At 37.1% G+C, this 72,089-nt stretch overlaps 1 protein-coding gene and 1 non-coding gene across 2 annotated transcripts; one reads left to right on the forward strand and one right to left on the reverse strand.

Annotated features, from left to right (window-relative positions):
- The first annotated feature begins 5,950 nt into the window (after positions 1-5,950).
- Positions 5,951-36,062, forward strand: LOC145558551 (uncharacterized). The gene is made up of 19 exons (XM_081619826.1): positions 5,951-6,416; positions 9,710-9,784; positions 12,020-12,170; positions 16,971-17,039; positions 17,148-17,320; positions 17,728-17,865; positions 18,471-18,596; positions 21,666-21,764; positions 22,473-22,593; positions 23,675-23,738; positions 26,553-26,607; positions 26,703-26,827; positions 29,081-29,154; positions 29,238-29,287; positions 31,315-31,401; positions 33,957-34,007; positions 34,107-34,190; positions 35,218-35,268; positions 35,625-36,062. Exons 1-19 carry the CDS (start codon positions 6,084-6,086, stop codon positions 35,706-35,708), a joined length of 2,010 nt encoding a protein of 669 aa, XP_081475952.1. The 5' UTR covers positions 5,951-6,083; the 3' UTR covers positions 35,709-36,062.
- Positions 36,063-58,531: 22,469 nt separating this feature from the next.
- LOC145561069 (small nucleolar RNA R71) lies at positions 58,532-58,638 on the reverse strand. Its single transcript, XR_014093653.1, has one exon. It is a non-coding gene; the product is annotated as a small nucleolar RNA R71 (small nucleolar RNA).
- Between the last annotated feature and the right edge of the window lie 13,451 nt (positions 58,639-72,089).

Below are 72,089 nucleotides of genomic sequence, written 5' to 3' on the forward strand. Positions count from 1 at the left end.
GGTAAAAGCATAGTTTTAATTTCAGCCCAAACTTATTATTTAATTTTAGCCCAAACCTTTTTTATTTTATTGTTTTATTATTTATTTTTGGCCCAAACCTTTTATTTATTTTATTTACTTATTTTTTTATTTTAGCCCAAATAACTATAAATCAGAAAAAGGCCCGAAATTATCAATCGGCACTTGAAATGATGAACGAAATTAGGGTTAAAATGTATTTAGACGGAAAAGCGGATTGAAAATTCCCGCGCCACGGCAGAAGTCCACCGTGTCACGGGAATCTTTCCCGTCAAACGGTGGGACTTCCCGTGACACGGGAAACTTGCTGTGACACGGGAATTTCCGTGTCCTTTCCGCGTAAACCCTTAACGCGTTTTCTTCCCCGTTTACTAAATATTTCCCGCGTCACTCAAAAATTGCACCGTGTCACGGGAATGTTTCCCGTCTGACGGTGGGACTTCCCATGTCACGGTACAGTTTGCCGTGTCACGGGATACTTTTTTAGGGTTTTTATCATTTTAGGGTTCCGTGTGTTCCCTCAGCACATTTTCTCTATAAATACCCCCTCATTTCTGATGTACGGGGCATCAATTAATTCTCTACTTTTTTCTCTCTTCTATGCTTTAGCCTAAACACTAGTCTACCCTTCTTATTTCAAAATTCCTTCTTCAAGTACTCCAAGGAGTCCATACTTTACTCGTGGTTCTGTCCTTAAGCCAAGGCGTGAAAGGTAGAACTGTTTAAGGGTTTGGCCCCAAATCAACTCTACTTAATTTAATTTAATTTAATTATTGTTTTTTTATTATTTCCTTGAAGTTACTAACTCGTTTATTATTTTGTAGTTGCAAACAAACAGAATCAAAGTAAGAATTATGCTCCTTTTATTTCTATTATTTTTCTAACGATTTTATATTGTTGGAATTATGGTTAAATTGCTTTCAATATTGATGTTATTCTATTATATTTATTGATCACCATATTTCATGTTAAAGGGAATATGTAATTGAAAATCACGACTAATAAGATAATTTGGACAACCGGTTTAGGTTCCTTTGAATCTTGTTGCTTAATTCAAGTGATCACAAATATTTTAGAATTATGTGTTGCATTAATATTCAACCAATTTAGCTTAATAATAGTTTAATTTTGAGCAAATTGAATATTTTGTTTGTATGCCTTTGAGATCGCAGGAATTATTTTTCACTATAAGAATCGAGTAGAGGCCAATACGGGCGAATGTGACTCCATGACTCACTTCGTACCATCATCCCCGATCCTCCTTTCGTGGTTCTGAACCATATGGAGTTAGTAATCTCATGGATTATGAATGGGGTGTAACCTTCACGGGTCAATCGTTGTTGCCTTTGTTGTCCCTTATTCGTGGTTGCCTTTTTATGATCCGTAGACGGTTTACAAGTTCCTTAAAAACTTGTTGGCGGCTCCCTACTTTCCTTGTCCCTAATCGTAATATGTCAATTCCCACTTCCTATGAGTGCCAAGCATATTCACCACATGCGTTAACGTAGGCGCACTTCGAGCGACGCCTACAATAACATTAAATCAATCAATAGGAAATTAACCAAGCATTGATAATCAATAATCACAAATTTACCCCTTCATATTATTTATTAAATCCCCATAAACCCTAGAAATAAAACTACTCAAGCATAATTAAATCTAAACTAATCAAATAAATAAAGCAAGACGTAATGAAGGAATTAAATAAAATAACTGGAATTAAAAGAGTAGAAATTGTTAACAAAAGAAATCTTGATTAATGAATGTAATTAAGAACAACGTAGAGAGAGAGTTTAAGAGAGAGAGAATATCCTAAGTAGAGAGAGAAAATCTAAAAGAGAAGATAATCAAAAATTACGTATAAAAGTCGCACTTAAACATCCCTAAAACAAATCCTTAAACAAAACTAATCAGGTCCTTAGAAAAACACGCGCCCGATCGGGCGAAGGGCCGCCCGATCGGACCCGCCTTTTTTACTACGCCCTTGCTGGTGTGCTGCGCCCGATCGAGCCTACGCTCACCCGATCGGGCGCGGCTTCTTCCTTGACGCTACTTTGCGCGCATCGGGCGTATGCTTGCCCGATCGGGCCCGACTTCTTCTTCGAGGCTTGGATTTCGATTGGGCTCGATTCCTCAGCCCAATCCGGATTTCCTCATCGGGTCTTGATTACTTGATCCAATCGCCTCGGTATCACATACCGAGCCCTTAATCACCGGCTCTCACCGGTCCTGGGCTTCAAGGATGCTCGTGTCCTCCTAACTCTCAACACATAATTCTAAAATATTTGTGATCACTTTAATTAACAATAAGATTAAAAAGGAACCTAAACCGGTCGTCCAAATTATCTTATTAAGCGTGATTTTCAATTACATATTCCCTTTATACATGCAATATGGTGATCATAATAACAATAGAATAAACATTAATATTGGAAGCAAATTTAACAATAAATCCAACAATATATAATCGTTAGAAAAATAATAGAAATAAAAGGAACATAATTCTTACTTTGATTCTGTTTCCTTGCAACTATAAAATAATAAACGAGTTAGTAACTTCAAGGAAATATAATAATACAATAATTAAATTAAATTAAATAGAGTTGATTTGGGGCCAAACCCTCAAACAGTTCTACCTTTCACGCCTTGGTTTAAGGACAGATCCTCGAGTAAAGTACGGACTCCTTGGAGTGATTGAAGAGGGAATTTTGAAAGAAGAAGGGTAGGCTAGTGTTTAGGTTAGAGCATAGAAGAGAGAAAAAGAGAGTTAATTGATGCCCCGTACATCAGAAATGAGGGGGTATTTATAGGGAAAATGAGTAGAGGGAACACACGGAACCCTAAAAAGATAAAAACCCTAAAAAATAACACCGCGACACGGTGCCAGGCATCGTCAGACGGGGGAAACTCTCGTGACACGGGGAAAAATAGAGTGACACGGGAAATAATCTGGTTACAGGAGATAAAACGCGTGAAGGGTTTACGCGGAAAGGACACGGAGCTGCCCCATGGCACAGCACTGGCACCGTGTCACGAGAATGCACATCGTGGCGTGGCATTGAGCCCCATGATGCGGTGCTTTTTGCCGTGATGTGGGATACTCTGCGTTTGTTTTTCCGTCTAAATACATTTTTGCCCTAATTTTGTTTAGTCTATTTAAGTGCCGATTGATAATTTTGGGCCATTTCTGATTTATTATTTTTTTATTAATTGGACCAAAATAATAAATAAAAAAGGTTTGGGCCAAAATAATAAAATAAATCAGAATTGGCCTATTAAAAACTGAATTTAATTAAATACGATTTTTTAAGAACTCTCGGGATTAAATTTTGAACCCGACCAATAATGGCGCCGAAAGATTGTTCATCATCGGGTTTGGTTTCAGGGAGACTTTTTAGGTGTCTACAGAATAGGCCTTTCAATAAACTTTTAATGATATAATATATGCCTTATTCCGAGTTACGGATCAAAAGTTATCATAGTTTTAAAAACGCGTAAAAAACTAGAATTACCGCGCAATAGTTAAAATGCCACGCTACGGTGCATGCCAACTTGGCACGGTGCCTTGTACCGTGACACTGTAATTTTTACCGTGTCACGCTGCTTTCCCATGTCTATTCCGCATGTTTTCTCACACGCTTATGAATCTGGACGCATTTTTAGACAAATTATACACTGCGACACGGTGTGCTTCACCGTGTCACAGTGCCCCGTACCATGTCACAGTGCCCAATTAGGGTTTTTCTACAGCTCTTATCTTTTCTAGGTTTCCGTGCATCCCCCTGTCCGTCTCCTCTATAAATACTAACCTGATTTCTGCAGTTTCAGGGCACCAAAAAATCATTTTCTCTCTCCTTACACCAAAAATCATTACACTAGCCTCCTCATTCTTCCATAGTACTTCCCCTAAGAACTCCAAGGAGTTCATGCTTGACCCGAGGTTTCATCCTTAAACTAAGGCGTGAAAGGTAGAATTGACTAAGGGTTTGGACCAAATCAACTCTACTTTTAATTTAATTTAATAATTTCAATTTAATATATTATTTATTGAAGTTACTAACAGTTTATTCATGATGTAGCAATTCTGGAAACGCGGAAAGTGAGTAATTAATCACTTAATTACTCTTATTTTTATTCTTATTGCTGGTATCATAATTAGGGTTATTATTATTTGATTTGACTAACGATATTGTTATGGTTATATTGATTCCAATATTAATGTTTAATTTATTATATTTATTGATCATCATATTGCATGATTAAAGACAATATGTAATTGAATATAACGCCTAATAAGATAATTTGGACAACCGGTTTAAGTTCATTTTTAATCTTGTTGTTTAATAAAGTGGTCACCAATATTTAGAATTATATGTTGCATTAATATTCAACCAATTTAGCATAATAATAGTTTAGAGCGAATTAAATATTTGTTTGTATGCCTTTGAGATCGCAGGAATCACTTTTCACTATTAGAATCGAATAGAGGCCAACACGGGCGAATGTGACTCCATGACTCACTTCGTACCATCATCCTCGATCCTGTTTTCATGATTCCGAACCATATAAAATTAGTAATCTCATGGATTATGAATGGGGTGTAACTTTCACGGGTTAATCGTTGTTGCCTATCATCGTCCCTTTATTCGTGGTTGCCTTTTATAATCTGTGAATGGTTTACAAGTTCCTTAAAAACTTGTTGGCGGCTCCCTACTTTATTTGTCCCTAATCGTTGTCCCTAATCGTGTGTATCAATTCTCACTTCCTATGAGTGTCAAACATATTCACACATGCTTAACGTAGGCGCACTTCAAATAACGCTTACAATTTTGAAAAGACTAGGCTTAGAAAAAGAATAGAAAGAGAAAGAAAGAATAAGCTTTAGCTTAAAATGAGAAGAGAGATGATGATTCAGGGTAAATTGAAGACAGGGGAAATCGACCCTATTTATAGAGAAAAAAATCGACTGTAAACGATAAGAAAAGAGTCATAATTTGAATCGGAGTAAAACAGGTTCCATCGCGACGCGACAAGGCTATCGCGATGCGACATCGTTATTGCGTGGCGATAAGCCCATCGCGGCGTGATGGTTTCTGTAAGATAAACTTCCGTACGGAGTCCTTCTTCCAATTGAATCGAGTCAAGAAGATTCCGTACTTATCTTTTATTAAACCGGATTTAATCCTTTTAAAACACTTGTTTTATTCCAAATCCAAATAGAATTCTTTATCTTTTCAAAGTCAATAATAATCATAATTACTAATCCTAATCCCTTTAGAAGTCAAAATAACCTTCGAAATAATTCTAGAAGATTAGGATACCGGAGTAAATCATAATGACTTTAGGAATACAATTATAATTAACGGACCCTCCACATGATCATTGAGTCCGTACATAAAACTCATTTTAGATCTAGTTTAGTATTTTGGCCATAACTTTCTCATTATAGCTCGGAATTAGGCTTATAATATATCGTTGGAAAACTATTTTCAAACCCTATCCAACTATACAATTATTGGACCCATGCTATGGACCAAACCAAACTGGGTTGGACGTTTTTCATAAATAGGATACGAAATGAATGATTTTCGAAATAGGAAATGAATTACTTTTATTTAAAAAAAATTTAGAAAACAGGGGAATTCACAAGACTCTTCAACATTTCACGTTGTTCGATATTCAATGACGTGAAACCCTTTCACTGAGTTTGTTTTTTTGGGAGACACAATCAGGGGACTACTAGTTTGAATTTCCATAATTGAATTGAAGGATAAAAGGTGGTGAGGGGAGGAGAAAAGTAAAGTCAAAGTCAAAGATCTCAAAAGGAGTAGAGCGTGAAGTTAAAGTGGGTGACTTTAATTTTATTAAAATTACAAAAATATCCTCAAGTGCACCTTCCTTATGGAATTGACGAGTTACACCTAAGGATAAAAAACTGTGAAATCTAAAACCCTGAATTGGGGGTTTAAGAATTAAGATCCCACACAAGCAAAATCCTTGAAATCTCCATTCCTCCATTTTTAAGCTGACGCTTGACAGCTGAGGAGGAGGAACATCTTACAACAATGGTTAGAGGACCACTTCTCCGCTCCTTATTCACCGCCGCCAGAAAGTCCATCACCTCCACCAACACCACCAAACCCTACTTAAACTCTCGCATCTTTCCTCACCTTCGCCCTTACTCCACCGCCACAGCCGCCAACGCCGCAGCCGGTAACATCAACCCGTCTTTAGATCCCTCGCGCCTTCGTAATGTTGCGGTTATTGCGCACGTTGACCATGGCAAAACTACACTTATGGATCGGCTTCTCCGTCAGTGCGGCGCCGATATCCCTCATGAACGTGCCATGGATTCTATATCGCTTGAGCGTGAGCGCGGTATTACTATCTCCTCCAAGGTTTGCCTGCCCCTTCCTTTGTTGCTTTTGGTTGATTGATTTTGTAACCTTTTGAAATTAATGGGTTGAGTACTGTTTGAATTTTGTAGTTTAAATTCTAATTATGCTTTATTGGGGTAGTATTAGTTTGTTCAGATTGGATTACTAAGAGCAATTCGTAATCTTACTTTAAGTTGGGTGTGAGTCTTTTTTAAAGACTTGTTCTGCTTCTTGTTATTGTTCTTGAAAAGGGGATTAATTATATGAGGGCATTGAACTATGGACCATACTAATGATCAAGTACTAGCCTTTTAATTCCTTAGAATAAACTGAGGGTCTTTGAAAGGTCAAGTGATAGAATTTGAAATGTAGGATGTATGCTTGGCTTGTGCTAAATTAGTAGAAACTGAGACAGGCTTTTCATGAGCATTTAAAGGCAAGTAGTTGCACATACAAGTTTCCATGAACATGCAAAACTAACAAGATGTTTGCTCGAGTACGCGTGCAAAATTTTCATGAATGTTAAAACAGAAAACTTGTATTGACAATATTGTCCATCAATCCATGAGGGTGCTTCTTTGTTCTCTTTATTCTTTGTGATTAGTTTTATCTTTGTGATTATTCAATCTTAATTTTACTTAGGGCTTGTTTGCCTCTTGGTTGGTTGTGGACTAGTTGTTGACAGTTTTATTTTATTTTATTTTTATTTATTTGTTTAAAAACAAGTCTAGTAAAACAGGAAGTTAAATGATATTAGGAATTTGTGTAATTAGAAGCCAAAAGCTACTAGCTAATCCAAATAGCCTTTTCATTTTAGCATAAAAAGTCATTTACCAAACACGTTTGGATGTTTTACTAAATTAATAAGCCAAAAGCCAATAAAAAAAATGTATAATCCATTTACCAAGCAAGACCTTAGCATGAGATTTAATGAAATTTCTTCAATTATTAAATCAAGCTATAATCTTTTGCTTGTATTTTCTTTGATTTTTTATCTAGCACAAAACTCAAAAAAAGTGACTCCTTATAAGCTGGGAAAGTGTGTGAATTTTGAAGTTTTGGTAACTATTGCACATAAGTTAAGCTAGCTACTTTCGTGTATAATATTTTTTAGAAAAATTGAAATTAATAATATTACCTATTACCGTTTTGCTGAAAGCAATCACACCTTTTGATCATCTCAAAATAATCACACTTTTCCCCTTTATCTTCTTAAAATGGGTCATGACTGGTTTTGTTATGTTGGTAACTGGTTGAGGAAGTTACCATGCCACGTGCCACTTTCAAATTGGTCTATTTTTTTTGATAATTAAAAACCTCCTTGAACTTATAGGGCTTCCTTCCCTTTTTCCATTCCCTTTCCATGGCAACCCCTCCTTCCACGCCTCCTTGTACCCATCACCACCCTATCACAATTATGGAACCGAACAACCACCCCTCTCCTTCTTCCTCCTCTTTTGCCACTCCTTTCCATGACCCTTTTGTCAAAACCATGCCCCACCTCAAAGACCCCATGAAAAAGGGTAAAATTAAACCTTTTACTCTATCTTGGTGAAATTAAATGGAGAGGAACAATTTTGACAGGTGAAAGTCAACCATCGATTCGCGATTTTTCGACGAGGGTAAGGGTTTAGTGGGTGGTTTAGGGGAAATTGGAAAGGTTGGATGGTGGTTTCGTGGTGGTGGAAGGGTGGTTCCATGGTGGGTTAGGTACAATTTTAATGTGGGAGGGTGGTGTTGGTGGTAGTGAGGTGGGTTGGGTTCCTCGTTGCCAGTTATGATGGCTATGGAGTGTGGTTGCACCAGTGATGGGTGAGGAATTGACGATGCTATTGTTGATGAGTGTTGCTTTGTTGTGATGGTGAGTAATGCACTGTTTTTGAAGGTGGTGGTAAGAGGAAAGGGGAAGGGGCAGTGGTGGATGGTGGTAGGAGAAGGGGGTGGGGAGGTGGGTGGTGATTATGATGAGTGGGGGTGAAAGAGGTGGGGTTATTGGGTGGTGGACCGGTGGGAGTGCATTTACAAGGGTTTTGGGTGTTCTAAGGTAGCGACGGTGGGGGCAATGGCGATGGTGGTAGTGAGGTGGTGCAGTGAGGAGGGATGGTTGCGAGGGTGGTGATCGGAGGAGAGGTTTATAAGAAAAAATGAGTTCAAACCCTAAAACAGGTTGTAGGTTAACAGAATCATTTTAAGAAGTTGAAGGGGGGAAGTGGGATTATTTTGAGATTACGTTAAGGTGGGATTGTTTTCGGCAGATTAGTTAAAGGTGGGATTGTTAGTTTCAATTTTTCCTATATTTTTTTTTTTACTCAACTCCTCATTTAATTAATTATTAATACATCTCCTACATAGTCTTTTATCCATTGATGCAACTAATACTAAATTATCATAATTTTTTTTACTTTTCTTGCTCTATTTTCTACTATGTGTTCCGTTTTTGATACACAATTTGTTACATTTCATTGTTGTTTTGCATTTGTAACCTTTTTGTGGAGTTGGGCTTCCTTGTCTAAGATACTATATTTCATACAATGAAACTTTATTTACTTGCTTTTGGGTCTCTATTCATGCAACCATTTTTTTCATTCTTGTTTTTGTTATTTTGTTATAAGCTGGTAACCTTGCAGTTATCTATCATGACTATTAAGACCTTTTTTTGTCATAAATTGAACATTGATCTGTAACAGTAACATTTTAATACATTCTTAGTATGAGATGTAGTATTCTTAAATTAGGTAAAGTGAAGTTTTCCAATAACTATTTTTCCTTGCTAATCATTTGCCCTAATGTCTTTGGATATCTAGTGAACAACAATGAAACTTTAGGGATTCAGAGAGTGGCGGTAATTGTAGGGGAACTACATACCTGGTGTACTTTTGAAATCATAAGGATACATGGGTACCTCTTATAAAGTACAAGGCACCTAATGAAAGCCCCTAACAGTAAAATTGTATAATAGAGGTAATGTTGTGTCTTTGGAGCTGTTTCTTCTTAGAAATGTGTGGATATAGTTACATTTACAATTCCCATGATTTCATAACCATTTTATTATAGACATTGCATCACATAACTGATGTATAGGATTAAGGTTTTCAGCAATTTGTTTAATTCAGAAAAAGTACATACTTCACTCAAGGTTTGATTGGTTGTCCATTCATTTGGTATGTTGGGAAATTAGACCATTCACTTGGTATGTTGGGAAATTGGAATGGGTGCTATAGAGATGCACTGCTTTTATCTTTCTGATAATTTGGTTACATCTGGATAATATCTTTTTTTATTTTATTTAATTACTTTTTTTTTGGGCAATGTAGGTTACATGCGTTTCATGGAAAGACAAGGAATTAAACATGGTTGATACTCCTGGACATGCAGACTTCGGCGGGGAGGTATGTTAGTGATATTCTTTCAATACAAGAAGTAAAGATTTTTTATATTTTATTTTTTTGGTTTGTATTTTATTGAGAATTGTGCTAATGTGGTACTCCCTCCATTTTTTTAAGTGCAACTCTTTCATAAATAGGTCATCAGTTAGTGAAACAATTCTATGGTAAAAATCCTTTATTATCCCTCTCCTTTCATAGTCTCCACTCTTACTTTTATTTTATTTCCTTCCTCTCACACCATTTACTTTAAAAAAAAAAAACTTCGCCTGCTTTCTCTACCTTACTTGCATAATATTCCAAAAAAATTTATTCAAATGCCTAAAACTATGTGATAGTTAGGGGTGTTTGGTTCACAAAATTTAGGTATGACTATATGAGGTATAAGTTTAAACCCATACATTATGTTTGTTTTAGAGTTTCAAACCCATACCTCAAACCCCCAAGGTGTAAGGTTTAGAAACATAGGGGGAAATTCATTCCATGATAAACCAAACATGTGGTATTAATAATCAAGTTTCCAACCCATACCACTATGGTTTCATTCTTGATTCCAACCCCATACAAATTTGCAAACCAAACGACTGCTTAAATGTTGCACTTAAAAAAAAAAAAAGAGGGAGTACGGAGTACTATTTGATCATTAAATCTTGGATGAAGGAAGAAGGATTTGAATTTACTTTACTTTTTATTTCTTAATTTTTTTCTTTAGTATTTAGGGTTAATTTTTGATGTCTCTAACAACTTAAGTCTAACCGTCTTGCCCAATACATGCTCAAGCATATATAAGGTTAACGGCGGAAGGTATGTACAGAGTCTTTGTTGTGCAATATGTCCGAATTATCTATAGTTTAAAGAAGAATTTCTTGAGTTATGTTGGTATCTTTGTTTTAGCTAGTATAAGCGTCAATAAAGAGGTTTTATATTCCATGTGGGTGGTGGGGGAACTTTGGGGGGAGGAGGAGGGTAATTTATTTTTTCTTAGAATGCTTTAATATTAACTTCTTCATAGCTCACCTAATGGCTTAATTTTGGTGATGGGTCTGATATTTGTGACAGAGAAAAAAGAATGTTGCTATATATCAATAACCCGCCACTAAATTTAAGGAGTCTTTAAGAATGTTATTGGTAAAGGCACTCATTTGGAACTGGGTAGATAACCCTAAAGATTGATGTTAAGAGATGAACATGTAAGCTTTAAAGCAATCCTTTGTTGTAGCAATGTAGCGTTAAAGATGGATTAATGTCAATTCCAAAAAAAAAAAGATGGATTAATGTTTAAGGATTTTTTGAGAATATTAAAGGTAAAGCCACTCATTCAGATCGGGGAAGAGGGCAGAAAGATTGATATCGAGAGATTAACATGTATGCTTTAAAGCAAGTCTTTGTTGTAGCTTTAAAGATGGGATACACTTGATCAAGATTTTAACTTACTTAGGGAAATGAGATAGAGATCTAAAAATCCTTTGGTCTGAAGACTTTACTGGTGAAGGTTTTCATGTACTATGAGAGCTGATGAGGAACATACTATTGGTTAGTTGTAAACAAGTGGTATTACCATTATTTTATTATTTTATTATTTTTTTATTTTTTTATTTATTAAATATGCATTTTCTTAGTTACTCTCAGTTGTTGGCAAGATTGTAAGCTTGTAAGAATACCTCCAACGTGTGCCCTTTGTATCGTGCTAGTATTTAATTTCGTTAAAGTTGACAATGGGCATTTATCAACTTTGTATAACATTAGACTAGTTGAATTTCATAGATCCTCATTAACAGAATTGATAGGGTTGCTAGTTGATTTGCCAAATGAGAAAAGCTCCTTTGAAATGGTATTGAAAATTCACATAGAAAACTTATGTAAGTATTTTGTGCTAAATGTACCAGATTTACCATAGGTTGCATCATGCGAATTCGTTTTATTACACCATGAAATATTGATCCCCCCCCCCCCCTCCTAATTGGAGATTTTAAGTGATATGGTATGCCTTTTGTTTACTTTTTTACCCCCTTAATTAAAGTTCAATTGTATTTGGACGATGGATTTTACATGCAATTAAAATTTAAATACATGTGGGTAAAGTGGGTGTATCTTATCTATATAAGGATCTCAGTATCTCACCAACCTTTAATTATCATCATGCTTGACATCACTTCTTTATGTGCTTTTTTCCCTTAGCCATACATATTGTATAATGTATATAATTATGAACAACTTATATAATCCCTTTTTGGTGGATAGGTTGAGCGAGTTGTTGGCATGGTTGAAGGTGCAATTTTAGTTGTCGATGCCGGTGAGGGTCCACTTGCCCAAACAAAGTTTGTTTTGGCAAAGGCGTTGAAATATGGGTTGCGTCCTATACTACTATTGAACAAGGTGGATAAGCCTTCAGGTGAGTATTATAAAAAATTTCTCATGGATTGAGGGGTATCATATATTTTCTCTTCATAGTGTGATAAGCCAGGATGGGAGGGCTCACTATAATATTAGAAAAATAAAGGTTCCTCCTTTTGAAGAAATAGTATTAGAGTTGGTTATAAGTTACTATAGGGCTTGGTGACTTGGGTTTGATTTTGAGAGTTAGACATAATTATTCTAAAATGAAGTACCCAAAGGCTATCAAAAATTCAAACATGAAGTTCGAGATATGGGTGACAATAACATTATCAAAGCTTTAATCCCAATGATGGGTAGCTACATGAACCACCAATGATCATGAGCTATAAACTTCACCCTTCATCCCCCTCTTTGGAGTGGTATGTGCTCTTATAAACCAATTTGCCTAATGCACATGTTTTTAGGATGATGAATATGAAAATAAGATAGTGGGGTTTGGTAGATTAAGGGTGAAGGTAAAAAACAAGACAATGAAATTTGACTGATAAAAATTGGATAAGAAAAATACGAAAGTAGTTCGATTGGTTAAAAGTGAATAAAGATATAGATGATGATGAAATAAGACTTTTATTTAGAGACAAAGTTATAGGTAAAATGTGGCTTAGAGGGATTATCGTTAGGGATGGCAACGGGTCGGACTCGGAGCGGATTATGCTAAATCCGACTCCGACCCGACAGGAAGTCGGAGGTTAAATCCGACATCCGACAGGAAGTCGGAGGTTAAATCCGACATCCGACTCCGACATCCGACTCCGACTCCGACATCCGACTCCGACATCCGACTCCGACTCCGACTCCGACTCCGACTTTAATATCCGACCTCCGACTCCGACTCCGATCCGACCCGACTCCGAGTTTTTTTTTTCATTATTCAATATACTTTGAGATGTTGGGCTATTTGGGCCTTTACAACCCACACCCAATGCCACCATGACCCATACAAAAATCCACTATCTATTAGAGTCGGAGTCGGATAATCCGTTAAAGTTGGACATTTGTCGGAGTCGGATTTTTTTCTCGGATTTTTTGTAGGATCCGACTCCGACCCTCCTCCGACTCGGAGTCGGATTATTTTAACGGAGTCGAACTCGGATTACTTTTTCTCGGACTCGGAGCGGATATTTTACCTCGGATCGGGGCGGAGTAGGGTCGGATCCGGACTAGATTGCCATCCCTAATTATCGTACATAACTCCTTCCGTTCATGTCATTTTAGGTCTCTCTTGACTTCAAGACTCATGATTTCACTATTATTATTTTCTTACCGACTCTTCTTCCTATCTTAGTTTTAAGTACCCAAATCAGTGTAATTGATTCCTCCTTATTTACTTTCAACATTTGCAACTCCAACTTTTCTCCCGTATTTTCATTTCTAATTCTATCCTCTAGATGTTTCCACACATCGCATCTTTGCTAGTCCCAAGCACAACTTTAACTGCACTCCTTTAATACCAAAGGTATGCTGTTGTCACACAGTATCCCTGTTGTAGTTCTCCATTTGCTCCACTCGTAATTAATTTCATGGTTCCTAATCTTCACATCATGTTTTATATCTCCATGTACTACGTTTTATCCCGACTATTCTAAACCCTCTCCATTTCTCTAATTTAGCATTTTTTCGTACGTTAGTCTTGTCTATCAGTAGTACAAATGTTGTCATGTAAAAAGCATACACCATGGTTTCATTTTGGATAGACTGTTATTTCCTAGACTTTGTTGTTTTGTCCGAAACTGCTGCAATGTAAAAGAAACTAAAAGAGGCTTAATGTTCATCAGGGACAATTTAAAAATCCTTTGTTATCAAATGTCCTCACATGTGTTTGCACATATTTGTACATATCCTTAGTTAATTCAACATAATTTTTAGTAGTGCTTTTCTTAGCCACTTCCCACCAATGTACTTTTCTTGGCACCGATACACCATATAAAGATTATTGCTCCAAATCCTTCTTTCTTGCCTAGTACTCCATAAATTACCTTATCAAATACTTCCACTAATGTACTTCACTTGGCACCATATAAAGAATCTTGCTCCAAATCCTTCTTTCGCGCCTAGTACTCTATCATTTGCCTTATTAAATGAATCGCTCCATGGTTGCACTCAAATTGGTTTTTTTGAAATACTAGTACATTTCCTTGATTAATGCTTTATTACTCTCTCCCACAATTTCATAGTATGACTCATAAGCTTTTCTTTGTTATTACTAATCAATACCAAGGTTCTTTTTCTCCAATTTTTTGGGATCCAGTTAAAAATTTAATAAGCTCATTAGCTATCTCGTGCCAACTTTTTCAAAACACCTCTGTACCTTAATAAGAATATCTTATAGACAAATTGCTTTCCTTGGTTTAATTCTCCAGTATTGCCTTCGCTACCTCCACTTTTTGATCCATATAATCCTAATTAAATCTTCCCATTTATAGAAAAAGAACTTTGGTTAACTAATTGAAAAATCCCATCCTCCTCATCTTGATGTCTTCTTCTTGGACCAAAATCCTTTGATCATAATGTGTATACACTCCGCCATGTAATGGTCCTTGTTCATCAGGTGTCTTCTTTTTTCCATCCTATGAATAAACTTCTTCCCCTCATTTGAATCCAATTTGGTATAAACCTTCCCATTCCATTTCCTTTGTGAAGCACCGCCTATTTTTCCTTATACTTAGCATCCTTTTATTTTGCAATGTTTACCATCCTACAATTAACCAAGGCCAAATGTCATTCTCTCTCTCTTTTTTTTTTTTTTTTTTCTTGATTAGTGCTTTTACGCTATGTTAATTGGACACTACTAAAATCGTGAAGTGTCCGTGTCGACAAGAGAGGACACGAGCACGGACACGGGACACATGTCCGACCCTTCACTGTGCACTCGGACACTTCCATTAAGAGTGGAGAGGAAAAAAAAAGAGAAACATGAAAGAAAAACACATCTTGTTCGAAGACCACCGTTGATTAAGGGAAGAAGATTGCCATTTATTAGGATAATTTATCGAGGAAAGAATTAAGATAAAAAAAATTGGAGTGGACGTAATGAAAAATTTAAAGCTTTTGCAATGTATTATTTATTTATAAATTTAAGTGACGTATTGACATGTCCCCGTACCTGTGTCCAAATATCGGATAGAGTCCCTGGTCCTAAAATTTTGGAACTTGCCGGATCGGAACTTGGACATGTGTCCATGTCCAACACGCGTTCCCGAGTCCATGTAACATAGCTTTTACGTCCATATTCCACCATGATTTATTCCTGCACATATAACTGTCAATTCAGGTCATATTTGGATCAGGTCAATATAGTTTCCAGGTCTGTGGGGTTTAGGGCTTATGGCTGGTAAACTAAAATTTGAGTCAGGTCTGTTCATAATTATTACATCAGTATCAGATAGGGTCATTCTACGGGGTTTAGTTTGGCTGGGATCAATAATTAGTCAGGTCAACTTTGAATCCAATCATATCATTGTCAGGTCAGATTTGTAGCAATATGTTGTTAGAACCAAAATTAAAACCAATATTTATAATAAGTACTGATAATATTATTAACAATGTAAACAAGTTAAAGGTCAACTACTAAAGGTTAAATTTAGTTTCACTTTATCGTTGGCTTTTGCTCTTATATTAGTTTCGAGTCAGGTTAACAATGGGTCAGATACCATTGGGTTACTGTTTATTATGGATGAGGTCATTAACAAGTGTGCCATGTTAAAATTGGTTTAAGTGAAATTGGTTGCTTGATATCATACCGGGTTTGGTTTGGGTTATAAGCTTCCATTGTTTGGGTACGTGTCAGTTATAGGTCTTTGCTGGTTGGGTCAGATTTTGACAACTCCACCTGCACCATTGATTTCTCCTTTAATTCCTCTACACCTCCTTGTCAACTCTAGATTATCTAGAAACAACTCATCTTTGCCTAAGCCAAGTTGGGGTCCATCTCTCTGTTTGGCTTCATTTACTACTTGAAGTATGATTATATGTACGATTTATGATTTTTTTTATTTTTTTTTTATTTTTTTATTTTTTTTTATTTCCTAAAAGAAATACTAGTAATGCTTGGTGACAATGAAAATTATCTTTAAATACAATAATTAAGATAAAAGAGATATTAGAGGTTAAAAAAGCTACATGGAAAGTACTGAAACTCAAAGCTAGACTGCTAGGAAAAGGACAAATCTAAACCCAAAAAAACTTAGAAGAGGCCAGTCAAACTACGCCATACTTTTGACGAACTCGATCCTCACAATCTCGCTCTTGTTTTACTAGTGAAAGAAGGTTAAAAAAAAAAATTAAAGAAAAAGGGGAGAAAAGATACGCCATATATAAAGGATAGAGAGGAGAAAAGAAAAGCCCTATTGTTTTGATTGTTGTTCATGTGGATCTCAACTCCAAATTTAGATCTAGGGTTAGGAAGTGTAGAGTCCATATACTCCCTTTCAGGGTTGACCCATATTTTGTGTCTGTACTTTGGTCAGGTTGTATCAACACGGGTATGGCTGGGTCAAATGGTAAGCCCTAGCATCAAAATTACTTGATATATACCAGAAAGCTCAGGACATAGGCCTCATATTTAAATTGATTGGACAAGGTTGGGCTATTAATCTTATTGTCCACACTTTATATAGGTGTAGCTAGCTATTTGCTATATTTGTAGCTTGTTTAACTTATTAGTTTTGTTTGTATTTTGATTGAGGGGTCCTGTTCAGTACTAGACTTTTCATATAAGTGTTTTTATTTTCATTTGTATATGTGAAGCATTCAGTGCTCATTTGTTAATCTTTGTGCTTAAATGATGCTTATGCAGTATCTGAAGAGAGATGTAGCGAAGTGGAAAGCCTGGTGTTTGATCTATTTGCAAATCTTGGTGCTACAGGTTTGTAATCGAATTGAGAATGGCCACTTGATGAATGCTACTTCATTTATAATTTATGCCATCTCTGCAAATTAATAGTGCATAACATAATTTTTAATGCTCTTGTAGAGGAACAGTTGGATTTTCCTGTTCTCTATGCTTCTGCAAAAGAAGGATGGGCATCATCAGAGTACACCAAGAGCCCCCCTGAAGAAGCTAAGAATATGTCGGATTTGCTTGATACCATAGTCAAACATGTTACTCCACCAGCAGCGAATCTTGATGCTCCTTTCCAGATGCTGGTTTGTAGTTGAATATGCATTACTAGAAACTTTATTGGATTGTGATTTGTGCATGTGCATCTCATGTATTCAGAGAGGGAGGGAGGGAGGGAGGGAGGGAGGGCCTAGTGAATTGAAGAAGAAAGAAGGGTTAAACTACCTCTTTTATTCAATGCTGCAATTTTAATCTTATCTTAATTTAAGAAAACCTAAAAGGCTTAGAACATGGAAATGTAAACTTGAATAGAAGAAACACAACATTAAAAGTCTTCTAAAAGTGTGTGCTCAAAAAGCTTCCAAGCCACCATTGTCAGGGCCGTAGTCCTTTGGGATGGATAGTTATTTGTGTACTTGATGCACTCTCATTTAGTTTATTTGTTTGGTGTTAGCTTTAAACCTTGAAAAAAGATTTTTATACATCATTTTAGGTCTCCATGATGGAAAAAGACTCCTTTGTTGGAAGAATATTGACTGGTCGCATCTCTTCCGGTGTACTTCGTGTTGGTGACAAAGTGCATGGACTGCGTGCTACTGATACAGGAGTTCAAAAGATTGAGGAAGGAAAGGTCAGTTCCTAGATCTGTCAGGCCTTTGATGCTTTTTTTTTTTTTTTTTTGGTTTTGTGTACCAAATTCACTAATGTCCTCGTCGCCTTATTTATGGGAATATGTTCTAATCAAGAAATAAAAACTACTTATCCTACTGATGCCTACAATTCTGTTATTGTGATTTGGTGCATGTTACTAAGGGCCTGTACTGAAAACAACTGAATTGAACTGAACTGATGAGCTGAACTGAATTGAATTTAATTGAACTGAACTGAATAGAGCTGAAATGATTTGTTTATGAGATAAGGATATTTGAAACTGAACTGAACTGAAATTAAGCTGAAGGTAACATGCCCTAAGTCCTGTAATAATAATTAAGCTACAGGATACAAGATGAAAAAATCCTTCAGTGGCTGATAATAATTAACTTCAGTTCACTATAAAGGCAAAGATTTCTAAACAAGTAGGTCTATACACTTCTAATACTTGACAATTTGACACTTAAAAGTAGTTCAAACAAAATAAGCTTTATGCTTTTCAAAATATTTCTAATTCTCTCAATTAGGTTGGATATACGGTTCATTAGTAATTTAGTTTAACATGGGTTCAATGTTTTCTTGTAGGTTGTCAAATTGATTAAAAAGAAGGGTACTAGCATGTTTTCTGTTGACAGTGCTGGAGCTGGTGATATTATTTGTATGGCAGGTTTGGCAACTCCTTCAATAGGGCATACTGTTGCTAGTACAGAGGTCTGTTAGTTTCTGTTGTTTTGTTCATAATAAAGTTTTTTCATACTATTCCTCAGTCTTCTCACGCTTGACAATTATGTTCTAGGTCAATCTTTTGTGTGTTATAGACTAGGAAAATCAGACTGTAATATTATATTTGATTGATATTCAAAGATAACTGTTACAAAGAATATAGCTTGAAGCAATAACTCTCCAAAAGTAGCTTGAGGCTACAACTCTCACTTCATACCATTCGCACAAGTCACATGGACAACTATTGTTTTATTGCTAAGCTTATATATGAAGCATCACCAATACAAAGCTACCCTTATGTTAATTTATTATGTCTTGCTCTGCTGCTGCAACAATCAGTCCCAAGTTCCTCCCCTCATAGTGCTCTATTGAGTAGTTTTGTCCTCTTCGGGTGAGATGTTCTGCCCCCCCCCCCCCCCTCCCCCATTGGCTGCTGCTGATTGCCTTGTTTCCTGTCCACTTGTGACTGTTTCCTCCTCCTACCAGACCCGGATAGTTGGCTATGGTGCTGGGTCAGCCCGATACATTACATAGTGTTGAGCATTTCTTTCATTATTTGCTACACCTAAAACAAATAATTCTGGTTGATTTCTAGGTTTTTACTGTTGATCTGCTAATTGTTTAAGTTTTATGTAAACCATGTATTGCTTGATTGGATACATATCATATTCAGTGTGGCTGTTCCTAAAATTACCTGAGTGATATTTATAGATGGTAGCTTCTATATATTATTTTACTGTTAATCAACATTAGTGATTGTGTCTTTTGACATACAATTTCATTTTATTCATTTTGTTGTGCACATAGATCCAAGATCCTACTATGGCTTGGCATTATATTAGAGGATAATGATTGAGTATTGGTGAGATTTTTAATTTCGATCTCTAGTCTTTAAAGCTGTATGACATTTAGAATTGGTTTCAATGATTAAGGGACTAGATCAAGAAATTATGAAAATCAGAAGGCTATGCTTGGGGCATTTAATGCCTATATTTTGGGACAATCTTAAATAGATTGAACGCACTACTATTGGGAATGCTCTTGTCCAACTTTTTCTGTTTGGTTATCATGGCTGAAAAGTAATAAGAATCGTCACAGGAAGGCTATACTAAGGGGTCAATGGCTAGATGATAAGCATGAGATGCCATTTCTAGATAGATTCTAGTGAAACCCAGGGTCATTACTGGATGGTGGACACTTGTTTATACCATTTTAAGGGTTTTCACTTTGTTTTAAAAAGCAGCAAGACATCCCAATATACTATTTTATCACAACGTAATTGGGTTCAGTTGGGCCCAAAAAGATTTGAATTTGCTTTAGATGTTTTAAAGATTAATGGGTTAAAGACAACACTAGAAACATGTAAAGAAATAAGGGTAAATTAATCCTAGAATATTGAAGGTGCAATATTCACATTACAGGCTTTTAGCTCAACTGGACAACAATTTTTATTGCAATGGAATTTAAGTTGGGAAGAGTTTATTCTAAATTTATGTTAGTTGAAATTCCTGATGGACATAGGATGGTTATTGTAGGCTGAGGTGGGAAAGAAACAGGATATAGTGTAACACCAACGAAGGGAGTTAAATTTGTTGACAAGGCAAGTGTTCTTTGCTTTTCTCTAGATGGCCTCAAAGTGAAAGCAATTGAAATGTTCTGCATCAATTCTCAAATTTAGTGAACTTAAAAAATTGTATATGAAGAAGGCCCTATTAGAAGGGATACTCTTGACTTGGAAAATTAGAAACTTCCAAAACATAAGCTAGAAATATTTACAATGCCTTGTCAACTCTTAAAAGAAGAAGGGGAAAGCTGTGGCTGTTATACTGTTTGTCATCTGACTGCCTTGGAGTTGCTCTTCTAGAATGAAGTGGAACATTAGTGGTGTTCAGTATTTAAGTACTTTCCTCCACCTTGGTCGATGTTGCAACACTTGCTGTAAGTGGCAAAAGTTTCTCCACAGTAAGAGGCAGTTGCATTTCCTCCACCAACAGAAGTAGCCGGATTTCCTCCACTATCTGCAATTCTGTCACTCTTGGATTTAACTGCAAATCAATGATGAAATTAGTCACAAGGCTACGAGCTCTCTCAATGCTTTTGTTCCCTAATTTATGTTTATGGCTTGCTAGTTCTTTTCTTATCATATCCTTCAGATGTGATGTTTCATTTATCGCCTTTGGTTACTTAAATGCTTCAATTACGTATTTTGTTTCATATTCCATTGTTGAGAACTTTTAATTTTGTTAGTTATGATGGGAGAAATTATTCTATACTAACAGTTTTTTCCAACGTATGGATCCTTTTTATATTTAAATTAATCTGTACATTATAAGTAGCTAATCTATTATTAATACTCTTGCTTTGTTAATTTATCAGTCATTGTGTGCTGTTGTTTGTTTATTAGGGATTACCATGGCATCCAAATGACAGAAAGACCAAAAGAGATAAAAATTTTATGGAAATAGGATTTATAAATAGTCTTTTTGTATGCTCCGCTGCCTGAAAGAGTGAAAGCTGTTATTTGTGATTTACTGTTTTTGGGGGTGGGCTGGTGAGGTAATTTTTTTAACAGATTTTGACAACTAATTTAAAAAATAGTTATTATACTATTAGAAGTGGTATAGTAAATGCATAGAGGCATATAACTCAGGCGTTAGTGTCGGAAGTTGCAGATTGAACCTTTTATCAAAGGCAAATTGTGCCAATACATTCTCCTAGGTCAAATGTCAAGTGCTGTTCATTTTATGGCCTAAATATGTTTTTTTTTTTTTTACTGTTTTATAAGTTTGAAAAAGGCTTTACCCACAATCAAGTGGGGTCATTTGACCCCAATACTTTGATAATAGATTTGCCCTGGCTTTTTTTTTTTTTCAGCTTAGTTTTTTGAGTTTCACCCTCTATTTTTGTTTTTTCTTTTCATATTTGTAATTTTTATCTGTGTCCATTTGTGTGTATTACTGTTATTGATAGTAAATGAATAACAATCATATTTTGTGCTTTGAAATTTTGTAAATCATATACTGCTTTGAGTAATTTTTGTTTAAAATTTAATATTAGGTATTGGATGCACTTCCTACTGTCGAGTTAGATCCTCCAACCATTTCAATGACTTTTGGTGTGAATGACTCTCCACTGGCTGGCAAAGATGGAACTCATGTAAGTATTTTTTTAAATCATTTTGCAGTATTCAACTTGCATTTGCTCTGTAGTAACCCTTGTACTAAACATATTATCTCACAAGCGTGAATCACGAATCTACTATTTTCGAAGAAATTGGATCATGTTAATCATCTGATTTTCTGTAGGTTCTATGTGAAAAATGAACACTGCTGACCTAATTGTGTTTTTAACTACCAACTTTTGTGGTGATTTTACCATTGTGCATGTCTTTATTACAAGTGAATACCAGATTTAAGTTCAAAATTCATCTTTTCTCTTTGTGCTCTAGGTGGGGCAGTGTGTGTGTATGTGCGGGGGAGGGGGGGGGGATTATGTCAAGCTATCATATAAGATTTTCAAATTCTTCATTTTTGACTTCTTTTAGCAAATTTTTGCGGATCAGACAAAAAACCAGGGTCCTGGTACTCACTGGTGATTGGTTGGGGTAGTGGGTAGCTCACCTTGAATAGGAGTATGTTTTTGTTAACTTAGTTTTTTTTTTTTTCTTTTTCTAATGGAATATGTTCGTCACTCGTAATTCTACTTTTCATTTGATGGAGTTTTATTTACCAACATAAATCGTTGAATTATCATATACTCCCTTATACAATGCATATTTCGTTGGTGCTCCAAACTAATTATTTGTGCTTGGTGATCTAAAGGTTTGCTTGGATACTAACTCACTTACTTTTGTATTTCGTGTAGTTGACTGGTGGAAAAATTGGTGATCGGTTAATGGCAGAGGCAGAAACCAATCTTGCAATTAATGTAATCCCTACTTTATCAGAGTCATTTGAAGTACAGGGAAGAGGAGAGCTCCAACTGGGTTAGTACATGTGTTGTTGTGTGTGTTTTATTTCAATTCATTTCTGTCTAGTAGTTGACTTTACAATTTGCTGAATGTTTCTACACAATTTCACATCTCGAAACTACTTTTGATCCCAGTTTGTAGATCCTTTTCTAGATAAGTTTTCTAATATTTTCTTCGCTGTGTCTCTTGATTCTATTATTTCTTATTTGGGCCCAAACAAGCAATTCATTTCGTTGGGAGACTTGGCCAAAAAGTTTCAGCTTTCAGTTGGGTTTTTTTTAAGGCCATATTTAGAATTGCTTATCTGATCTAATTTTTGTTTGATTTTATCCTTACCTAAATATGTTTGGATTATTTTTTTTCTTCTTTCAATCATCATATTCACCACCATTTTTTATTTATTTATTTTTGTTATTGTCGCCATACTAATATTAGTACTAATTAAGTAAACTACCTTAGGGTGCGCCTGGGTTGGGTGGAATGAGGAGTAAAAGTTATGGGTTGGAATTATAGGCCTAGATAGAGGCTAAATTGTAACTTTTTACTTTCCATATGAGAGTAATACATTACCCTAAACCACCCCTCTCCCCTAGGGTAACAATTACCTTCAGCCTAGCCACTAGTCTCACTCTCCTCTCTTCTCCTCTACCCTTTTATATTCTCTCTTTCTTCCATGGGAATTCACGATTTTCATCTTGTAATTATTTTTGGTTTCTTTTGTCAAATTACTTTGATTTCATAGATAATAGCTGCAATAGTTTCTGAATTTCTCTTCTTTTGGTATTTTGATGAAGCTTTCATTGTTAAATTTTGACTTCTCTTTCATCAGAAAATCATCTATACCTTATGGAACCATGGACTAAAGGAGATGATTCGAAAAAATCCTCCATATCAAAAGCAGAAAATATTAATTAATTTTGTAATTGTTATTTATTATTAACATACCAAACTTTCAAAATCAGGAAATATTACATCATAAACTTATTGTACCTATTTATAGTAGTGTAAATTGTTGTAATGTTAGGTCATGGAAATATGTGACATTTGTCTTCTACTGGAGTTTTACTGACTTTTTCTATCTGTGTTCCCAATACAGGAATCTTAATAGAGAATATGAGGCGTGAAGGATTTGAGCTATCTGTCTCACCACCTAGAGTCATGTGAGTTTATTTTGTTAGATTAATCCACTTACGTTACTTCATTTTTCTTAGTATGTGTATCTATAATTCTATAGTAAATGAAAAGAAAATTGTGGAATGGAATGAATTTCTTTCATTGGGATACTTTGAATAAAGTTACATTGGTTATCATATTTCACATGAATTCAATTCAAAATCATGCTTTTGTAGATTTATGTAGATGGCCAATTTAATTATAAAAACCTCTATATATTAAACCATATCGAGTAACTTTTTTTGGGTGGATTGATAGTTTCGAACCATTAAGTCGTATTTTAATTAGCTAATAACTTGTCACCAAAGAATTAAAATTTAAAAACCATTAATATACTACTTCCTCCGTTTCACTAAAATTACAACACTTGCCTATTTGTGTTGTTTCAAACTAATTGCAACACTTCCTTTTTTGACAACTTTTACAGCTTTTCTCACCTACTTTCTTCATACTTGATTCAATCTTTCCCTCTCCTCTTCTCTCTATCTTCCTTAAAAAATAATACTATTACTTTTAACTTTTAGCACTCTCTATCCTCTTGCATTAAATAGATTGCCCATTACAAGTGTTGCCATTTTAGTAAAACAGAGGAAGTGCAAGTGTCCTTTATAAACTAGTATCAAATGTGATGATGTACAAATTAGTAGCAAATGTTGATGATGGTGTAGTGTTAAATTTGCTGCAATAGGATGGTATTAAATGAAAATTGCTCTAACAAATGTTAAAATAATGCAAAAGAGGTCTTTTGGCCCTGAAATTCAATGTATATATACAATCTTGAGAATTATCATTTAATATTGCTTATAATATTGTCTTTTCAATTGCTATATGTGTTGCAAGTAATGATCGAAAATAAATTTATAATATTACATTAGTCATAATGCACTTTGTGCAACTCAAATCCACATCATTGATTTGGAATGGCTTGGTAAAATGGCTCACATACCTGTGCTGACATGACCCGACATTGGCACGGGTACAAAATCCAGGTCAGATCCTCCATTTGTTACTTAAAACACAAGTCAGAGAATGCCATAAATCAAGGACAGAGAAAGAGAGGAAGGAGGGAGATAGAGAGATATTGTCAAGGATACATCAATGGCTTTAATCATGAAGGAGGTGATTGCTAATCTTGTTTCTCAATCGTTTCTCCTCTCTCTCTATAGAAGGAAATGGACACACTTGGGCAGGAAAATATTGCATGATTAGCTGCCACCTGTCAACATTGACCTATGTTATAGTATAAGTATCTAGATTCTTCTTTTAAACAAAGATTGACCCATCATTTATCTTGGTTTCCATAAGCTGCAACCTCACCTAAAGCATTTTCTTTTTTAAATCTGCTTCTTGAAGAATTTTTTTAAAGTCCCTAGTTTCATAAAAGGTAACTACTTCACCATTCAATATGTCAATATTTAGAACAGCATTAAGATCCCCAAATTGCAGCCATGGTGAATCTTGGAACCCCAAAGCCTTCCTTGCCTATTTTCCTGTGCTCAACAGTATGCCGTCTGTAAACCATAGTACATTAAGCGGGCAATGTATAAATTGCTCATGAACTGATAAAGTATTTAAATTGGTTTCTGCAATCTTCCTGGCTATTCATAATTATCTCACCATTTTCACTATCTACCAAACCTTTTGTTTATTTTGGTACTTCTATGTAACTATTGCTGCTACCACATTTCATGCACGATAGTGCAGGGATTTCTTGATCTCTGCAGCCTTGTGGGGCTGCTTCTAGTAGTAATCACCATCACTGCCATGTTTCACTTTTTCGAGCATAGGATCCACAGTCGACAATAAAGAATGTGCATTACTCACCCCAGAATTGTCTATCTTCTTGCATTTATTTCTTCCTGTTACCATCCTCCAGCCAGCGCCATTTGCAGACGAAGCAGGAGTGGTGGCTGACTTGGAGTAACAGCCGCAGCACATCCTGTAGGGTTAGTGAAGACCTAGAAGTAGCTGCAGGTACAGGTTGTAATGTTCCAGGCCCTTAAACTTTCTTCTCTTTTGAACAGGTTTTTTTCTAGGCCTACTGCTAGGCTCCCAGTCCTCACCAATAATTGCCCCCCACCCCCTCAACCTCTTACAGAGATATGGTTTCTAGTTGTACAAAACTTTCTGCCCCAGTACCTTCTCCAAAATTTTCTATACTAAAGAATTCAGGTAAAGGAAAAGTAACATCCACAAACATCCTATCAAAGGTTTTTTTTCTTTTCATTTGCATACAAGATACTACCAAAATGCTCCCAGTCTCACCTTATGAGTCTCCACTCTTAAAAATTAGAGGAAGGGTAGGATGTCTAAACCACAACGGGATAACCAATAATCTTTAATTTCATGTATTGAGTTATTGAGAATTAAAAATGTAAAAAGAAAGGACGTCATTCACATTTAACCTTTTTTTAGAACTTTAGATGATATTCTGTTTGGAATGAGAATTATAATCTATGATTGTTTTTCCTAAAAAAATCATTTTTTATGCAGGGAAGATTGATTGATGGATAGATTGTACAATTATATACTATCTTAGTAGGGTATGGATTCATTGGTTTAAGAAAATATGTATTCCTATTATCAGTGTGATTAAGTAGGATTTATGATGATTTTGACCCCATATCTTCTTGTCTCTCAACTATTTTTTTCTTTTTCTGTCTGTGTTTGGAAATTCACCTTATTTCTGCTATACGTTATTGATGATAAATTATTTATAATACCATATGATGCAATGGTAACTCTTTTCCCTTGTTACTACATGGTAGATTGCTAACCAACTACTTTGTCTGCTGAATCAGGTATAAAATTGAAAAGGGTGAAAAACTTGAACCATTGGAGGAAGTAACTATAGAGGTAATTACTATTGTTGTCTTGAGGGAATGCACCAAGAGACAGTTTTCCTGAGAAAAGTGGTTGTCTTATGGATACTTATTATATTCTTGTTCCAGGTCAATGAAGAGCATGTGGGTTTGGTCATGGAAGCTCTATCTCATAGGAGAGGTGAAGTTGTTGACATGGGACCTGTGCCTGGTCATGCTGGGAGGACTAGATTGTCAATGATATGTCCATCAAGGTTGGTGATTTATGATTTTTTTTCTTTATTCTCTGTTAAAATAGGTCCTGGACCTTGGGAATCAGCCTTTATGTTTTATTTGGGTGTTGGGCCGCCGCGGGGGTGGGGGGTGTTTAACAAAATATGTCCTAAATGTTTAGAACTCTATTCCTGTGCCTTGTTACAAATTGCTTTCATGGACTGCAGTCATCGCTGAATTTTTATGTTCCCCCTTTTATCTGGCAACGGGGACAGCTAAAACTCACAATTAAGCTGCTTTGTCATTATGGGGAATTGTTGGACTTGACAAAGGCTACTGATATCCATCATTTCAAGACAATGTGGGCAAGATTTGAACAAATTACCAGGTCATAGTATTGGGGTTAGAAGAATTAATAGTAGAATCAGCCGTCATCACAAACTACCAGCATATAGCAAAATTGTATGTTCTATACGGCTAAACACCACTTTGACCATTAGTGTATCCTAGAGATTAGTATCTGTTTTTGTGCTATTAATCATTAATCTTTTTGTCTGCATTTGTCAATATTTCAAGTTTATACTTGTGTATTTATAGGGTTGCTGTTGAATAATGTAGTGTTATGACATTCATTTCCCACTGATTTTCCTTACAAGACTTCTCAGTCCTTTATGTGATGGAGTTTCATTTCATATGCTTATCACACGGTTAGATGTAGGGGTGAGCACGGATCGGATATCCGATCCGAAATTGGATTTCGGATCGGATATCTGTATCCGAAATTGGATTTCGGATCGGATATCTGTATCCGAAAAATCAGATATTTGATATCCGAATCTGATCCGAAATTTTTGGATATTCGAAATTTTCAGATCGGATAGTTTGGATATCCAATATCCGACCCATTTAATAATATGTGTTTTTTACCGTAATAATATTGTCATATTACTTAAATTAATGGCAAAATTTATTATTTTTGTAAGGCAAATTGATACTTACAAGCTACAATTGACATTCATGACTGCAAAATTAAACTCACAAATTTTGAATCTAATAACCCACAAATTTTGAATCTAATAACCCACAAATTTTGAATCTAATAAAACACAAATTTAGAATATAACTATACCACAAATTTCAGAATATACAATCAAAGATAACACTACTAATTGAAAGAAGAAACAAAAAAACCCAATTGACAAAAACCAAACATTATTTTGGTATAAAATCCAAAATCAAAGAACTAGAAAATCAAAGAATCCAAATGACCAGTGTACTAGTTTTGAGGACGAAGGCGAGAAGGAGACTTCTGGTGTGCTACCGGTTGAGGAGGTCTACCGGTAACTCGGTGAGCAGATGGAGATTTCAGGTGCGTGAAGGAGACTACCGGTGAGCTTCTCAGACTGAGTGAGAGGGACCGGTGTTCTATGGAGGAAGACGCACTACCGTTGCAAGAGGAGGAGATCTGAGAAAATGGGTATGGGATTTGAAATCTGAGAGGAGAGAGAGAAGATAGAGACTAGGGAAAGAAGAGAGAGAGAGAGAGAGAGAGAGAGAGAGAGGCGGTGGGTGGGGGTTGTGTTTTAAGGGAATAAAATAATGGTTTGGATTTTGGGACTTTTAAGAACTTGTACTCATACACTTAAGAAATAGAAAATGAAAGCAAGTCACCGATATCCGAAATCCGATAAACTGATATCATATCCGATATCGGATTTTGTCGGATCGGATATGCATATTTTTCGGCTCGGATGCGGATCGGATTTTCGGAATTTCAGATAGTTTTGCTCAGATGTTCTCACTGTTAAAAAGCCTAGTAATTAAAGACGGAAATGTTTAGAAATGCAGATAAGAGTTATAACTGCTGTATGTAGTGTTACAAATTCATCTATGTTTTCCGGATTATGAGAAAGTATATACATTTACGTCATTATGTATCTAGCTGTGCTTACAAATTCATCTATGTTTTCCAGATAAATCTGTCTGTGGTTTAGCTGTGCTTAAATCTCTTCTTTGATGTGTAGAAGAAGAGAATTTGACAATTTAGTATGGGTAGTAGGTAGCAGTAGTTGACTTCTAAATTTTCCTTGTACTAGTGTTGACGGTACATTTATCTTGTGCATGGACAATTTATGTATCGAATCAACCATTGCAATGTTCACTTTCACAGAAACAAAGTAGGAGTCTAAATTATTCTTTATTATGATGTGAGATTTCTTTTTTAGACATAATTGTTGCTCGACTTTTCATTTTTTTACTGTGCAGATAATCTTAGTTATATGGTAATGTTTCAGGGGATTGGTTGGTTATAGAAGTGTGTTCTTCAGTGTCACACGAGGAACTGGATTCATGCACAGGGCATTCCAGTGTATGCTTTGCTAACTCTCTTCTATGTTCCTGTTTGCTGTAAATACTAGATTCTTTTGACGTATATATGTGCATTTTTGACAGCTTATGGTAAGCACCGAGGTCCGTTAGGGAATGTTAGGAAAGGAGTATTGGTAAGTTATTCTTCAATCACTGTTTTACAGAATCTTAGCAGTAGTTGTTACCTTGGGGATTACATTTGCAGATTACTCTGTTCAAATTTGTTGTAAGCTAAAATATACTTTCTCCGTGTCTATTTACTTGACTAACATTCCTAAAATAAAAATTTCATATTACTTGACCCATACTATATTTGGTATGCCATTGGTTGACATAATTTCTAAATTACCCTCATAAAGTGTATGTAGAGACAACTTTTGGTGGTAATAAAGTAAATTACCACCCAAAAATGTAACCATTTTCGAACTAAACACCCGTTTAATTTTTTATTTTAAATTACCACCCCTTAAATTAAATAAATGCTCAGATTACTAACCATTTAAAAAATCCGGTGGATTTTCCGTCTGTAGGCCCCACCTAACACTTATTTTGACCCTTTTGATTGATTTTTTCCCCGATTTTTCTTTTTAAAAACTCTCTCCAAACTTTAATTCACATTTCGTTCACCAAATTCTACCAAATTTCAAAGAGAAAAATGCTAATTGAAGTTAGGAGAGCGTTTTTAAAGAGAAAAATCGGGGAAAAAAATCGGTCAAAAGGGTCAAAATAAGCGTTAGGTAGGGCCCACAGACGGAAAATCCACTGGATTTTTTAAATGGGTGGTAATCTAAGCATTAATCTAATTTAAGGGGTGGTAATTTAAAATAAAAAATTAAACGGGTGGTTAGTTCGAAAATGGTTACATTTTTGGGTGGTAATTTAAAAAATTTCCTTAATTAGGATTTATTTTTGATTAATTATTTTTTACAAAAATTGAATAAACAATTGTGTATAAATATATATATAAAAAGGAACTTGTTACAAATATCTCAGCCACTCCCTAAGTACTACCCTGTACCCACTACAAGCACCCCTCCCCACCCGCTCCTACCACCCCTTACCTTGGGCCGGTGACCCCACTCCCCTCCTTTTTCCCGATCCACAACATCCCATCCCTCCCTGTCCCCTTTCTCACTTCCCCACGTCTCCACCTTGACACCTAACCCTCTTTCTTTCTCCTATTTCGCTCTAATTCGCCGGAAATTCGCCCCACAAATTACGGGACCGAAGTCATTTTTTGAAACTTCACCGGAATCCGACTTCCCTATCAAGAACTTTCCTTACGAGATCATCTAGGTTGGTTAAGGGTTTGATTTTCGGGGAAGGGGGTGGTGTTAGGGTGCGGGAAGTGAGAAAGGGGCTGGGAAGGGGTTGTCATGTGTGGGGGTAAATGGACGGGGGTTAGGTTGCCAGTGCCGTGAGAGGGACGTGGTCGCCGGCGGTGACAGGGAGGAGGTGGCAGTGGTGGACTGGTGGGGAAAGGGAGCGGGTGAAGATTTTTTTTTAATTTGTTTGTTTAATGTAATTATAATTAACTTTTAATAAAAAAATAAAAAAAATTTGATCAAAAAATTGACTTCTTTAGTAGGTTGTAGGTCATTGGACCTATTGAAGAAAATACCCTTTAAAACTTGACTTATTTTGAGCTGATTAATAACTTGACTTATTTTGAGCTAATCACTCAAAGGTTGGCTTATTCTTACAAATTTTCCTATAGTTTATTTGTGGGTAGTTCTACTCAATTATTTTTTGTTTTTATAAAGTAAATCTTAAAAAAAAGTGTTAAAAGGTAATTTTTTTTTTTTTTTTTTTTTTTTTTCCCAATAGTGTCTACATAGTAGGTTCAACAACAATTTCTGTAAACTATTAATAGACAACTGAAATATTCTAAACTATAATCAGAATAACTTAAGTGAATAATATGGTTAATTTTACACCAAGTAGTACTTGTTTAGTGGTAAAGATTGCATCTCACCATAGACACTTTAGGTTGTGGATTCCCTTACCCTCTCCCCCCCCCCCCCCTCCCCACAAGGTTTTTGTCCATTAAACCGGGTTGAGTTTACTTGTGCGCATTTTCTAGTGTTAATGGCTCTTGTGATTTGAAGGTTAAAAAGTATTACATATCTTGATCCTGATTGTATTTTACTTTATTGCACAGGTGTCCATGGGATACGGAGCTATTACAGCTCATTCACTGATGGGTTTGGAAGCACGTGGGATCCTCTTTGTTACTCCTGGGATGGAGGTTATAGTTCTGTCTCTTTTATAAAAAAGATTATTGGTCCTCTATATTGCTGTCTTATGCTTGAAATATTTTTGCAAATATAAACCAAAATAATTGACTTTTTTGCTTGCCATCTGGAATTGAGGGTATTGAGATACCATTAGTTTTAGTTTGTTAGTCTATTGCTGTTACTCAAACACGGGTATGAGTGTTGGGTGTGGGTACATATCCAAGTGTATGATACATCAAGGATGATTATTTCAGACCTGACAAATGGGTCATTCGGGTCGGGTTTGGGTCGGGTCGGGTCGATTTGGGTTTCAGGTCAACTTCGGGTTAGGAATCGGGTCCAGTTCAAGACGGGTCAATTTCGGGTCGGGTTAATTTCGGGTCAAGTATGTTCGTGTCATATTAAATGTTCGGGTTGTTTTATTTGAATTAAGCTTAAATCAATAATTTTATACGCAGTATATATTTTGTTTGTTATAACAAACCCTATCAATTCAGTTTATGAGCTTACCTACGATTAAAGATGAACAATTTGAGTTATTTTTGGTACAAGACATTTTAAGTTCAATTATAGGGTAATTTTAGTTCAGGACATTTCGGGTATCGGGTTTGTTCGGGTCAATTTCGTGTATCGGGTCTGTTCTGGTCAAACAATTCGGGTGAATTTCAGTCGGGCAAACTTTGGGTCGGGTCAGTTCCGTTGTCGGGTCAGGATCGGGTCAACTCCATTTTCGGTTCGGTTATGGGTTGGGTCGGGTCAGTTTCGGTTTCGGGTCATTTTCGGGTCACTGTTTTTGGGTCATGGGTTGGGTCATCGGGTCTGGGTCAGAATTGCCAGGTCTAGACAAGCATAAATGGATCATATTTTGGAAGGTCTTTCCACATGAGATTTAATGTAATATACACACATTTTCGGCTGACTCGTTGATTGTTAAAAGGCTTATTTGAAGCCCATTTGTGAGCACATACCACTAATGTTCTACTTTTCTTTCCTTGATTTGAACGTTTTCTTCTATGACTGGTTCAATCTAGTTTAAGTGTCTTAGGTGAGCATTAAAAGTGTCAGGTAAGGGTTCCACACCCATGTCGGAGTCGGTATGAAGAGTCGAAGTAACATATGTTGTTAGAAGTCAAATTTGAAGGCTATCGTTGGCTGGTTCATGGTTTAACGAGTTCTACTGCAATATGGAATTTACTTCAATTAGCATTGTGTTACTCAGGTTCAGGGGTAAAAGTAAGAGTATTGAACATTGTGTCTATTTCTTGTGCATCTACCACAAAATACCACCTTAAAGTAGCAATATTTATCAGATTTAGTGAAGTATTCTGTTGATAAATTACAAATGTGCAATGGAGAACCTGAATGTTCTCCGGGACTTACAGAGGGTCTTTTCCAGAAAATGTTGAAATGAAAGAGGAACCTGATTGTCTTCTAAAGGTGGTTATTAGTATAGCAAAAGACTGTCAAAAGTTAAAAGAAGTAAATTAGGAATCATGTACATCGTAGGCACTAGGATATTCCACATTGTATACCTGGATTGTCCTATGACAGCTTTAACTTGGATAATAGAACCTTTCTCTGGCAATTGCTCTTATTTGTTGGGAGGTAAGTAGTGGGGATACGAATGGGTTTTGGAATTAGGTTTTATAATCTATGTATGTTTGTATATAGAATTGCCTTCCAGATTAGCAGGCCCACAAAGTATCTGCACTTACAACAAGAGTAGTGGAGATCATAACTTTTGCCCAAATCCAAAGAACACCGATGAATGGAAAAAATGTATGTGGTGTATATTATTGGGTATTGGTGTATACTTGATTGTAGGTTAACCCCCTAAATAAATAGGCACTGGTTGAGCAATACTTATGGAAGAAAATAAATTGGGAGAGGAAAGTCGTGAGTGAAATGGGCAAGAATCAACGAACTCTGAAATGGCTACTTAATGAAGCTAATAATGGCAAAATTATTATCTTGAAATCAGCGAGTTAATAATAAATAAGACAGATTCCTAAAATTAAACAGACCCACAGCCCGTGCCTTGCCATGAACCTAGCCCAGCTGGTGCATGTGGTCAACCAATCAGTTTAGCGGTTTAGCCCTTTACCAAACAAGTGGTAATAAACTCTCCTTTATGAATAGTTGAAAATATTGGTATTCTTTTCATGCAGGTAGATTGTGGTTTATCTCTCGTTGGGATGTGAATTTGAACTCATTGAATTTCCAACACATTGTGTGGCCTATGTATATGGTTGCATTCTTGTGTCAGATTGGATTGACATTGGATACAATCCTTCAAATCCAAGTCTGAATATTGGGTTTGTCTCAGATGCTATCAACTTGAAATTATTGCGTTACCTTGATAGTGACACACTGACAAATGACACATCATTGATTTAAACCATTTGAGATTATGCACATTGGGAAAAAAATGATTCATCTTTTCAATTAATATCTTGCTTTTGTATCCCCTCTCCACGCTGATGGAATGTTTATTCTTGTTTGCATTTGAGCTTCTTCTATGCCTTGATTGGCTTGTTAATTTGTGTTGACAAAATTTTGAATGCAGACATATGATGGCATGATCATTGGTGAACATTCCCGTGATTCAGATCTTGATGTAAGGGAATTTAACTTTTTTTTCCCCTATGATTCTCTCTCTCCCTCTGCATTATATTTGCATTAACTTTTAACTGATGTTGGGATTTCTTTGTCACAGGTTAATCCTGCCCGGTGTAAGGAGCTAAACAATATACGTGCTGCTTCGAAGGATGAAAATGTGAAACTGTCACCTCCTCGCCTTGTACGTAATCCTAAACTGACCCCATCTTTCAAATCTTTATCATTTCTGCTCTAATATGAAGTTTGGAAGTAAATTGTGATATTGCTTTTTCTCTTGGCAAGAATAAATCTGTTAACCAACATGATACATTTAAGGCTATAGGTGTTTTCTTAGCATAAATCGATGTGTTATGGAATCATTTTGATTTGGTTGGTATTTTTCTCTGTTAAGCTGGTAAATGAAAAAGGAGGTGATAATCCCTGTATTACTGATGCTATGAAATTATGAAAGGTGTATATGCCGCAATATTCCTCCTACCTGCATGTATTAAATCACTTGCTTTCCAAGGCTCATTTTTTAATGATTTGTTGACAAGGGCCCACTTAGGCTGCAATCTCCAAATCGTCCTTGTTTTTATGCCTCGCCTAAGTCATTCACATAGTTGGGTAAGGTGAGGGAAGCTGGTGCATCACAATAAGTGAAACCCTTCAGCAGATTATTTCACATATTACTATTGTTATTGAGGAACTATCAACGAATTTAATGCAAGACTGCAATCAAACTCCTAAATGATGTTTCTAGTTAAGTCAGTGGTATTTTGCTTCTGCCAGAGAATGTTACTGAAAATATTTTACTGTTTTGTTGATATCCGAGCTCGTTGTCCTTATCTCCAACAGAATATAAAGGAGAAAAAAAAAAAAGTGGGACTTCAAAAGTTGAAATACTACGTATAAGAGTGTGGTTCACATTAACAGTTAGAATATTTAGGCAAGTCTTTGACATTTGAGAAAGACTAAGATATATCAAATACGAAGTAGTAGATTTGAATAGAAATTATCATCCTGAATGTTCATATAAAATTTTGGCTGTTTGCTTGAACTGTTTGAAATCTTGATGTGGTTTGCACCAGAAGGTGGTATAAAATGGCTTGGGTATAAAACAAGGAAAATATGCGCACACACCCACACACACACACACACACACACACACACACACACACACAAATGTTTGAAGGTAAGTGTTAACAGCTCTATGATTTTGCTTGCAGATATCTCTAGAAGAAGCAATTGGTTATGTTCAGTCTGATGAATTGATAGAGGTAAGCTGAATTTTAGCTTAGCTGATATGATGATTGGAAAACTTTAAACTTCCTCTCCATTTTTCTTTTGCAACACAAAATATTATATAATTATTTGGAAGCATATTAAATAATACTCTGATACGTAGTATATTCTCCAAAAGCTTGCTATTTAGGACTAAATTTCACAAAATTTTGGATTGAAATTGGTTTTAGAGAACTTAGCCAGTATATTTGGAGCGGATATTAATTTGAAAAAAAAAAAAATCAAATTCAGTACTCCTAAAATCCTACTAAAAAATATCAAGATCTGTGTGCTGGATCTAGTTCTTTTTAGACTGTTGTCTTATGCAAATATTTATTGACTTGTTGTGCAGGTTACCCCCAAATCTATTCGGTTAAGGAAAAAATATCTAGACGTAAACAAACGCAAAACAATGAGCAAGAGGCCCAAGGAATAAAGACTAATTGATACGCAATAATTAGTAGAGTTATGAGACTTCGCTTGTACGTTGTTGGGCAAATTCTGTAGGAAGCGCCATTTAATGGAAGCAGAGTGAGGAGCAGTGAGCTTTAAGCCTAAGGAGTAAGGACGAAGTTCCTGACCTGTTCCTGTTTCATTTATATTGGGGATCACATCTAGTAGTGACCAGTTTTTGGCTTAAGATTTTGTTGTTGATTTATAATCAATTTTTGAACTCACTGAAATGCAATCCATCTCTTGTATCAATTTATGGCAATAAATATTCAAACAGGTATATATGTTATGTATACATATAAAAAAAAATAGTGATATACAAGTTATATTTTGGACATTAGCAGGAATTTTGTAAGTTATTACTATCACATTGTCACGCAATGAATTTTATTAAATAAAAATGATTATCAATTTATCGTGAAATTATAAAAAAAAAATAATAAAAAAAATTACGTTAATGTTCATTAAAAATAGTGCCATGTTCATATTTAACAAATGCTTGTATTTTTTTATTATTATTTTTTTTGAAAGAAACAAATGCTTGTAATGATATTACCAAATTCTAGTTTTAATGCTCTATCTTAAAAAATATAACTTCAAATTCAATATATATAAAAAAAAATATGAAGATAAAACAGGACATTTAGGTTTATTTAAAATGCATGTATGTTTAGAATTTGTATTTTATTTTTAACCCCTTTTGATTATCCCAAATTAGACAAATAAATTGATGTTCATTATCATTAAAATGTTTATTATATGCAAATTGATGTACATATTTATTCGTTAACCAGAATTAATTTATGTTCAGATTCTAACTCAAATGTGCATAAGAAACATATAAAATGTTTAGACATATAAATTAATAGGTTTATAATTACAAAATTCTAAAAAATTATAAAATTACTTAAATCATAAGCAAAGTATCAAATGTTCAAAATATAACTCAATATTCCATTTAATATCAAGCCACATCCTCCTCGACACCCAAGCACATTCATACATGCTAAGGTATGAGCTGTCACTTGATTTTTAGCTTACAAGTGGCTTTTTAGGCTATGCTTTGAATGGAGTCGCCTCTAAATCAAACCACCATGGGACAATCATATATATATATATATATATATATATATATATATATATATATATATATATATTTTTGTTTTTGACAAGACGAACTAAGAATTAAAAATACAAAAGCAAGAAACAAACTAGTAGGACCATAACAACACACGACGCTGACGGGCTAGAGTTGCCAACCAATGAGCTGGAGCCACCCACTGACGAGGAACCTTCCTGACTTCACAGAACAAAAACTGAGTAAGGATAACCTTAATGTCCTGCAGCAACCATAAGCATGAGATATCCTGACACCTCTTATTTGTAAGGAAGGTTAACAAAGTTAAGCAGTCCGTGTAGATCAGCAGACGCCTAAAACCACGACGATCAGCCGCCTTAAGAGCCCACAAACAGGTCTGCAGCTCAGACTGAAAAGCCGAGGAAGAAGTGAAAGCTCAGCAACCGCCACCAAGTACACTGTCTGAATCCAAATATCTAAATACCCAACCTGCCCCTGCAGCATGGTCTTGGAACGTATAAGCACCATCAAACACAAGGCAAATATCAGCATGGGAATCCGACGAGCCTTGAAGAAGACATGAAGAAGAAGCATGCTGTCGAATAGTAATCCCGGAAGAGCGAACAACAGACTTAAAATCCTCAGCCGCAAAACTACGAGAAACCCAATCCTGCATTATATGACGAACAAAACCAGAAGAAAAAACAGCCTGACGAAAGACCTTGTGATTCCGAGCAATCCAAATGGCCCAAAAAAAAGAAACTAAGTTGACCAAAGTTTCCCAAGACTTATTCGTTGTAAATCCAAAACTATTCCAACAAACCAAGCAGAGAATTTAATGTCACGACGAACTTGAAGAGACGAAATAAGAGGAACAGTCAACCAGACATCCAAAACCAAAGGACAATCTCGAAAAAGATGTTCAACTGATTCATGATTTCCTAGACAAAGAACACAAGTGGTATCCACTGGAATCCCATGCTGCTGTAAAATACCAGTGAGAGGTAATGCATTATTAAGAAGCTTCCAGTAAAATAAATGCAACTTTGGCAAAAGCGGAAGACCCCAGAAAACCTTCCACCATGAAGAAGGGAAGGAAGAAACCTCAGTAGAGTGGTCTAGATTTCTTAACATCATGGCGTAGGCTGATTTTGTAGAAAATTCCCATCCTTTGAATATTTCCAGTAAACAAAATCGTCCATTGGTCTACTCGGACGTTCCAAAGCCAAATTACGGCCAGCTGTTGAGGAATCAAACAATTGATGAACCCGAGAAGTATCCCACGCGTATGAACGCGGATTAATGATAGAAGAAACATGAGACGGGAGATGCGTCTCACTATTATCTCGAAACGAAATTGAATCCCCAGGAACCCAAGAATCTTGAAGAATGTGAACCTGAGAACCCGAGCCAACTTTCCAAGCAACTCCCTTAGCTAAAACCGATAAACCTTGCAAAAGGCCATGACACCCCCAAGAAGAACCAGGAATCCTCCGAGTCTGTAAAAGATGGAGAGAAGGATACCGCGCCGAAAAAATTCTGGAAAGAAGAAGTTGGGGGTGATGATGAATGCGCCAACACTGTCGAGCCAACATAACCGAGTTGAACGAATGAAGCTGACGAATTCCTAAACCTCCCAAACCCTTTGGTAGATGCAGAAGAGTATTTGAACGTAAAGATAATCCCCGAGAACGAGGTTCCGACTTCCACCAAAAACGAGCCAAAAGACTATCCACCTTGGAGCAAATTGACGAAGGAACCTTAAAAACTGAGAGAATATGATTGAAAGAAGCAACGAGAACAGAGTTGATAATAACCAATTTGGCTGCAGAAGATAGGCCCAAGGAAGCAAAAGCAGACAAGCGCTAAACCACCTTATCAATAAGGAAACTAAAATCCGTAACCTTACTACGGCCAAGCTCCACCGGTAAACCCAAGTAAGAGCCTAGAGTAGGCTTGCAGTGAAGCTTCAAACTACCAGCGAGGAAATCTCGATAGTCCGATGGAGTGTTAGGACTAAATTTCACAAACGACTTCTGAAGATTAATCACTTTAAGAAAGAAAGAAGAAGACAAGAAGATTAGGAAATTGGAATTTGAACGTTGAATGTTGCTTAACGATGTGCATTGGGTAAAGATATTGATTTGAGGATTTGATTACTCCCGTGGTTTGTTTATGTTTTTTTTTTTTAAATGCTGCACTTGCCTTTATTCTGATCTGCCTTTATTTTTTCTAAATGACACCACTTATTATTTTGAAAAGCTCTTACATCAATCAATAAATCATCAATATATTGTACTCTCTCCGCACCCCTTTTGTTTGGCACTTTTGTAGGAAAATCATGGGAATTAATGTGGAGAATGTAAAGTAATGAAAGTATATGAGAAAATGAAAGAGATATTTTCAATTAAAAAAGTAATAAAAGTAGATTAGAAAAAGAAATTAAGAGATTTTAGAGTGTAAAATATTAAATTAGTCAAAAGTTGGCATATTTTTTATAGCAAATGTTAGGGTAAAATAGGAAGAGGTATTTATAAAGACAAAAAAATGAGGGTATAAAATTCTTTTTATGTATCTAAATAATTAAGAAAATATGAAATGTGACAAACATTTAGAGGCACCAAAAATGGAAAAAATAACAAACAAAAGGGGACGAAGGTAACACTAAAAGATCAGCAAATCAATGTGAGGCTGACACATGTTGCTCTATGATTTGCTTGTCTTATAATATAGTAAATGAAAAATAAAATTAAGAAACCTTAGAATAATATTTTTGGTTAAAATTTATTGTAATAATCATATTGATTTTGATAGAATCTAAACTGTTTGGGTATAAGTTAATTTATGGAATGACAAAAGCTAACGAATGCCCCAGGGGCATTGGATAAGATAGCTAAAAGTAGAAACATTAAATTAAAAATTAGCATTTGTTTTGGGTAATTTTACCCATGCCACGTGGGCCAACCAACTTATGACATGTGTCATACCCAGATTAGTCCAAATTGGACCAATCGCCATTTGACACGTGTCATTCCCAGAATCTGGGAGAAAAAGGCGACCTTCAAGAGCCCAAATCCCGAGAAAGCCATTATTCGACGCATCCCAACAGAATTAGGTCAGAATGACCTAATCAGGGGAACATTCCCCAATGACCCTATAAATAGGGAGATTTCCCCCTATTTAGGGCATCTAAAATTTATTACAATATACCTTACATTCTCTTACATTAGAGAATCACCTGATCTCGGAATCCGAGAAGATCTCACCTAAATTTCCGCACTTTTTCCTACTCTCACTCAAGTACTAACTTGATCGTCGGAGGCGGAGCTCCAACCACCTGGAGTCTCCGTTGTTTTCCAAATACAGGCCGCGTTCACCAGTCTTCGAGATGTAACTCTCCCGAGGGACAAAAACACCCAAAACATTTGGCGCCGTTTGTGGGGAGAGTACCTTAAAGATGGTTCAAGAGTCTGTATCGCCTCCTGACCCCAATAGTAATCAGCCGAAGGTCTTTACAGACTAGGAGGATGATGACCTTCAGGTTGAAACATATGTGGCCAAAGATGGGTCAATCATTACCAGGCGCCTTCGTCCCAGAGATAACCTAGAACGAGGCGAAAGCCAGGCGAGTACCAGAAGGCCCCTGTGTAGTCGGAAGGGGAAACCCAGATGGCAAGCGAATCAGCCTCAATCACCAGGGACTAGTTTCAAGGGTAAGATCAAGGATCTGATCACTAAAAGCAAGGCTGGCTCAAGCAAGGGTCACTCGGCAAAGAAGACTCCTCAGGCTGAGAGGAGGAAGACAGTCAGGGACAGGCAGCTAACTCCACACCCAAAGGAGTAGGCAGCCGCAACACTTAATTGGTCCAAGATTCTTCTGCCCTAGAAGGGTCCGAGGAGACCCCGCCGGCAGGATCAACCGGGGGTAACAACAAATTTACTCTGACGCTCGGGAAATCATCAAGCGTGGGAGAAGTTAGCAGCTGTTTGAGTCAACCTCTACTTCGAGCTTTCTAGACAGCTTTAGAAATACATCTGCAAGGAATACTCAATCCTTACATGAGAGCCATACAGGCGGCAATACCGTCCATTCTGGCTTTCAGATGATTGGGAATGCACTGTATGTACCCCCTATGGTCTACGGTCCATATTTTCCGCATTTCATGCAGCCGACCCTCTTTGGGGGTCAGGCAGCATACAATCTCCAACCTTTGGTCTGGCAGCTCCGTCTACTCAAATTTGGTGAATAAACTTTTGCGTTCACCAAGGAGATAACCGAGGCAGCACAGCCGACCAAGGTTAAAAATGTGTTGGTAGGTGCCTATGACGGTATTACCAACCCGGAAGACCACCTCATGGCCTACTCCAAATTCATACACATGCAAGGGTTGGAAGACGCTATGTGGTGTCGGTGCTTCCCGGATACATTGAAGGGCATCGCCCAACAATGGTTTGGCCACCTGCCAGCCGAATGCATTGACAGCTTCAAGAAGCTTGCCTTCCTGTTTGCCTCCAACTTCTCAATGAACATCCCTGCCAAGAAAACAAGTCTTGATTTGAGCACCATCCAGCAGGGAGAGAGAGAAGGACTTCGCTCTTATATCAGGCGGTTCAACTTGGTGAGAATACAAATCCAAGGGTTGTCTAACAAGGTAGCCTAAATAGACTTCTTCAAGGGTCTGAAGGACGGGTTGACCTTTAAGTTCGACCTTATTCGAAAGAGGGTGTTCACCCTTTAAGAGGCGTTGATAGAGGCGGAGAGCTTTATCCAAGCTACCAACCTCTGCTCGTCCAGTTATTAGTCGGACTCCAAGAAGTCTGACAAGCAAAAAGAGAGTAGGTCTGCTCAACCGTCTCAGAAATCTAAAGAGAGTAAAAAAATAAAAGAAGTTTGGGCGGTTGATGAGCCTGATCAGTCGTCCAAAAAGAAAAAGAAAGAATTCAAACCGTATGTCGCACGGTATAAATTCAATAAAGACTGTTACACCATCTTCACAAAGGTGAAGGGCCGGCTGACTATTGAGAAGCTGAATCCTATGACGAGTTCTGTTCAGTCACGGAACAAGAATAAATTCTGCCACTTCCATGAGGAAGTAGGCCATGACACCAACAATTGCTATAGCCTCAAGCGGACGTTGGACCGTCTGGCTGACAAGGGCTTTCTGAAGTCCTATGTCTTGAAGTCCAAAGTGGTTTCTTAGAAGAATTCGAGACAGTTGTCAAAGACTGTCCAGCCTACTAGTAGCTTGGATACTAACAAGGATCCGGTCTACACTATAGCAGGCGAATTTGCATGCGGAGGCCTGACCATCCGGGGAACCAAGGATTATCTGAAGAAGATGATCCATTCAGTTGATGATGGACAGGTGTCCTCCAGTGGAAGATTCCCAGACGTTCTCATCACTGACAAGGATCGAAGCAAAGTTCTCCGACCGCATGACGACCCACCCGTCATTGAATGCAAGGTCGCCAACCAGCTCGTTGGCTGGATCCTAATAGACACGGGTAACTTCTCTGATCTCATCAGCTATAAGTGTCTGTCCAAGATTAACTACAAGTTGGACAATCTACGCGACGTCTCCCATCCATAAGTTGGATTTGGGGGAGGGGTCGTGCATGCACCCAATCAGACAAATCTATCTACCCATCCGGCTGGGACAGAAAGGGAAAGGGTGACATATGGTCGTCCGGTTCCTGGTGGTTAAAGAGCTGACCGCCTACAACATTATTCTTGGACGACCTTATCTAAACGAGTGCAAGGTTGTCATCATCCCAGATCTCATGCTTCTCAAGTATGAAAAGGATGATGGCTCTGTTAGCTCCCTCAACGAGGATCAGAAGACGACAAGGGAGTGTTATCTCTCAGACGTCAAACCAATGGCTGCTGCAGCCAGTCAGCCGAAGGAGCCAGTAGACCTTGACGATGTCAAGGACCCTGATTCACCCCCTCCAGCCGCAAAGAAGAGAAAAATTGATCAGTTGGTGGAGGTGATGAGGGAGAAGAAATAGTTATCACTGACCGGGGAATGGTCAGATGATCTCCGTCCTCAGCTGGCTAGTGAGCACATTGATATTCCTCTGGACGACAGTCGTCCAGAGAAAACTTTTAAGGTGGGGACGTCTGCTTTTGAAAGTTTGGGTGCAGACTTGCACCTCCTGCTGAAAGAATTTAAAGACATCTTTGCCTTTGAAGTGGAAGAGATGCCATACATCAGCCCGGATCTTGCTGTCCATAAACTCGTCGTGGATCCAAAAAAAAAGCCCATCGGGCAAAAGAAAATAAATCATGGCGAGGAGAAAAGTCAGGCGGCATCTGCCGAGGTCAAAATGCTATTAGACGCTGGGTTCATTTGTCCATGTAACTCCCCTGATTGGGTTGCGAACGTGGTACTTGAAAATACTTTCCAACGAATGATTAATACTGTATTCGGTAATCAGATTTGGAGAAATGTAGAGGCGTATAATGATGACATGATAGTTAAATCCAAGCTACAGACGGATCACCGTGCTGATCTCCGAGAAAACTTCACCACACTCAGGCGGCATAATGTCATTTTAAATCCCAAAAAATGTGTTTTTGGTGTTGAGTCATGGAAGTTTCTCGGATTTCTAATTGATCAAAGGGGGATAAAGGCTAACCCCGAGAAGATACAAGCGGTGATTGACATGAAGTCACCGCGCGCTGTCAAGGAAGCTCAAAGGCTTACCGATTGTCTGGCTGCGTTTGGGAAGTTCCTCAGCCGGTCAGGTGACAGGTGCCTTTATTTCTTCCAAGCAATCAGGAAGAATACTAGATTTGAATGGGAAGATGATGCTGAGGCGACCTTTAAAAGTTAAAAGAACATTTACACTCCTTGCTAAGGCTTGTTAGCCCTCTGCCAAAGGAGACGCTTTACATGTACCTAGCCGTCTCAGATCATGCCCTCAATGTCGTTCTCCTTGCTGAGAGAGACAGTATTCAGCTCCCGGTCTATTTCATTAGCCATGTACTCAGAAATGCTGAACTCCGGTACCCCATGGTTGAAAATTTTTTGCCTTGCTCTGTACATGGCTGTCAAGAAGTTGAAACTATACTTCTTGGCACATCCGGTGGTAATCTATACAGATCAACCCCTCAAGCGGCCAATGACCACCCTAAAGTCATCCGATAGAATGCTCAAATGGGCTATTGAAATGCAGTCTCTTGAAATCACCTACGAACCAAGAAAGGCAGTGAAGGGTCAGGCGTTTTCCGACTTCATTGTTGAAATGACAAGGCCGGTTGCTCCAAACAACCTTGATTAGGTTTGGAAGGTGCATGTAGACGACAGATCTACTATGAACAGATGTGGTGCAGGTATAATTTGTCAATCTCCGGAAGGGGATAAATATGAATATGCACTACGGTTCAAGTTCCAGGCCTTAAACAATGAGGCGGAATATGAAGCCCTCCTAGCTGGCATCCTGTAGGCGTCGTTCGAAGTGCGCCTACGTTAAGCATGTTGTGAATATGCTTGGCAATCATAGGAAGTGGGAATTGACATTACGATTAGGGACAAAGCAAAGTAGGTGTAAGGAGGGTGATCCCATCGTAGGGGGTCCTTCCTTAGATGCCCATGGCCAATTAAAAGCCTAGGACTTTACACTTGTTAGGGTGTATTAGGATTTGAATTCCTGACTGTTTGGGAGACCTTGAATTAGAAATGATACTCTCATCACGCTTTTTTGTAAGAAACAAGTAGGAGTCGCCAATGAATTTTAGGAAAACTCATAAACCATGTTCATGCCTTTCTTCCATGTGGAGTTCATGGAATAATTAGCGCAAATCGTAAGTTTACCCATGCCCAAATTGGTCTACATAAACCAGAAATGAGTTCGGGAGCGAGGGTACTAAAATAACGTTCCTTTTAGGGAGGAATCGCTATTCTAGCTCTAGTACGACCCCTACTGATGAGTGACATTTATAGTTTTAGAGTCATTTTCGTGTTTATTTTATCTTATTTTTCCTTTTATTCTCTTGTTTTCTCTTTAATAAAGTTTCTAGTTTATTTTGGTAATTTTGGAGCGTTTTAGTTTATTTTCTTTATTTTATTAGCTTTAGTTTATTTTCGTATTTTATTTTACTTTATTTGCTTGTATAGTTTTTGTTTTATTTTTATTAGTTTAGTTTTATGTCTCTTATTTTCTATTTCATTTTATTTATTTCTATTTTATTTATTTATTTTATTCTATTTGTCGTGATTTTGTTTTATTTCGTCCTTTGTTTATTTTCATTTTATTTTATTTTATCTTTGTCCCGATTCTCCCTTGTTTTTATTTGGTTGTGTAGGATCGTGCTCGGAGGTCGGAGGCTCGGGTCAAAGGTGTCAATCCAAGAAGCTTTCAAGCCCCAAAGCTGCTGCCCAACCTTATCCATCACCGCACCCTTCATTATCCTACACCACCCCAAGCAACATCACTCTTCCCCTGCTTCACCCCGCATATCACCACCAGCACCCACAAACCGCATCTAGCAGCCCTGAACCACCTTCAACTACCACCGCAATCAACCTCCCTCAACCAATTACAGCAGCCGCACACCTAGCAGCCACCAAACAACACCAACACCTAGCAGCCCACCAAACAACCTCACACCTTACCACCACCGCACAACAGAGCAGCCACCACCAGCATCAATTACAGCAACAATTGCGCCACATCGTCACCAATTCGCACAGCAACAACCCCAAATCAGAGAGAAATGCAAGTTCATTTGGGTTCGAGCAAACCCATTGAGAAGTTCGGTCGAATTTCGAGTCAGTGGCTTTGGGGGTTTTGTTATTCGAAGAGGAGTGGTCGAACATACCCATGGTTCGACCGAACCAACCCCGTAGTTTGGCCGCACCAACCCGTGGTTCGATCGAACCATTTCACGAGCTTCGCACGCGATTGTTAATGAAGACCAACGACCTTGATTGATGCTCATAATAGGCGTTGATGATGCGATTGGTGGTGATAGCCGTTCATTTGGTGCTTGAGTGAAATTGGAGGGTGGTGATGCAATGAAGATAATTGATGGTGGAGCTTGGTGAAGTATGGTGCAGGGGATTATCTCCCCATTAGAGAGCTGGCATCGAATAGAAGAAGAAATGGAGGGTCTGATGTTTTGGGAATTTTGGTTATATTTTTCTTTTTCTTTTATTTTTATTTCTTTTCCTTTTCCTTTTCTTATTTCTTTTCTATTTTATTTTCTTTTTATTTTCCTTTTCTTTCTTTATTTTATTTTCCTTCTTTTATTTTTCTTACTTTGGCTAGCTTAGTATAAATACCCAATTTTGGGGTAATTAGGAAAAACATTGAAGAACATTTTAGCTATTATTCTACTCTCTAATTAGTTTGAGGAGAGCTTCTCTCTCTAGGTTAGGTTAGTTTAGGATTAGTCTTCATTGGTAGAGAGAGAAAGTGTGGTTTTCTTCATTAATGAACTTGGATCTTGAAGAAGGAGCTTGTTCAATCCTTTGTAGACCTTCATCTTCAATTAATGAGCAATCTCTTACTCTTTCTCTTTACCTTTGTTCTTGATTTTGTTTATTTTCTTTTATTTTTCTTCTTTGCTTATTAATCATGTTGATTCTTATTGATTTGATGATTGATATTGTTTTCAACATGATTTGTGAGTAGTCACCTAGCCAAGGGTGTGGGGATGGTGTAGTTGCTAATTGTTCATGCTTTTAATGTTGGGGTTATGTTAATGGTGATTAAAGTCTTTGCATGCTTGTTATTCTTTGGTCTTTTTTGCAAGTGCACATTGTTAGTTGATCAAAGATGAGTCTTTACTAACAAGTAACGGAAGTTGACTTAGTTGAGATTCATTACTATCGATTGTTATTTAATAGTACCTCCTAGTAAATTGTTCTAATGTGGAAACATAGAGGCTATGTTAGGAGAAGCCAATTGACCCCGGAAGGCGGCTAGATTGGACCCTTTACTTCAGTATTCATGCATGTTTAGTTTACCATTGATATGCTACTGTGTTATTGTATGGTCAAGCATCAATTTCACCTACCCATTTCCCTTGGTGCCTTAATGTTTTATTTCTTGTTTTAGCATCTTTAGACTTTAGTTTATTTATCTCCTATTCCGGACTAGCTTAATTGTCGATAACATTTGGTGGTGTTTACCGTTCTCTGTGGTTCGACCCCTATGCTTGCCTTATACTCGTATTAGGTTTGTTTAGGTTGTATAAATTGTATTTGATCTAGGGATAGACAATTGACGACGCGTTTATTCCCTTGTCACCTACTTGCTCTTCCTTTTTCACAATTTCATTACCAAACAATATATGCAACGTGATACCTAAAGACTAAGTTAGTTGAATTTATTTACAAGCATTAATCACGTAATAATTACATTACAAAAGTCGTTATTCTTTGTTTAATCAATATTCGTGAAAAGAACAAAATAAACAATATTCGCCTTGTCTTAAGTGATAAGACAACAATTAATTATCAAATTCTATTCTTGATTAATAAAAGAATACTATGTGAATTAATTAATTAAGATTTTTTTAAAAGTGATAAAAAAAAACTATTTATTCAATTAAAGTTATTTAAACAATAAAAGAAAAGTGATTTATCTAAGTGCTCAGGAAACTAACCGTTCTTCTTTTATGTTAAATCTCCGTTTAATGTGTTTATGGACTTTCTTTCTTCTTCGTACCTGACAGGGTAAAGTCGTATCCCCTAATCAAAAGTAATACCTAAATCCTCCAACTAATGCAGATAGGGAAGTAGGGTCGATCTCCACAAGGAAACAAGTCTTTTTACTCCTAATTAATTATTATAATCTAAATTATCTAAGTAACCAATATTTATATTCGAATAAGAAACTAAACTACTAAGATCAAGAATAGGGAGAAAATAATATATAAAAGGATCTAGGGCATAGGTTCACCAATAAACAATATTCCAGGGTAGAATATAATAATCATTCATCAATGCATACATCAATCAGATTATAAAGGGCTTTCGCTACGTATTATAATCACACAATTAATTTACCGGTATTAAATCTCATCTTTCGAATCTCGACTTAACCATTTATAAATTAACCTGCCTATTGAAACTAGACCTAAACATTAATTATCATCTGTCGAATCTCGAATTAATATTGCCAAACTCATGCATAAAAGATCAGGCCTAATCTAGTCACAGAGCATTAATTCAATCAATAGGAAATTAATCTAGCATTGAAAATTAACAACAATAAATTACCCTTTCATATTATTTATGGATCCCCACAAACCCTAGAAATAAAACTACTCACACATAATTAAATCTAAACTAATCAAAGTAATAAAGCAAGACATGATAAAAAGAATAAAGTAAATAACTAAGATTAAGAGAAGAGAAATCGTTACCAAAATAAATCTGGAATTTAGAGTAGAATTAAGAACAAAGGTTTAAGAGAAAAGAAATCTAAGAGAATAATTAAGAGAGTAAAGAAAGAGTCAAAAGAGAGAAGAAGAGATACTAAAATCGTATTACGGAGGAGTATTTATACTCCGTACAAAAATCCTAAACTAAAACAAATTAAAACGACGTTAAGCGTCCACTAATAAATACACGCGCCCGATCGAGCGCGCCTTTTTATCCTTACTATTAATCTCGCGCCCGGCCGGGCGCGTCACCGGGCGCCAGCATAAGCTTCTCCCGCCCGGCCGGGCGCGCCTCCGGGCGCCAGCCTTTTTGGCCGGGCGGCTCATTTGGGCCACTATTTGGACTTTGATTGGGCTCCAACTCTTCGGGCCAATCTGGATTTCCTCTTCCGGTCTTGAATACTCGGTCCAAATGCCCCGGTATCACCTATACCGAGCCCTTAATCACCGGTTCGATGGCTCTAACCGGCCCTGGGCTATTGAATATGGTCGTGCTTCTCCAATGCTCGTGATTGCTCCAAAATATCTCGGGAAAATACTCCAAAAGCATAAATCTCTGTAAAAGTCAACCAAATCTACGAAAACACTAGAAAACACCAATTAGTAATAAAAGTGGCTCTAAAGAGCCAAAAACACTACTAATTATGACCAAGGGACGGGGATAAAATACTATATAAAATAGACACATGCCTCGCCCGATCGGGCGCGTGTATTTATTAGTGGACGCTTAACGTCGTTTTAATTTGTTTTAGTTTAGGATTTTTGTACGGAGTATAAATACTCCTCCGTAATATGATTTTAGTATCTCTTCTTCTCTCTTTTGACTCTTTCTTTACTCTCTTAATTATTCTCTTAGATTTCTTTTCTTTTAAACCTTTGTTCTTAATTCTACTCTAAATTCCAGATTTATTTTGGTAACGATTTCTCTTCTCTTAATCTTAGTTATTTACTTTATTCTTTTTATCATGTTTTGCTTTATTACTTTGATTAGTTTAGATTTAATTATGTGTGAGTAGTTTTATTTCTAGGGTTTGTGGGGATCCATAAATAATATGAAGGGGTAATTTATTGTTGTTAATTATCAATGCTAGATTAATTTCCTATTGATTGAATTAATGCTCTGTGACTAGATTAGGCCTGATCTTTTATGCATGATTTTGGCAATATTAATTCGAGATTCGACAGATGAGAATTAATGTTTAGGTCTAGTTTCAATAGGCAGGTTAATTTATAAATGGTTAAGTCGAGATTCGAAAGATGAAATTTAATACCGGTAAATTAATTGTGTGATTATAATACGTAGCGAAAGCCCTTTATAATCTGATTGATGTATGCATTGATGAATGATTATTATATTCTACCCTGGAATATTGTTTATTGGTGAACCTATGCCCTAGATCCTTTTATATATTATTTTCTCCCTATTCTTGATCTTAGTAGTTTAGTTTCTTATTCGAATATTAATATTGGTTACTTAGATAATTTAGATTATAATAATTTATTAGGAGTAAAAAGACTTGTTTCCTTGTGGGGATCGACCCTACTTCCCTATCTGCATTAGTTGGAGGATTTAGGTATTGCTTTTGATTAGGGGATACGACTCAAGAGCTTCAATGGATGGATTAGGGTTTAAGAGTAGGTAGGAAGAAAGAGGGAAAAGTATTATGATAGTAAGAGAAGTAGAGAGATTAGGGTTTCGAGAATAATAGGGTTTTTAATTCTGAATTTTTTCGGTCCTCGTAATGCTGAACGAAGACCCCTATTTAAAGGAGTAGGGATCTAGGTTTAGGATTTTAGAGTCGCGCTATCAGGTGGCGCGCGCAACTCTCTGAGTTGTGTTGGGTGCCGCGCGCATCTCAATGAGTCGCGTGCGCCAGGCGCGCGCAACTGATTGAGTTGCGCTGGTTTGCGATTTGCCTTATACGAAAGCGAGTTTTTAAAACTTCCATATTTTTTGATTGCAGAGTCAGATTAAGGCCTGTGAGATATCATTGAAAATCTCAGAATTCTACTTTTTAATGCCATTAAAATTATGTTAAAATATGTTATGGATAAAAAGTTATGGCCGTTGGAGTACAAGGGTGTCGGTTTTAGGGCCCGTTTAGTGTTTTGATCATAACTTCTTCCTTTTGGCTCAGAATTGGGCTTATAATATACCGTTGGAAATCTCTTTGAAAGGGCTATCAATCTGTATAGGCCTTGAACGGGAATTTGATGGCTGGTTTGTCTATTTGGCTTGGTTTTCAACAATGTAGGTTCCATTGGATCCAATCATTGCATTTGACACATTTGGGTCCGTTATTTATCAAGTTTAAACATGTATGAACACGTTTTAGGCCTAATTAGTAATTTTGAACAAGTATCTAAGATAAATTGGTCTCAAATATGGGTTTCAACTTACTTCATAATGCTTTTCGTAGTCCATAAACACTTCAACTTTGATCTAACATGAAGAACGGATTTTTGTAACATCATCGCACTTCCTTTCGGGACAAGAGGTCAAAAGTAGGTGTCTACAGTAAGGAGCCTCCAACAAGTTTTTAAGTAGCTCGAAAACTGTTCACGGATCATAAAAAGGCAACCATGATTAAGGGACAACGATAGGAAACAACGATTGACTCGTGAAGGTTACACCCCATTCATAATCCATGAGATTACTAACTCCGTATGGTTCGGAACCACGAAAGGAGGATCGGGGATGATGGTACGAAGTGAGTCATGGATTCACATTCGCCCGTATTGGCCTCTACTTGATTCTTATTGTGAAAAGTGATTCCTGCGTTCTCAAAGGCATACAAACAAAATATTCAATTTGCTCCAAACTATTATTAAGCTAAATTAGTTGAATATTAATGCAACATATAATTCTAGTATATTGTGATCACTTTAATTAAACAATAAGATTAAAAAGGAACCTAAACCGGTTGTCCAAATTATCTTATTAGGCGTGATTTTCAATTACATATTTCCTTTAACATGCAATATTATGATCATAATAACAATAGAATAAACATTAATATTGGAAGCAATTTAACAATAAATCCAACAACATAAATCGTTAGAAAAATAATAGAAATAAAAGGAACATAATACTTACTTTGATTATGTTTTCTTGCAACTATAAAATAATAAACGAGTTAGTAACTTCAAGAAAAAATAATAAAGCAATAATTTAATTAAATGAAATTAAATAGAGTTGATTTGGGGCCAAACCCTCAAACAGTTCTACCTTTCACGCCTTGGTTTAAGGACAGAACCTCGAGTAAAGTATGGACACCTTGGAGTGCTTGAAGAGTGAATTTTAAAAGAAGAAGGGTAGGCTAGTGTTTAGGCTAGAGCATAGAAGAGAGAAAAAGAGAGTTAATTGACGCCACGTACATCAGAAATGAGGGGGTATTTATAGGAAAAATGAGTAGAGCTAGAGAACACACGGAACCTTAAAAAGATAAAAACCCTAAAAAATAACACCGCGACACGGCTGAGCACACCGCAACACGGTGCCAGGCACCGTCAGACAGGGAAAACTCCTGTGACACGGGGGAAAATTGAGTGTCGCGGGAAATAATTAGGTTACGGGAGATAAAACGCGTGAAGGGTTTACGCGGAAAGGACACGGAGATGCCCCGTGTCACAGCACTAGCACCGTGTCACGGGGAATCCCACCGTGGTGCGGCATTGATCCCGGTGTGACGGTGCTTATTGCCGTGACGCGGGAAACTGTGCGTCCATTTTTCCGTCTAAATTCATTTTTGCCCTAATTTCGTTCAGCCTATTTAAGTGCTGATTGATAATTTCAGGCCATTTCTGATTTATTATTAATTAGGCCATAATAATAAAATAAATAAAATAAAAAGGTTTGGGCCAAAATAATAAATAAAAAAGTTTTGGGATAAAATAAAAAATGAACTAAGCTTTTACAAAACATCAAGACTAATCCATGGACTATTTAAAAACTAAATTTAATTAAATACGATTTTTAAAGCACTCTCGGGATTAAATACTAAACCCGACCAATAATGGTGGTGAAAGATTGTTCATCATCGGGTTTGGTTTCGGGGAGACATTTTTTAGGTGTCTACACATCCGCATGTGCGAGGTGGTAAAGGGAAACAAAAATTGACCCATGTTCTGACAATCAGTTGGTTGTTAGCCAAAACGATGGTGAGTATGAAGCCACCCATTCGGCTATGATCAAATACTTGTAGGCGGTCAAAGCTAAAGCTAGGACACTTGAAGAGTTTCATCTAAGTCAAGTGCCTAGGTCTGAAAACAATCAGGCAATGCTTTGTCAAAATTGGCATCTTCTGCATCCTGTGATATGCCTCGATCAGTCTTTTGGGAAGTTATGGAAAAATGAAGCATATCTGATGATGAACCCATTGGATTACTATACTGAAGCTTTACTTGGATGGATGGCATCCGGGCTTATTTGACAGACGACACGCTCCCTGATTCACCCCAGGAGGCGGTTGTACTGAAGAAGCGTGTTGCAAACTTTGAGATAAGGGAAGGAGAGCTCTTCAAAGCGGGGTTTTAAAATCCACTTTTGAAGTGCGTTATTCCAGAAAAGGGAAAGAAGTTCTCAAAGAATTGCATGCGGGATACTGCGCTTCTCATGCAAGCGGCAGATCTTTGGCCGTCAGAGCCAGGCGGCATTATTTCTGGCCTACTCTCGAGTCAGATGCCATGGAGTTTGTTAAAAAATGTGACAAGTATCAAAGATTTGGCAAGCTAATCCATCGTCCGACTACTAACCGACGACAATCCCAGCCCAATCCCGTTTACTAAATTAGGCATGGACATTCTGGGTTCTTATACGCCTGCACCAGGCAGAAAGCGCTATATTCTAGTGGCTGTGGATTATTTCACTAAGTGGGTGGAAGCAAAGGCGGTCAAGGGCATCAAGGTAAAGGATGACATCCCCTTCATCTGGAAGAACATTATCAACCGGTTTGGGGTACCTATGTTTATGGTGTTTGATTATGGACCTCAATTTGAGACGCCTCAGCTTAAAACTAGGATGGGAGATTAAGGGATCTTGCATTGTTTCACATCAGTCGGCCAACCCCAAGCAAACGGCCAAGTTGAAGCCTTCAACAACTTATCTTAGATGGCATGAAAAAGAAAATTAAAAGAGCCGGTGGTTTATGGGCTGAAGAGTTAATTCATATCCTATGGGCCATCCAGACAACTGAAAAAGGGGCAACCGGTGAAACCCCATTTCTCATGGTTTACGGAGGTGAAGCCCTCTTTCCCATCGAATATTATGAGCCTACTCTACGAGTCATGCTATACGATGAAGAGGAAAACTGGGAGGCCATGCGGCTTGCATTGGACTCATTCTCGGAGCGTAGGGGCAATATTGCCTTGCGTCATAAGATTTACCGTATGAGATTGACCTGTGCCTATAACAAGAGAGTGCACAAATGACCCTTGAAAGTTGAGGACTTTGTGTTACGTAAGATGGAGGCAACCGGTAGGGCCAATGAGCAGGGAAATCTAACTCCAAATTGGAAGGCCCTTACAGGATCAATGAGGAAGTAAAAATGACACCTACCGCCTAGAAACACCAGACGACAGGAGGCTGCTGATGTGTCTATTTTATATAGTATTTTACCCCCGTCCCATGGTCATAATTAGTAGTGTTTTTGGTTCTTTATAGCCACTTTTATTACTAATTAGTGTTTTCTAGTGTTTTCGTAGTTTTGGTTGAGTTTTGCAGGAAATCGCACTTTTGGAGAATTTTCCTGGGTTTTCATGGGTCAACTACGGAAATTAGAGGAACACGACCATCTTTGAAGCCCAAGGCCAGTTAGAGTCATCAAGCCGGTGATTAAGGGCTCGGTAATCGGGATACCGAGGTATTTGGACTGAATGATTAAGACCCTAAGTGGATATTCAGATTGGGCCGAAGAAATAAGCCCAATCGAAGTTCCAAGCCTCGAGGTGAAGCAAGGACCCGATCGGGCAAGCTTAGCTCGATCAGGCGTGGCGCGCGAGAGTGTGCTGGTGCGTGGCCAAAGGCGCGCCCGATCGGGTGAGCAGCTAGCTCGATCGGGCGCGGCTGTTTAGAAAAGTACGCAGAGAAAAAGGCGGGCCCGATCGGGCTACCCTTTTCCCGATCGCGCGCGTGTTTTTTAGGGGATCTAATTAGTTTTCAACTAGGATTTGTTTTAGGGAGGTTTAAGTACGATTTTTGTACGTAATTTTAATGACCTTATCTTTTAGATTTTCTCTCTCTTCTTAGCTCTTAGATTAGTTTTCACTCTCTTATACTTTGTTCTTAACTCTATTCTTAATTCCAGATTTTCTTTGGTAACAACTTCTCTTCTCTTAATCTTAGTTATTTATTTTATTCCTTTGATCATGTCTTGTTTTATTACTTTGATTAGTTTAGTTTTTATTATGTGTGAGTAGTTCTATTTCTAGGGTTTATGGGGATCCATAAATAATATGAAGGGGTAATTTATGGTTGTTAATTGTCAATGCTAGATTAATTTCCTATTGATTGATTTAATGCTATGTGACTAGATTTGCGCAGATATTTTATGCATGAGTTTAACAATATTGATTCGAGATTCGACATATGAGAATTGATGTTTAGGTCTAGTTTCAATAGGCAGGTTAATTTATAAATGGTTAAGTCGAGATTCAAGAGATGAGATTTAATACCGGTAAATTAATTGTGTGATTGTAATACGTAGCGAAAGCCCTTTTGATCTGATTAATGTATGCATTGATGAATGATTACTTGACAAGGGAATAAACGCGTCTTCAATTGTCTATCCCTAGATCAAATACAATTTATACAACCTAAACAAACCTAATACGAGTATAAGGCAAGCATAGGGGTCGAACCACAGAGAACGATTAAACACCACCAAATGTTATCGACAATTAAGCTAGTCCGGAATAGGAGATAAATAAACTAAAGTCTAAAAATGCTAAAACAAGAAATAAAACATTAAGGCACCAAGGGAAATGGGTAGGTGAAGTCGACGCTTGACCATACAATAACAAAGTAGCATATTAATGGTAAACTAAACATGCATGAATATCGAAGTAAAGGGTCTAATCTAGCCGCCTTCCAGGGTCAATTGGCTTCTCCTAACATAGCCTCTATGTTTCCACATTAGAACCATATACTAGGAGGTACTATTAAATAACAATCGATAGTAATGAATCTCAACTAAGTCAACTTCCGTTACTTGTTAGTAAAGACTCATCTTTGATCAACTAACAATGTGCACTTGCAAGAAAGACCAAATAATATCAAGCATGCAAAGACTTTAATCACCATTAACATAACCCCAACATTAAAAGCATGAACAATTAGCAACTACACCATCCCCACACCCTTGGCTAGGTGACTACTCACAAATCATGTTGAAAACAATATCAATCATCAAATCAATAAGCATCAACATGATTAATAAGCAAAGAAGAAAGATAAAAGCAAATAAACAAAATAAAAAACAAAGGTAAAGAGAAAGAGTAAGAGATTGCTCATTAATTGAAGATGAAGGTCTACAAAGGATTGAGCAAGCTCCTTCTTCAAGATCCAAGTTCATTAATGAAGAAAACCACACTTTCTCTCTCTACCAATGAAGACTAATCCTAACCTAACCTAACCTAAAACTAATTAGAGAGAAGAATAGATAATTATTCCCATGTTTTTTAATTACCCCAAAAAATGGGTATTTATACTAACTTAATAAAACTAGGAAAAATAGAAAAAGAAAATAAAATAAAATAAATTAAAAGGAAAAGTAAAAATAGAAAACTAAAATAAGAATAAAAAAATAAAAGAAATAAAATAAGAAAAAGAGAAAAGAAAACAAAGAAAATAAAAATAAAAGAAAAACAAAATTAAATCCAAAAAGCAAAACAATCAGACGGTTTCATCCATCTTCATGGTTGCTCTGATTTTTCGATTCTCCTACCACCATCATCAACCATTATCATTAAATCAATGCTCCAAATCAATGGCTATCAACACCAATTGTATCATCATCGTTGATCCTCATTAAAAATCATGTGCGAGGCTCGTTAAATGGTTCGATCGAACCGGTGGTTGGTTCGACCGAACTACGGGGTTGGTTCGGTCGAACCAAGGGTATGTTCGACCACTCCTCTTCGAATAACAAAACCCCCAAAGTCTCTGACTCGACGTTCGGCCGAACTTCTCAATGGGTTTGCTCGAACTTGATTAATTCGCTAATTGTTCTGATTTGTGATGCAATGGTGGGCGATTTGTTGCTTAATTGGTGGTTGTTTTGTTGTTGTTATGGCTGGTGGTTTGCGGGGTGAAGGCTAATGTTGCTGTTGGTGTTGGTGGTGTTGCGGGGTGAAGCAGGGGCTGTTGCGTTTGCGGGGTGTTGAAGGTTGATTGGTGCGAATTGGAGCAGGGTAGTTCTGATTGGTGGTGTTTGGTTTGGGGTATGGTTGTTGCGGCTGCTTTTGTGTGTTGGGGGAGCAGGGGATTGCGATGTGCTGTTGTAGGGTGTTGTGGGGCTTGCGGGGTTGCAGGCTGGTGGTGTGTGGAGGTATGTGTGAAAGGTCGAGGGAGCTGCTGTGGTGTTGGTTGCGCTGCTAGGTGGCTGCCAGGTGCGGTTTGTTGGTCGAATGGTGGTCAGGGAGCAAGGGAAATGGGTGTGGAATTGGTGGTCAAGTGCGTGGGAGCTGGAGGTGGATGTTGAGTGGTTGTTGGTGGTGTTGCGGGGTGAAGCAGGGGAAGTTGTTGGTGGTGTGTGGTGTTTGGTTGTTGCTGTGTGGTGGTGTTGGTGGCAGAAATGAGGTGTGGCAGCAGGTGAGTACGGCTGTGGGGCTGCTGTGGTGTTGGTGTGGTGGAGGATAAGGGAGGGGTGTGGTGAAGGATAAGGGGCAGCATCTAAAGGCAGCAGCCTGTTTGGAATCTTATGCCTCGAACCTTAGACCTCCAAACACGAATATGACTTTAAAAACCCGGAACACCTACAACCAAAAACACGAGGGGATTACTAAGAGATAAAATAAAATAAAGGTAAAATAAAGTAATAAAATAAGATAAATAACACTAAACTAATAAAAATTAAATAAAACTATACAAGTAAAGAAAGTGAAATAAAATAGACTCAAAACTAATTAAAATAAATAAAAGTAAATTAGAATACTTTCAAGGGAAAAATAAAGAACGAAATATAACAAATCAAAAGCAAATAAAATACGAAAATAAACTAAAAACTACGAAAAGAACTAAAACACGACAAAATTACCAAAATAAACTAGAAACTTTATTAAAGAGAAAACAAGAGAAAGAAAGGAAAATAAGATAAAATAAACACGAAAATGACTCTAAAACTACTCCCTAAGAGTGACATAAATGTCACTCATCATTACTATGTTTTACCCTGGAATATTATTTATTGGTGAACCTATTCCCTAGATCCTTTTATTCATTTTTTTCTCCTTATTCTTAATCTTCGTAGTTTAGTTCCTTTTGATTATAATATATTGGTTACTTCATAATCTAGATTATATTAGTTAATTAGGAAGAGAAAGACTCGTTTCTCTGTGGATTCGACCCTACTTCCCTATCTACATTAGTTAGAGGATTTAGGAATTACTTTTGAGTAGGGGATACGACTTTACCCTGTCAAAATTTGGCGCCGTTGCCGGGGAAACGGTTTTATTTTTATTTCTGATTATTTTTGTAGTCTAGGTTATTTCTTTTTTGTCTCAGAGAACGTTAGTTCTTTGAGGCAAGTCTCATATTTGCTTTTAGTTTTTTTTGTTTATGCCCAGGTGTTCCAGATGAGGGTACATCCCATTCGATCCTAAGATCGAACGATCCTTCCATAGACAGAAGAATTTTTACAAGCAAATTCTGGCAGATTCTGGTGATAATAATAATCACCGAGATCCTCCAACTGGTTCTAGCGATTAAGAGGTATCATCAGATCCAGAATCAGAGATGACGGCTCCAAAGAAGCCTAGTGATTACTCACAACCAAAGCTTACAGATTTTCCACACTTCACTCCCACTCCGGCTCTTGATGGGGGACAATTTGAGATTAAACCCCAATTTATAACGATGATAGAGAGGAAGCAATTTAGTGGAGCTAAGGGTGAAGACCCAAATCTTCACATTGCAGACTATTGTCAGTATTGTAATACCATCAGGCAAGCAGGGGTCACACAAGACCAAATCAGGGAGATTCTCTTTCCTTTCTCTTTAACTGGAAAAGCCAAATTATGGTTTAATGGTTTAAATAGAACTGCACTTGGTATAAATGACTCGGAAACTCTTGTTTTTAATTTTTATAACAAGTATTATCCTGCAGAGAGAACAACCGTACTACGGAGTGCAATTCAGAACTTTGCCCAAGAAGCCGATGAAACTTTATATGAGGCTTGGGAGAGGTTCAAGGACCTACAAAGAGAATGCCCCCACCATAATTTGGCCCAATGGCAGTTAATCCAAGCCTTTTACAATGACATTGGATATTCATCTAGAATAATTTTAGATTCTGCAGCTAGTGGGAGGTTTATGAATCTTAATGTTGATGATGCAGGTCAGGTTATTGAAGATATGGCGATACATAATTCCCAATATGGGAATCCTAGAAGCTTTTCTAACAAGGGGAAGCATAGTGTTGACTCTGTATCCTTTTTGCAAGCTCAATTAACCTCTATATGCCAGAAATTAGATAATCTTAGCACTGCTAATATAGCTAATGTTTCTGCAATTAATAATACTTCTAATGAGGCTTTCTGTGAAAATTGTGGAATTTTAGGTCATTGGGAACAAGATTGCAGGAGTTCCGTGGAGCAAGTTAATGCCTTTCAAGCTTATAGGCAGAATAACCCATACTCCAACACCTACAATCCTGGGTACCGGAATCATCCGTACCTTTCCTACCGTAGTACTAATGTTCAAAATCCACCACCACAAGAACCACAGGCGCCACAACAACAACAACAGAAATATTACCATCCCAATGCTGGCCAGAAGAACCAACCACAACAACCCTCCTCATCTTCTGACCCTACTTTGGTAGAAATTAGAGCGATGTTGATTAATATGCAGAAGCACATGGAGAGTAGAGATGCACAAATTGATTCAATTCTAGCACACAATAAAATTGTAGACAATCAAATTGCGCAACTTTCCGCTACTCTACAAGCCCGCCAATAGAGAGCTCTGCCAGCACAACCGACCAGGCCTACGGATCAAGCTTATGCAATTACTCTAAGGAGTGGTTCAAACTATGAAGGGCCCCCTATGCCCAGAGTTGATGAACCTGTTTTAATAAATAATGCTAATCTTGATTATGTTAAACCAGACAATGTAGCTAATAGCCCTGCAGGGCTAAAGCATAGTACTAATATATCTAATTCTACATTACAGGGTATGACTCCAGAGAAGGTTGCCACTCCAGATAAGAGCAATAATGTTCCAAAGCCGTTTATCAAACTTCCATTCCCCAATCGTCACTTGAAAACAAATTTGGATAAGCAGTTTGATAAGTTTCTGGAGATGGTAAAAGATTTGAAGGTAACAGTTCCCTTCACTGAATTAATCACACAAATTCCTGCATATGCAAAATTTATGAAAGAAATATTGACAAGAAAAAGGTCTATTAGTGAGGTAGAGACAGTAGCTTTCACTGCAGAGTGTAGTGTCGTACTTCAAAATAAATCTCCACCTAAATTAAAAGATCCGAGTAGCTTTTCTATCCCTTGTCATATTGGCAATCTAAGGATTGATAATGCATTGTGTGATTTGGGTGCTAGCGTTAGTGTTATTCCATTATCTGTGTGTTCCAAGTTGAATATAGGTAAATTAAAAGCTACTAATATTACTCTACAAATGGCCGACCGTTCTTTCAAATACCCCTTAGGTGTTTTAGAGGATGTTCCCGTTAGAGTAGGTAAATTTTATATACCTGTTGATTTTGTTGTTCTTGATATGGCTGAGGATATGCAGACCCCAATCATTTTGGGTAGACCATTCCTTAACACTGCAGGAGCAGTTATAGGTGTGAGAAGTGGCAAATTTGTTCTTAATAATACCCCTAAAAGCCCCATGACATAGGAGAAGTGCTTTAGTGTTAATGTGGTTCATAATTATTCTAACAAGCCCAAGCTCTTGTAAAAGATCCCTTGGAGGAGGTATCTTGTGTTGCATCCCTTTCAGATGAGATAGACAAATGGAAAAAAGAAGTTGATGCGATAGAAAGAGCCCTCTACACTATCGGTCTTGGTTTTGAGGATGAAAAGGTGGAATCAAACAAGCAAGTTGTGCAAATTAAGCCTACGGTGAGTGTTCCGCCAGATCAAGTTGCAAGTGCTAAATGCAAAGACAAATTGAAGCGACCCTCGACCGAAGAAGGATCTTTAGTGCGTAGCATTGAAGAGCCCCCAATCCAAGTCAAGGAGGATCCACCAGATAAGGTGAATTGGCGCCCCACAGGGTATGTCAGGAAGCCGCGTCGTAACCTAAACACCTCTCGACCGGGTGAGAAACCACCCGACCAAGAGTTAGGCCAAGGGTCCTAATTCTTGTACTTGGTAAGAAGGTCGTGCGGGACCTAGATAAACTAGCGCTTTGCGGGAGGCAACTCGTATTTCTTACTTTCTAGACTAGTCTTTCTTTTATTTTAGTTTATTTTTATTTTCTTTATTTTATTTTACTTTATCATTATTTTTTTTTAGAGAGGAGAGGAGAGTGCAATTTTACCTTTTGCAAGTGTTTTTGTACAGGCATAGTTTTTACAGGTAGGAGACTTAAGAAAAGAAGTTGAAAATAAAGAAGAGATCTGATTTGGGCATAGACCCGATCGGGCGAGGCTCGCCCGATCGGGCGCGCAAGTAAAGAAAGTTCCAGCTTAATTTTCGCCCGATCCGATCGGGCGCGCAAGTGAGGTTGGAAATCGAGCTATTTTTGCTCGATCGGGCGAAGCTTGCCCAATCGGGCGAAAGTTTTGAGAAATCGAGTAAGGAGAAAAGATATGTCCGGCGAATCTCGCCCGATCGGGCGAGAAAAGGGCGAAAATTCCCTTCGCATTCGCGCCCGATCGGGCGGAGCTTGCCCGATCGGGCGCGCAACTAAACTTCCAGAACAAACTATTTTCGCCCGATCGGGCGCGCCACTTTTTGGCCGGCCTTTTACTTCCTTTTCTTCCTCTTCTTTTCTCACTTTCTCCTTATTTCATCTTCTTTTTCATCACTTTCTCTCTCTAAAACCCCCATTTTCATACCTTCAAACCATATTTCTTTTCAAGATCTTCTCCAATTCTTCCATCCAAACGTAAATTTTTTTACATATTCTCAATCCCCTCATCTTTCCTTTTGATCTACACTAAATTTCTACCACTTTCTCTCAAATTTCTCCAAAACCCTAAGAGAGAGAAAGCTTCAAATTCCACCATTTCTCACAAAAATGGCATCCAAAAGATCTAGAACCGCAAGGGGTGAAAGCTCAAGGCAACAACAACCACATTGGTTGACCTAGAGCTGCAAATTCCGGGATGGAGCGAGGTGGTGATAGCCTCACAAGAACAACGACAAAGGATGCTCAACCTCATCTTGAGGCAGGTAATTCTTACACGTTTTGTTCATCATTCTACGCTTTCTAGATTAGGAATCGATAAGCCGGTAGAAAAATTGTTTAAGGGTATTGGAATGAGTGGTTTATTTCAATTGCATTATAATACTTATGACTATTTAACTTTGGAATTTATTTCTAGTTTTAATGTTATAAAATCTAATGCTTTAATTACTCATGTTCAATTCCGTTTGCTTAATAATGATGTGAGATTGACTTTGAAAGAAATTGGTAAATTATTTGAGTTAAAATCGGATAGGCCTATTGAACCACCCTAAGACAACATTGCCGTTGTCTATCAATCCCTCATGGGGGATGCTAATCTAAACCTCCAACATGCCAAGGGCACTTGGATACAACATCCCGTGCCAAAATTTTGGCAACGGTTTGTTGGCCTCACTATCTTTGGGAGGCATGAACCTGCCAATGAAAGGAGGGACGAACTAGAGTTGTTAGGGTCTTACACGATCCGTAGGAGTGACAAGCTAAACATACCTTATAGGATAGCCCAACACTTTCAACGGGCGGCCAACGCGGCCGAGAGTGGTAGGTCTAGGGCCCCTATTTATTTTGGCGGTTTAGTCACCCACATAGCGGTCAAGCACCTTAACTTTGTTCCTAACGACTTTAGGAAGGTAGTAGGCCCAACTCATATGGACTTACCCTACTTAGGTAGCCTCAACTGGATCAATGTCATAGGGGGTGAAACTTGGTGGGTAATCCAAAGGGAGCCGGGTAGAAGGGACAATGCCTTTACGTTTCCTAACCCCGTTTTGACTAAGTTTGAGAAAGGTCAACCTTCTTACACCTTTGTTTTTGGTAACCAAGGTGAGGCTCAAGCGGCTCACCAAGCACCACCTTCACCACAACCTCAATTTCACCCTCAACCACCACCCCATCCCTACACTTATTACATTCCCACTTCTTCCACGAACTATAACATTGACCCAAATGCCCCTTATGACTTCTCGGCTTTTAGGAGCCAACTAGATAGGATTGAGATGGGGCAAGGGAGAGTGGAGAGTATGGTGCGAAACTTGGATACGAGAGTAGGGTCTCTAGATAGGAGGGTGGGGCATGTGGAGAGAAACCTTGGGAGGGGTTCATACCCCATGTATGATGACTACGCACGTTGGGGGGATATTCCCCCCGACTCACTTGTTCCCGATTGGTTTCAATATCCTCAAGGAGGATATTCGGACCCAAGTGCCTTTGGTACCTATGTGGACTATTCTTCGGTCCATGGCTATGGGACCGATGCTCCTTTTGGTGGGCTTGGAGGGAATGTAGACCCTAACTATTTTGCAGGTGGTTTGGGTTACGGAGGTGGTGGTTCGAGCCATGGAGGAGCCGGTTCTAGCCATGGAGGAGGCTATTCGAGGATGGATGAGGATGATCAGGACTAGCTATGCTGGGCTAGTTCCCGAGCCAATGAGGACATTGTCTGATTCTGGCTTGGGGGAGATTTTGGATTTGGTATCTTTCTTTTTATCTTTTCTTTTGTTTTTGTGTGTTTTCTTAGTTTAGTTTAATTGCTTTCTAGGTTAGTTTTATTGCTTTCTTATTTATGAAAAATACAAAAAAATTGAAAAATAAAAAAATTCAAAAATACGTTCCAAATGAATTGTAAATCATGCTTTCCTATGTCCCATACTTAGAAAATATTGTTTTGATTGTTGGTATATGATAATGAGCTTTGTGAATTTGTTGATCATGATTTGAAGTTTAATTGTTTGGATTCCTAAACATGCGCCAATTTTGCCAACTATTTGTGAATATAGTGCTTGACTAGTTGATTTGGTTAGGAATATGTGATAGTTCCTGGTATGTCAATGAATTTGAGTATTGGTTTGCAACTATTAATGTTTATATAGCTCAATATTATGCACATTGAGGAGGACGAAGACATTTGTTCTCTTAGGAAGCCTTCAAACGATATTAGATACATTTGTTCCCTTCTTGTTACCCATGTTGTTGCTTGTGCCCTTTTATTGTTTATTTAGCCACATTACAAGCCTATATGAGCCCCATTGGTTACTAGTCCCAAGCTTGGCTTGGGGGAGCTATTAGTTGGTGAGGTGAGGGAGTTGTGGTGTGCATATCATTTACACAATGTGGGAATAAAAGAAGAGTGATTGTTCTTTGATATTATGATTGGAAAATATTGATGTTTTGTGTTACAAAGTTGAAAATTTCCAATATGAGGTAAAAAAAAAAAAGAGCAAAGTGTAAGGAGTATTTCAAGCATTAACCCCTATCTTGAACCCCACTGTGATCATACACTAAAGTACGGTGGCGTCCAAAGGGAAAGAAGATAGAGCAAAAGAGTCGCCAATAAGTTTTAGGAACTTGTAAACCGTTCACGAGGTGAAGGTTACACCCCTTAACGATCCAAGAGATCGTCAACTCCATAAGGTCTTGAACCAAATAGGGTTCGGGGATGAAGGTACAAATCCAACCTAAAAGAGATTGAACCTGCCCTAATAATAGGCCTCTACTTTATTCTGATCGTATTCATGTGCGCTTTCTGACTAACATGAAATCAATAGGTTTACCCTAAACCTATTTATCTATGTTGGTTGAATATTAATGCACAAATAAACTATTATTGTTGATCACTTGAATTATAATCAGATTAACCCTAAATAAGATTATTAATTATCTTATATAAGCGTGATTACAAGTACAAATTCCCTTTTGAACATGCATAAAAGGTGTGATCAAGCAATAAATAATAAATAAGCATCAAGCAACATAATAATAAATCATCATAATAATAATTATAACAATTAAAATCATAAATCATAAAAATAATAATAATAATGTTAAAGCATAATAATAGCAAGACCCTAGGCATGATACTAACAAAATTAATAACAAACCCTAGCATGTCAATAAACATTAAAGATCAAAAGTTTAACCATAACATGATACTAACAATCATAAATATTAGGAAGAACATAAAAGGCATCATACTTTTAATCATACTTAATATTAAAGTTACCCTAGACATGATACTAGGAATTTATTGTTGTCACCCTAAACATCAAATTAAGGAAAACATCATAACATGATACTAGAAATCATAATAATAATCTAAGCATGATTTCTACATCATAATATCAATTAAACCATTAAAGTGCTTACTTGTATGCCTCGTACCTCTTTCTAATAACAAAATACACACGTTAGTAACTTCAAGGAAAATAATAAACAAACAATTAAATTAAATAATTGAAAGAGAGATTTGGGACAAAACCCTCAGAAATTAAACCTTTCACGTCTAGGGCGAAGGCAACTTCGAATATGGCTAGGTGTTTCTAAATCTAATGAATGCGGAATTTTTATATTTGAGAGAAGGCTAAGAAAAGAGAGAGAGATAGTAATCAAGAGAATCTTGATGATAGTCGGTGAGAATTGGTAAGAATAAGAATCGATGAGAATTGATGATTGAAAACGGAGTTTTTACGACGTTATTTATAAAGAAAATCCTAGCCCATTTCCCCAAACCATAACTTATTTTCCTCTTTTCGATTCCTTTAAAATCATTCATTTCGTGTCCTTTTTATAAAAATGTTTATTTCCGTTTATTTTGGTCCATAATCTGGGTCCAATGATTAAATATTTGGATGGGGTTTGAAAAGAGCTTTCCAACGATATATTATAAGCCCAAATCCGAGTTATAACGAATAAGTTATGACCAAAATATTAAACTGAGCCCAAACCGAACCTAAGCCCACCTTACCTACGACCCAATGATCAGGTGGAGGGTCCAAATTATTTAATCCCATTCCTAAACCAATTAGGATTAATTAGAATCTTCTATAAGTTTCTAAAAGATCTTGATTATCCTTTTGAAAAGATAAGGTTAAATAGTTTGAAATTGAATAAAACTCCTTTTTTTTTTTAAAGTCCTAATTCTATTCGAATTGAAAGACGTTCAAAGATAGACAGATATTATTTTTGTGAATTATATTTTTTATCCAAATTTTATATGGTTGGATAGCCCTTGAAATTATCTTTCCAATGATATATTATAATATCAATTCCGAGCTATAACGAAAAAGATATGATTAAAATGTCAAACTCTATCCAAAACTGATACCGTCTCACTATTTCGGCTATATCTTTAGTTCTACAAAATATTTTAATCTGATTCTAATTGGGTTAGAAAGTAGACTTCAAGAGCTTTCCAACGATATCTTATTTATCTTATTTCAATTTCTGGATCAAAAGATATGATAAAAACAAAAACCGCAAAAACTGCAGTCTATCGAGTTTTATTCCGATTTAATTCGGATCTTATCTTTTTTTTTTGGACCCTTCTTTTTTCTCTATAAATAGAGGGTCATATCACCCATTTTCCAATCATCAACAAGCTTGATCACAAAATAATTCTCTTCTCCCTCTTTAGCCTAAATAATAGCCACCCTATTCTCTCAAAATACTTCTCCTAAGCACTCCAAGGAGTCTATACAATACCCAAAGTTAGTTCTATACTTAAACCAAGGCGTGAAAGGTATAATTGACTGAGGGTTTGGACCAAATCAACTCTACTTTAATTTAATTTTCATTTGATTTATATTTTTATTGAAGTTACTAACAATTTATTCATGATGTAGCAATTTAAAGGAACGCGCAGAATGTGAGTAATTAATTAATTTAATTACTCTTATTTTATTTTAATATTACTAGTATCATGATTAGGGTTATTTTATATTTGATTTGACTAATGCTATTATTGTTAAATTGCTTCCAATATTAATATTTATTCTATTGTTATTATGATCACCATATTGCATATTAAAGGGAATATGTAATTGAAAATCATGACTAATAAGATAATTTGGACAACCGATTTAGGTTCCTTTTAATCTTGTTGCTTAATTCAAGTGATCACAAATATTTTAGAATTATATGTGCATTAATATTCAACCAATTAAGCCTAATAATAGTTTGGAGCAAATTGAATCTTTGTATGTATGCCTTTGAGGTCGCAGGAATCACTTTTCACTATAAGAATCGAGTAGAGGCCAATACGAGCGAATGTGACTCCATGACTAACTTCGTACCACCATCCCCGATCCTCCTTTCGTGGTTCCGAACCATATGGAGTTAGTAATCTCATGGATTATGAATGGGGTGTAACCTTCACGGGTCAATCGTTGTTGCCTATCGTTGTCCCTTATTCGTGGTTGCCTTTTATGATCCGTGAACGGTTTACAAGTTCCTTAAAAACTTGTTGGCGGCTCCCTATTTTCCTTGTCCCTAATCGTGTCCCTAATCGTATGTCAATTCCCACTTCCTATGAGTGCCAAGCATATTCACCACATGCTTTAGCGTAGGCGCACTTCGAGCGACGCCTACAATTTGGCAACTCCACTTGGGAGGATTCTTGGTTATTTATCGATTTGAGTGATCGGTATTTAATTGAGATGAGTGGATGAGACTTGAAAGATTCTTGAATTGTATTCCTGCGATTTAATTGGCATTGTCACATATGCATATGCTTTTTAGGTTATCCCGGGGAATTTATGCTCTATCAACCCGAAAATGTTCATGACAATAAGGGTTCATCCGAGTTTTTAAATCCACCCAAACCATGGAGTCGAGTTCGATTTCATCACGAACTCGCGGAGCCGCCCGTTGGCATACACCCTCAAGGGAGGCTGCCTTGCTAACGCGTCCAAACTCTTAACCATGGTACCCTTTGACACCCAAAAGCTTGACCATAGTCGAACATAGAACTTGACTTTAGATTGCGAACTTCATTGCATCATTTGTGACAATGTGCTTATATGTGCTTTTTTTGACTTTTTAATATTTTTTTTCTCTTATCAAACCCTTTTTTTTATTATTAGAGTCGAGCCATAGATTTTTTTTTTATTTTTTATTTTTGAGTCACCCGGATTTTTATTCCCGTATACTGCACAAGAGTCGACTTGTTTTAGTCATAGCCAGAGTTCTAGAAAGAGTTACGTGTCGTGTAACCTATGGATCTGTAGCCCCGAGTTTTATCTTTCATTTGAAGTTGGTTTCATCTCAATCAGAGTCACAGATCAAAAGTTATAACCGATATACTATAGCCTGTCCAGTTTAGGTGTCTTTTTATTAGCTTCGACTTTCTTTTTTTTTTTTTTTTTTTTTTTTTAAAAAAAAAAAAATATATCTTTTCTTGTCAAGCTAGTCTTAGTCAAGTCCTTTAATCCGTGTAAACTCGCATAACATAGGATTATAGATTTTTATTTTTATTTATTTATTTTTTTTATACCCATGAGTCATAACTCTTCTAGAATTCTAGTCCTCTTCCTAGTTTCTTGTGATTTTTTGTGCTAACATTAACATGTGTTCTTTGTCTTTGATTGTGGTTGATCTTATTTATGACTAACGGTTGCCAATGGACTGTTTTCACCTAGTAAATAGCATAAACATTAAAATTAGACAAAATTAATCAAGTTAGTTTGTCTTTTAGTCTTCCGTGCTATTTGGTCATTAGGTCCTTTGTTTTTCACAGCGTCATCATGTCTAGCCATGCGATCATACCACGAGTCTTAATAAACTCACCTAATCACACATGTTGAGTCATTGCACACACTTTGTCTTCGAGTAATGCACTATATTGTTTATGATCGTATATTAGGACCATGCATGCGTCGTTTTCCGTCGTAATAGGAATGAGTGGAGTATTTCCCATAAGTTTTCAAAATTGTTTCATACACTCTTCCTTTCCAATCTGAGTATTGAGTAAATGCATTAAGTGAGTTCATCCTTACAAAGTACTTGAGTCTAAAATCAATAGGCAATAGTTGGAAGAATAAGAGGAACGTCACTCCTTCCTTCTTTCCTTCCAATCAAAGCATCAACAACAACAAAATTTTTTCCTCACCAGGCGACAAGAAGTCACTCATAAACAATCATGAAGACAAAGCACGATGCAAGCTTCTCACCAAGATTTCATGTTTTCTTCTTCTTTTGTTTCAAACCCTTCCCCCTAAAAATTTTAGCATAGGTTCTAGTTATCCATGTGTCTATGTGTCACATTTCTTACCTTCTTCATAAATGAACATCTCTTTCTTACATTCGATCACGTAATTAGCAAAAATAAAACAAACTGCCGAACTAAATACAAGGTACACCAATGACTTGAGGCACCTTTTCAACCCATTCATTTCCCATTAACCATTCAATCACATATCCATTTTTAATTTTCATCAACTACTTTGAGCCTCGTCTAACAATTGGCCTTATTTATTCAACCCACATTCACTTAACCCTGGAATGGGAAGGTGTGCAATTTGTGTAACAATCAGAAAGCAAGTTCAAATAAAAAAAAAGGGAAAAGAATAAGTAAATAAATAATAAAAAAAAAAACAATGACTAAAGGCAAGTGTTCAAATGTCTTCGATATGAACGCGTCTCAAATTGAGTCTCTCATCGAGTGCTTGGTACCGTGCCTGAGAAACATGAATGCTAAGTGAGTGATCGCATGATCTGAGATTGCCTACATTGATTCAAAAGAATAAAAAATATAAAATATAAAAAAAAAACAAAAAAATCAAAGCAAAAAAAATGTTGAAAATAAAACTTGCAAAGTCCAATTCACAATTACACATCTTGGGGGCTTCTCTCGGGTCTTGAGCCTTTTACCCCTTTCTTCCTTAAATCTTCAGCTTAACCACATTACAACCCTTGAAAGACCTCTTTGAGGTGTACACACACTTGTGCAAAGTTCGGTTAGAGCTACGTTCTGCCTGATTCCTAACAGATACGTAGGCAACCTCACATTGAGGTGTGGTCACATTCATATGCATGATCGAGTCAAAGGATATCCAATGCTTATCTCTATATCCCTACCCATTTAGATCTAGACTTGGGGGCTTGAATCCACATCACATTAGCTTACCTAGCCTAAAGAGTCATCATCTTTGACTCTTCACACATATATTTCCATCACCATAACCTTTGCAGCCTCACCTTAGTATCACTTTCACACACTTCTTTTACACATACATATCCATATCATCTTTCCCTTAGGAACCCTTTATCATGAAATCTTGTTTCCCTACTGCGCATGCTTTATCATCTTTCAAGACAACATTCATCAGAAGAAACGTTGTATACTTGCTTAGCTTCTTGACCTGAGCAATGGTCATTGTTTCATGCATCGCATAATGTGCTGAGTAACATTTCTATATCAATGATTTGTAATAATACAAAGCATATTGTTCTTAGCTCCTTGACCTAAGCAACGTTCATCTATATACGTGCTTAGCTTCCAAACCTAAGTGACGTTCAAGATCGCTTCTTTACACCATATATGATGCTTAGCTCCATGACTTAAGGTCATTCATCTATCGTGTCACATGATGTAATTGTCCTTAGCCTCCTGGCCTAAGGACATGCATCATGCATACATTACTTTCAAGAAAAGCAATTCAATCCATGCGATTCATTTTGTCTTGCTCAACGAGGAAGTTCAAAACTTCTTTCCTTTTTTCGCGTCTTTTCTTTTGGGGAAGTTTAAAAAAAAAAAAAACTTTTTCAAATTTTTCTCATCGAGGAAAGTTCGAAAATAAAAGTTCAGTTTTCACATCTTTCTTCTTCGGGAGAAAGTCGGTACCCTCCACTCATGACAAAAATTGACGGAAAATTTTTGCTTTTGCATCTTCGTTTGCTTGTGTCTGCACACACACATATACGCACACACAATCACAAGTCATACACATGTCATGTCATGTCACATCAAGTCAAACTTGGTCAAGTCAGTGGTCAAGTCAATCACAATATATACGAGTCCATTGGCAAATTTATTTTTGCAGGTCTCATCTACAGCCCACGTTTGGGGACAAGCGAACCAACTACAACCCACGTCTGGGGATAAACGGACCATCTACAGCCCACGTCCGGGGACAAGCGGACCATCTATAGCCCACGTTCGGGGACAAGCGAACCAACCACAGCCCACGTCCGGGGACAAGCGGACCATCTACAACCCACGTTCGGGGACAAGCGGACCATCTACAACCCACGTTCGGGGACAATCGAACCACCATCATTTCATGACGCAAGGTTCTCGATACACAGAGACTTGCAATCTCATCATCTGTCGACTTTCCTCAAGCATGGAAAGTATTATCCGGTGGATTTCTTCAAGCATAGAAAACCGCCAAATTCCTTTGTCGGCTTTCCTCAAGCATGGAAAGCATTATCGGTGGATTTCTTCAAGCATAGAAAAACACCAAAATCATATGTCGACTTTCCTCAAGCATGGAAAGTGTCATCCGGTAGGTTTCTTCAGGCTTAGAAAGCTACCAAACTCATCTTTCGGCTTTCCTCAAGCATGAAAAGCATTTCAACACACGTCATCCGGTGGATTCCTTCAAGCATAGGAAGCTACCAAACTCATTTGTCACCGATACACTGGTGTCAGATACGCATTCTATCCCTTTATTCTTTTATCTGTGGAAATAACATTTTTCTGCAGGTATCGGCGTATACAGAGTGATTTAGGATCGCAGAACGTCTTAAATCATTCTCCGTCACTATCAACTACTTTGACTATCGTTTTCAAAACTGACGTTTCTACAAACTCAGTCAAAGTGGGGGCTTCTGTAGACACCTAAAAATGTCTCCTCAAAACCAAACCCGATGATGAACAACCTTTCACCGCCATTATAGGTCGGGTTGAGTATTTAATCTTTGAGTGCTTAAATCCATATTTCCATTTCATAAACCAACCCAAATCCTAGCCCATTTCCCCAAACCATAGCTTATTTTCCTCTTTTCGTGTCCTTTAAAATCATTCATTTCGTGTCCTTTTTATAAAAATGTTTATTTCCGTTTATTTTGGTCCATAATATGGGTCCAATGATTAAATAGTTGGATGAAGTTTGAAAAGAGCTTTCCAACGATATATTATAAGCCCAAATCCGAGTTATAACAAATAAGTTATGACCAAAATATTAAACTGAGCCCAAACCGAACCTAAGCCCACCTTACCTACGACCCAATGATAATGTGGAGGGTCCAAATTATTTAATCCCATTCCTAAACCAATTAGGATTAATTAGAAGCTTCTATAAGTTTCTAAAAGATTTTGATTATCCTTTTTGAAAAGATAAGGTTAAATAGTTTGAAATTGAATAAAACTCCTTTTTTTTAAAGTCCTAATTCTATTCGAATTGAAAGACGTTCAAAGATAGACAAATATTATTTTCGTGAATCATATTTTTTATCAAAATTTTATATGGTTGTATAGCACTTGAAATTATCTTTCCAATGATATATTATAATATCAATTCCG

Source organism: Chenopodium album, chromosome 9, assembly GCF_948465745.1.
Source record: "Chenopodium album chromosome 9, dcCheAlbu1.1, whole genome shotgun sequence".
NCBI lineage: Eukaryota > Viridiplantae > Streptophyta > Magnoliopsida > Caryophyllales > Amaranthaceae > Chenopodium > Chenopodium album.

Coding starts and splice junctions, on each gene's coding strand:
- LOC145558551 (XM_081619826.1), top strand. CDS start 6,084: ATGGTTAGAGGACCACTTCTCCGCTCCTTATTCACCGCCGCCAGAAAG. Junction 12,171..16,970: donor CAAGGTGGATAAGCCTTCAG/GTGAGTATTATA, acceptor ATGCTTATGCAG/TATCTGAAGAGAGATGTAGC. Junction 35,269..35,624: donor AGTCTGATGAATTGATAGAG/GTAAGCTGAATT, acceptor CTTGTTGTGCAG/GTTACCCCCAAATCTATTCG.